Here is a 72089-nt window from a genome sequence, read left to right on the forward strand (position 1 = left end):
GGGTCGTTTTAATTCGGGCTACGATATCAAAGACTTGCTCATTCAGAGGAGTGGCGCACGACCACGGTTTACTACCGTCACATATGAATCGACGCACGGGTTCACTACACTGCTAGACATCGGGCACACTTCACACTTATCAAGACTGCATGCGATTTTTACAGCGAAAGCTGTTATGAGATCATTTCAACGGCCGCTTTTGGCGCCGTAGTTGTCCGCCGCAGCCGCCGGTGTCCGTAACCACTATCGCTCGAAATAAGGAAAAAAAAACAAAATAGGAAAAAATTTCCAGGATGGAACGGGGTTCGAACCTGGGCCCTCTGCGTGGTAGCCCAGTGTTGTACATCAGAGCCATGCCGCTGCTTAGAGCTGCCTTGCAAAAAGACGCTATACGGGCTTAATGTCCGGAAGGAACCACATCAACATATGTAATTTAGTGTGGTAGAAGAGTGAAATAACAACTACGCACCACACAACGCGAATTCAGTAACCAGGCGTCACACAACGTGAATTGCGCGACGAGTTGGCTGTTGGATGCTTCCAACCCATTACAAGGGGCTCTGCAATAATTCTTCATCGTCATCAAGCACAACACCAACAAAGTGCGCATAATGCCTTACATGTTTTTAGCGGGTACCACGGCTCTCCGTTGAATGACGAAAAATGGCATAGTGGCTGCCTCCCTACTTCACAGAAATTATGATGATTTACAGTGTAGTGGCTTCCTCGCAAGCGCACTTGCATTGGTTGCCAAGGAAGCCCATAAGCCCATCAGTCATTTCCTCAGGGTCTCAATAAAGTTCTTCCCCCCTCTCTCTGTCTCTCTTTCTCACGTCAACGTATGTTATATTGCATGGTGGGAGAGTGAAATAGCGACCGGGCGTCACACAAAGCGAATTACGTAACTGGTGAGCCTTTTAATGCTTCCAACCCATTACAAAGAGCTGAGCCACAATTCTTCATCGTCGTCAGTCGTCACGTAAACAAAGTGCACATAATGCCTTACATATGTGTAGCTGGAACCTCGCTTCTGCGCACAATGACGAATAATGGCGTTGTAGGTGCTTCCCAACTTCACAAATATTGTTATTTATGGCGTAGTGGGTACTTTGCTAGTGTACTTGTATTAGTAGCCCCAAGAGAGTTTACAACGGGCTCTAGAAATGCCGCTCTTCCAGCTTTCGCTGTGAGTGTGCTGCGCTTTCCGCGCAGGCCTGGCGTTTTTCCAGGGGTATATACGACAGGGATATCCCCCTGGTGTAGTGACCACTCAGCCACACTTACACACATGATTTACCAATGTGCAGAGCGGCCAGCTCATGCAATACCTGGGTTAGTGCGTTCACGACATACACTGATAACGTGGTCTTGGGAGGCACGGCTTTCCGAGCTGGCACTGGAGACCCAACTGATGACCCTAGACCCGGCCCGGCGAGCCGCCGCGGCCTGTGGGCCTCGGCTCCACCTGGGAGTAACCATGGACTCTCATTATGAAATTTATTATTTTATATCATTATTATCTTATCTTATTATCATTATGAAGTTTATTATCTCTCTCTCTCTCGTGCACACTTCCTGTGTTTAGAGCACTTTAAAAGAATTAAAAGCCACTGTGGCACAGTGAGCTATGAACATGCCGATGCATCTGTTCGATCTGCAAACGAAGATGGCGCACAAGACTCCGTTCCGTTCTCAAGAACAGCTGCAGCAATGAAAATTCGTGAGCTCGCAAATAAAGTCATAAGATTCTTATGGAACACGCCAAGTTTGCAGCACACACGTCTGCATCGACTGGACCGGTCTCTTCGACTCTGCACCCCCATGTGGACTCTCTCAGCTCGAGACAATGGTGGTACTTTGCCGACTATGGCCAAGTGTCACTTTCACGAAATCTTTTGCCTTCCGGAATCGGCATGGACGACAGTGCTGCTTGCAATCACTGCGGCAGCGAGGAAACTATCCAACATGTTCTCTGCCGCCGTCCTTGCTACAGCGCGTGAAATTCTGTCGCTAGCGGCAGTGCTGGCCCGCCTTGACGACGGGCCCCTGTCGGAACAGGTGGTCATAGAATGTCATTTCCATTTCATTTTCATTTTTCATTTTATTTGGGCATTTTCACAAAATGCCCACGAAGGGAGCAAAAGGAGCGTGTGTCTCCTGACTTGGCCCACTCTTCGTGAGGCACCTCGGGCAGGTACAGCAAGACATCGTATAGAATATACAATGTATATACAAAGAATAAATAAACGAGGAATACGAAAGCAATTGGACAAAGAATAAAGATGCAAACAAAGCTGTTCCTCAGCGATAAATACAAAATTCACTATGATCAGCACCATTTGACATTTATTGAAATACAGAGAAATTTAAGTGTAATGTGAAAACGATGAATGCATTAAATATATTACATACATTAAGTACTTTCAACAGTTCGACAGTTCGTCCTGAACTGTCGTCGCACTGGAAGTCTATCAAGGCTTTATTGAATTTTTTTTTACGTGACAGTGACCTATTAGACAGACTGTGACACTCCTGTTCTTCACCTTATTTCTTTTATGCATGCATGTTTTTCTCTCCGCTATTCTTTCCATCTTTCTTCCTCTTCCCTTCCCCCTAGTGTAAACAGCAAACCAGGTGTTCCAATCCTAGTTAACCTGCCTGCCTGCCTTTCCCTAATTGGGAGAAAAAAAAGAAACAGCGTGGGGAGGACGCCAGTCCCGGTCCTGCCGGTCCATTTTGTCAGTTCTTCTTCCAGAATTTTACGTTTCTTCCTAAGCGACGAATGTTGAACAAAAGTCAGATTTTCAACAATAGCCCAACTCTAGGTAACAACAAGTACTGACATGACGTACGTTACGCTGAAAGCGTACCCATGTCTTGTCGTTAGCATAAAAAATAATCATTCTGGACCGTTAGCGCTATAATGAAACAGCTCCACTAACGTGAAACCTGTGGAGGGGCGAAGCATGCAGTGTGCGCCGGTGTTTCCCAAAGCAAAATCGCTGCTAATGGGCAATAAGAGACAGAAGAAAGATTAGAAACAGAGACCTGCAGTCCGCTTTTAGTTAACGTGCACGCTGCGAATCTTTATTGTTCAACTACGCACAAGAGAAATCTCCCACCGGCACTACATTCCAGGTCAAGATTCAGTGCCTCTATATAGGGGGTGGCCGGTGAACGGTTGTGCAGCGCGAGCAGTCGGTTTTTTCAGTCAACCGTCATTTCGTGTTTTGTTCCATGTAACTGAAGTTTGTTTTGTCATTCTCGTAAACGTATGTCTAGCAAGCAAATGTTACGTTGAATTGTTATTGATGTGAAGCGTCTGTGATAATAAATTTTTCTAAACACACTCGCTAGCAGACACTGCCTGCGTCGGCGTTGTCTCTCACGGGCGAGGGCGCGTTCTCGTTCCTTGCGAGCAGGTAGTTCAGCGTTCATCGCAGAAAGAGCGTTTCCTTAGTCAACGCGCGCCGTTCGCTCTCTCTCGCCACACGGCGAGCGCTGAGGCGGTGGCGCCCTCTCTTGCGCTCAAGAAAATGCACCGTCACGACAGGACACGATGATGCACACCGACACGCCGAGACCCTAAGGTGCTTCGCCCCAAAATTACCGCACAAGGACGGCATTCACAAAGCACTGTTGGCACCTTAGCCTGTGTTCTCTCTCACATGCATAAGAGTGAAAGAGATTTAGGGCATCGCCATGGCGTGGAATTAGAACTAGGAGACGCATATACAATTCACGCAGTAGCGCAAAGAGCCACATGGACGGCGATAGAACAAGACGGGACACAGCGCCAACTAACAGCTGTGTTCCGTCTTGCTCTTTCGCCGTCCATGTGGTTCTTTGCGCTACTGCGTGCATTATGTACTAGCAACCAGCCCACAGTCTGTCCTTTTGAACACGTTTGCAAGGGCGTCCCGGCGTGCGCACTTGTGCGGGTTATGTACATGGCGTGTGTACAGTTCAGTGCAACAGTTGCATCAATACACATAGTGCAAAGCCCGTAGGCGACTCGCGTCTCTTCGGGTGTCAAGGCTGCTTACACCACAAGCATACGGGGGCCATACGGCTCTTTGTCGTCTGTTTGCGTTGACAAGAGCGGAAGTGATGGTGTACACAACTCTTAAACCATAAAGCTCACACAGATACATGCCAGGGGTGTACGTGGTTAATGCGCGTCGCGCATTCGTTTGTCATTTCGGGTTATGGGCTCACGATTAACCGATGGGAGTGAGCCAAGGTTAGCGTTATGCCGTCATTGCCAGCCAGGTTCATGGAAATCGGCGACACGGTGTTACGGCGCCGGAAGCTCAGCGGACGTGTAACGTACGCTTGTGTGCGCGTGGATGTGCACAGTGTGGGTTAATCTGCATAAGGCACGCTTTGGCTCCTACGCGCTGCCATCAACACTATGAGTGACAAACAAAACGAGATTGTTCTCGCGGACGCATCGATCGGCACGGCGGAGCTCAGCTGGAGCGCTGAAGGTATGTGGGATCCTTCTGATCATCGGGCCATGTACACTGATGCACGACCAGTGTCTTTTAGAATCAACGTAAAGACAGTAAACGTATGGCTGTGGTAACGCGAACGATATCACTTAAGGACACAATGAACCTGCATACGATTAACGGCAGCTAAGAAGTAATCATGCAATTTCAGGAGCTAATCACACTTCAGGTGACATTTCAAGACTGACTTGAGATGTTCAGCCATTAGTTAGCAGAAATTTTACATGTTGTGGAGATACCTCTTACGGTTCTTACCCTTAACTGAAAGGCTCTGCATTACTTTCAGGACAAGTTGAGGTTGATTTCACTGACTACAAGCAATAGGCGATACACACTGACAGCAATAACTTTCTGGCACTTCTCGGTATTTTGATTAGATCGGTGTTTCGTGGTTTACTGTTTGACAGGCCCTTCAGGAAAGCTGTCTTGCTTATTCCTGTGAAGAAAAGTTAGCTCAGTCTTGTCGACTGACCACGTGCATTTTACGCTTCGCCATTTGTTGCGTTCCCTTCTTGCAGCCAACAGAACAACATTATAAGGCAGGAGCTGGGGCACCACGGATTTGACCGAAGAAACGTGCAGTCGAACGGCGTTCTGCAGCTGCCAAAAAGAAGGACATCATGGACAATGTGACTCTTCGTTCGTCGGCCGAACTAGTGGCCCGATTCACACCGTACGATTATGCTGTGTTCGTTTGCGCTCTACTGGGCTCGGGCGCGATCGGCCTGTACCAGGCTTTTGCCGGCGGTTCCGGAGGCAGTCAGTCCCTGCAGGAAATGCTGACCGGTGGCCGACAACTGCCCCCCGTGCCCGTCGGTACGTCGCTTATGGCGAGCTTCATATCGGCGGCCTATCTACTCGGCAACGCATCCGAGATCTACACTGACGGCACCATGTACTTCATGGTGTTCCTTTCGTACTTTCTGGTGATTCCGGTCACGGCGCATCTGTACATGCCTGTCTACTATAACCTCAACGTGTGCACTGCCTACGAGGTGAGTGATCACATAACTTTGGCTAGTGCAAATTGTGGAACAATTGTTTTTCTCGTTGCGGTGCTACTTTTTTTAGACACCACACAGGTCTGCTGCGAATAGCTCTGGTTACAAAAAAGAATTAAATAACACTTATTAAGTGGAACTCATGCCAGGTCTATCACTTCGAAATGTACAATTAAGAACAAGTAACATAGAAAAGTGGATGTATAGAAAGTTAAACGCACAAGCACACAAGCACACACACTCGCAGACATATAATAATATCTGGGGTTTAACGTCCCAAAACCACACTATGATTTTGAGAGACGCCGTAGTGGAGGGCTCCGGAAATTTCGACCACCTGGTGTTCTTTAACGTGCACCTAAATCTAAGTACACGGGCCTCAAACATTTTCGCCTCCATCGAAAATGCAGCCGCCGCAGCCGGGATTCGATCCCGCGACCTTCGGGTCAGCAGTCGAGCGCCATAACCACTAGACCACCATGGCGGGGCCTCGCAGACATATCATACCACGGGAAATTTAAAAGGCAGGAGGAAGTTTAACGGTACAGCAACTCATGGCGCGACATGCTAATCCTTTGAACATTCTTGTTCCAAGTTTCAACTCTTTTCCGTAATAATGAGAGCCGAAAAATCGTTTTCATATTTTTTCTGTCTCACCGCACGACGTGCTGTCATTCGGAAAAGTGTCGAGTCGAAAATTAAAAAAAAATATTGTCCTTTAAGAATTTAGTGGCGATACAATAGTAGCATGAAAAAAGTAAAATTGTGATCCACCCATTTGTATCACGAAGCCACAAAGGAAATTCGTACAGATTTCTAAAAAAACAAAAAAAAAAAACACGAAGCTTCCGAGATGACAAAAAGTTCGTCCTGGACCAGGGTTCAATGGGGTCAAATTCCGCCATAGGTCAACTCTGATTGGCCCACAGGGCTGCTACGGCCTCTCTTATTGGCTTAAGATGCCGCCATTATGAAATTGGACAAGATGCTGGAATTTGGTAGGGTCCAGAATAGCATCCAGGGGCGGGGCCTCTACCGGATGAGCTAACGTGGAGGCTTTAGGAAACTGCAGCAAGATGGCGGAAAAAAATAGCCGACGCGAAGCACACGGATGGAAGACAATTATTCCAATTCATGAACATCTCTCCACCTAACTGGCTTTGAGAGAACGTATTTAATATAGTGGTAGTAACGTAAAGTGCAGTATAACTAACACCAGCAAGACTTTGCTCTCTGCGTTGTGGAATAGCGCAAATAACGTACAGGGACACAGGCAAGTGAGGCGACACAGGCGCTATGTCCGGTGTCGTCTCACTTGCCTGTGTCCCTGTGTGTTGTTTGCGCTATTCCACGATGCATTCGCACCAACTAGCTCGGCTTTCCTTAAGGCTTTACTAGAGTAGCGCGGACAATATTTAGTCACTCCGTTCCTTGCAGTACCTGGAGCTGAGGTTCAACCGACCTATAAGGTTCATCGCGGTGGCGATGTTCACTGTACAAATGGTAAGCCCGTAATTTATTAAATTCTAACCTTATCAAATGCAATGAATTCCAATATAACGCCTAGATGCTACAAGATTCACCAAACGATTTAAATGCACGTTAAAGAGACGCTAACGTGAAACAATGAATCAATTGAAACTAATATATTATTCTTTTAGAACTCTATCGTCGTTAATTTCGCCATCATAATTTTAGGCCTACTAACAGAAGATAAAATGAAGGTCAAAGTATCATTTTCACATTTCGCGCCGAAATTTCTGCACAAGGATGCCAGCGTGACGTCATGAATTTCACAGTGTTCTTTCGTGTTTTTGCCACATTGGGTCAACAAAATATGCTGAAACTTGGTACGTTCAGTCTCTGGCTCTTTGAGAGGAGAATGTATTTCATTTTTTAGCGATTAAGAGGCATGTAAGGCCCTAGCAGATGTCGTAAAAATCTATGACGTCACAGCGAGTTAGTGCGGGAACATCAAGGTGGCGTCGTCACTTGCACTTTCTTTTTCCACATTTTCTCGCTTACAAAGCGTCTTCTCGAGTCAAGGGTTGTGCGTTTTGGTATTTTTAAATGGCAATATACGGGAAAAAATCGTTTTTCTCTTTATTGCCCCTTTAAATAACCGCGGGTTGACCACTAAGGCGTGCCTCACAATATGTGGCGGTTTTGACATGTAAAACCTCGGCAATTATTGTTATCATGCATGTATTGGCACGGCACCGAGCTTGTGTGTGGTGGCCGACAAGTTTTATTCGTAGAGCTCAGGTCATGAAATCTCTCAGCTGTTTTGTTCCCTGATCCAGGCTCTCTACTTGAGCGTCTCCCTCTACGCTCCAGCCCTGGCGCTATCGAAAGGTACGTCGAGAACTGCTACAGTTCTAGCTCAGTTCGAACGCAACCAATGGAAACACTTTTGTTAGCTTCGTGCCTTATCTGCAAAATACTCTATTGCGCGAACATGGGAATCATTTATACCAAGAGAAGGAGGAAACACCACATAAGAGGAGTGACAACCTAAAGATAGCTTGTCATTGACACAGTGCTGTTGAAGATAGATTAAAGAAGCTGATTTTTTTCCTGCTGAATTTTTATTCGATACCTACAAATATCTGAGGCATTACCGTCACCCCAAATCACTATGATCTTACTTCTTATAATGCCAAGTTGTTGTGTGAGTTGCCGGAATCGATAGAATATCATATTTCGAGAAATTACCGAAAGCTTTATCTCGGCTAAGCATCGTGTAGTCGATCAATTACTGAAACTAGATTTTCTATTCTCTCGCAGTGATGGGAATGCCATTGTGGGCAGCAGTGGCTCTGATCGGAATCGTTTGCACAGTCTATACCAGCATTGTAAGTACAATCCATTTAGAGGCTTAATTTTTCACTATGGTACTGTTGTTTTGTTTTTTCGAACGAATATCATAACAGGTTTTTTTCATCCGTTTTTGCAAAAGCGCAGTCTTAACTTTCTCTTGTAGCTCAAGCTTTTTAAGACTTATGTCTCATTCTGTTTACATTCCCTACTAATTCCATATTTAGTTTCAAAGCGCTGTGTTTCATACTTCTCCGTACACACACCTCATCTCACAAAACGCGTGAGCGAAATGTGTTACCTTGCAAAACGTGTTACTAGTCTGCAGGTAAGTTCTTATTCTTGGTGTGGCCTCGTGAATTGTCTAGAGCTCCGTGACCATTAGCCAGCGTTTTGTTTCGCTTCTGTCTGGCTTCGGTATGACAAAGCATAATACAAAGAGTGCAAATCTTTCACTATATGTGGCACCTTTTATACGCTACCCACTTTTGCACTCGCCACAACAGAAGAGAGAGAGAGAAATGAAAAGCAAAGAGGTTAACGAGATAATGTTCTGCGGTTTGCTACACTGTACACAGCGCTTGCGACACACTGTTTCATGGTAGCGGTTTACATTACTCATATCGGTGCCACATGATCACTTTCGATCGCAATCGGGCCCGATCCGGGCCGAATTACTTGCTCGCGATTGTCGACGGTCGCTGCTACGCGGTTTAAAAATCCGGATCGAGTTTCGCTGAGCTTTAGCGCACTATTTGCCGTTATTGTGTTCTACTTGTCTAACTTGTCTAATATGCTATAAAATAAGCCCTTTCGGAGAAAACGTTACCTTGCTTGCATTATATGAACCATTATGAGCAAACGATTGCATGATGAGCAATTCTCTGAACTGCATGATGCCCTGGATACAAATGCAGATTTGCAAAACGCGCGCAAAGTTGGGTGACATGTTTGAAGTTTACGTAGATCCCCAGAAATTATTGGTTTTATTTAATTCGCGATGAAGGAAGTTGAGTGGGCTCGATCGTACGCAGGGCGGCATCAAAGCAGTGGTTTACACAGACACCTTCCAGTGCGTCGTCATGGTCATCGCCTTCATTGTGGTGGTCAGTATGGGCTTCCAGGAAGTCGGAGGATTCGAGAATGCCTGGAACATCGCCAAGCAGGGAGGACGCGTCGTGTTCAACAGGTGAAATTAACCACAACTTTTAACTTCCTAAAGAACACCTTGGTGGCAGTAAAAGTCACCTAATACAGCTGACTACCATTTGAGCAAGCAGAATTTATGTTGATCGTGCACCATGCGTACACATTATGCCAAGTTTAGAAGAACATGGAGATAGCTCGTACTGCGCGCTTCTTCGATTCGAATGGCGCTCCTACCACACTTCGTTGTCACAATATTATAGGGAGCAGGGAAGTAATATGCCCAATGAAACTAAGAACGGCAGATGCATCAGGATAAGCAAACATATATACCGGTAAGAGAGTCACTGCTGGTAGAAAAATGGGTTAAATCGCCGGAATATGGATCGAGAGGTCATGGGGTTGGTTTAAGTAATAAGAATCAAGTTATGCACTTGCACTCGTGCAAAGGTCTGGTTGCCCTTAAAGTGCCGCAGTGCTCTGGTGACCTCTGGCGCATACGATGGCCGAGTCCATGGTCCCAGTAAATTTGTCTCGTTGTTACAGTCAGCTTAAAGCGGTACGCTAACTCTATCTTAATAAGAATGACAGAAGATAGGCGTATGTACTATGGTATCGTTGAAATTACAAGATCACAAAGTTACGACATTATGACTTTCAGTAATATTTTCTAAATGTAGACAAACGACCATAAAAAAAGTTATCATAGGGCAAATCTGAATAGATGTGGTCCGTCAAAGTGCAAGATAATCAAGAGAACACCGTTTATCGTTTCTTCCCAGTGCGAGCTCCAAGCTGAACGTCCGCCATACCATCTGGGGTCTCATAATCGGCGCTTGGTTCGCCAACTCTGCCAGCTACACCACGAACCAGATGATGGTGCTACGCTACCTGACCGTAAAAACTCTCACCAGGGCGAAAATGTGCGTATTCATTGTGAAATTTTCGGTAGGCCTGAAGCTATCGTAGACAGGTAAAAGCAAATTATGACAATCCTTTGTCTCAGAAGGATTGACAGGCTTTCATACCTTGTGAAAGATATACACGTTGTATTGCTTTTGGGATGGAAAGAAATGAAGGTTCCGATGTTATTAGCTATAAAATTTGAGGTTGTGTACACACACGGTACCTACCGTATTGGAAGCGGACGCTCAACGATGTAGCCACCGCTGCGGTGGCCACATGGTTGAGTGTCCGCTTCCAACGCGGTAGGTACCGGGTTCGATTCCCAGTGCCTTCCGGAAACCCACCGGTTTTTCCTAATGGGTAGATGAGTACACCGACCTGGCGCTAGGTTGTTTCTAGGTACTCATTTCGAAAGGTGGCCCCATAAGATTCTGTTAAGGTCCCTGGGCGCACTTGACCCACCACAGCCTTGGTGAAATCGTTGAGCATCCGCCGCTGCTGTTGGAGGCAGAGAATTGCTGCCGCCGCATACCTATCGGTAAAATAGGCACAAGCGCACTTCCGACCTGGTGCTCGACAGAACGAAGTACAGTCGCTTGGGAGGGCACCCAGCCTGCGGGAAATTGGCGGAAATTGGCGAAACCAGCCGCGGTGGTTTCGTGGTTATGGTGCTTGGCTGCTGACCCGAACGTCGCTGGATCGAATCCCGGCCGTGGCGGCCGTATTTTGATGAAGGCAAAATGCTATAGAGGCCCGTGTGCTTATATGCAGATGCACGTCAAAGATTGCCAGGTGGTCGAAATTTCCGGAGCCCTCCACTATACGGCGTCTCTCATAACCATGTCGTGATTTTCGGATGTAAAACCCCAATAATTATTATTATTTATCCGACGAGCTTGAATACCAGCAGACCACGCTCCCAATGGAGCAGTAGGTGACAGATTGCTATTTACGACAGCCCTAACAGTAAGCAATACTTCATTGTAGAGGCCAAATCAACAACGTTTTGAGAGTAATAGTGCCAAGGAAACAGCTCTTTTTGTGTATGGATAAATACAATATAGCGTCTGACAAGACGTAAGTAATTTCCATTCGATTTTATTCCCGAACGTTGTTACTTGGTTTCATCAAATATTAATTATGACAAAATAATTATAATTAAAAGCAGAGCCTAAGTTTTCCATTTACGTGCGTATCTTCGACGGCACTTACGCACTGCTCATGACATCCGGAGTTCTGTTGAACAAGGGTTTACCTTACGCAGAGTGGTGTGGCTGAACCTGCCGTATTTGTGTCTAATCCTGCTGCTGAGCTGCCTCAGTGGTCTGATGATATACGCTCGCTACGCCACCTGCGACCCTCTGCTGACGAAAAGGATCGACACTACCGATCAGGTATAGGAGCGACTCCTCTCTAAGGAGATACTCTGTACGCATAGAGCATGTAAATTGACATTGAATACTGATGTATTAGAATAGGTGAACGTGAGGGACCTATTTCCAATAGACTGAAGAATCATTATTCTAAAAAAATAAAATACAGCCAGCAGAAGAGATGACAATTGCCCCTGCCTTTCGCCCGAAACCCTGCACACTGTTGAGGCTCGTTAACACCTGCGACTATAGCACCAGTCGCGCGACTATCTGCGACTGGCGTTCAAAAAGCAACTGCACGCGACCGATGTTCACACCTGCGTGCGACTTATACCCTTCCGCCACAAAGAATTTACGTCTGCTCGCATTGCTGTTGCTCCGTAAAATAAGTTGACGTCATGTTCCTGCGCATCTGATTGGTCTGAGAGGTTTGCGACTGCAGACGCGCGTCTGAAAAATCGAGCAGCGAGCGACTGAGCCAAACGAAGTAGACGCTTTGCGACCAAAGCGGCCGTTTGCGACCAGTCGCCTTGCCACTAACTTGGTCGCGCGACCGGTGCTAGTCGCAGATGTGAACGAACCTTTTTCAAGTGTGAGAATTTTTCAACTGCGTCCTCCTGACTAATTAGTTTATTCTTAGGCTCTAATTCTCAATCGTTGTGCAACCTTTCTTCATTTAGGATGGAGAAAGTTCCCTCCTCTACGCACCAACGTGTTCTGCTAAAAAAACTCTCTTCGCATCTTGATATCAGGTTGAACATGAATAAATTGCATTTATACGTGCGTCAGAACATTCGGCCCTTTAACAATACGCCTCCATGTCGTTCTTTCTCTTGAAGAACACGCATGTATTGTAAGTATCAGAGTCGCAATGCCGCACGAAGGCGCTTTGCTGACGTAGGCTATGACGTAAACAATATATAGGAAGGCCGGATATGGCGACCTGCGGCAGAATCTTGGTACTATAGTGCAATTCATATTTCGTGAGCACATATCTATGATATATATATATATATATATATATATATATATATATATATATATATATATATATATATATATATATATATATATATATGCGCAACTTCCGAAGAGAAAGATCAGGCGCAACGCTCATCGTCTTTGTTCGTTACTTTGCTTTCGTCTTGGTTTACCAAAGAGATGTATGTAGTACATTTCCGCAACAAGCAATACTCGTGTGTCAAAAGCTGCCTTTAAGCATCAGCGCTTTAGATACAGCACTTTCGTCATCATCTGCGAGGATGGCATGAGCTTTTATGCTGCAGGCAATTGTGTAACTCAAGCGACACAATTGACTTTTCAATACCGATGGAAAGAACAAAAAAAGGGGGGACATGTGCTTGACTTTACCTCAACATCCGCGACGCGTTGAGCATGGCGTTACGGTTTTGAACGCGTCCGTGTCAGTAAGATAACAACGACAACAGTTGCGGAGTGCAATTCATATTAAAATTCCAGGTAAACGTTCAGCAAGATTTAATTTGGGGCTTCGTGCAATGACCGGTCATTTAACCAAGATGAAGCCTTGGAGCATAAAAGCCGGTCGGTCGGTTGGTCTATCAAATCGAAGCAGCCATTTCCTTGTTATCCTGAATTAGGCTAAAACAAGTCACGCTTATAAAAACTCCCATAACCATGCATCCTAAAGTGCGTCACGCAAAAAAATAAAATTTAATAGAAGAGACAAGTTGGTGCAACAACTAGACGCGGGAAGTTCCTCAAAATATTTCAGGACAAGAGGATCTGTAAACGTTTGCACAAACTTTCTAGGCGGCAGAAAAATTATGGTAGCCCTCCCTTGAAAGCTAAATTTCCAAATACCTGTTTGGACAACTTACAATAGCATACCGCTAAAACTGTGTTTTATAGAAATGGTAGGGTGCATTTTTTAGAATTCCTAGCCTATAAAAATAAAAAAACAAACACTTTTCATGAAGACCAAATGAACACATTTTTCAAGTGTCGCTGACACTGACAAGCTAACTTAGCCCTATTCTTTGCCCTCTTTAGCAGGGACAAATTGTACACTGCTTGTTGATCTTCGGCATAATAACTATATTTTCAGAAGCTTTAGGATACGCTACATACACATTGAAACATAAATTTACCTGTACATACCGAGTGGATCTTTCGCATACCTCATTATTTTTCCTTCACCCTTTCTTTGTTAGTGCATTTCAATCAGTCGTACCCATCCCCACGCAGAGCAGCGTGTTGGTAACATTATGCAGGTACGCACGAGTTTCAGTGTTGCACTAAAATCCTCTTTCTTTCTTTCTCTCTCGCTCCCTGTGTCTACAGGCAAAATGCGGATATGGAGCAATTTAGAAAGAATGCTTTTGGAGATCGACTTTAGCGGCTGATAACTGTTTTGTGTGCCTTCGGTTTCATAAGACAATGAGTTATAAGACAAAAGAACTTAATTCTTTTCATTATGAACAAAAAATATATTGCGGAAATAAATTATTTGCTCCACGTGTTCTCACCACCGATCACTGGTGCTCCAGAAGAACCGTCGTGCACTGACTTCACCTTCTGTTGTTCACAGCTGCTGCCATACTTTGTGATGGATGTACTCGCTGATACTACCGGGGTGGCTGGCGTGTTCGTGACGGGAATTTTCATGGCATCACTTAGGTATATCGCCGTCCTTCCTTAATTAAAGAGCTTTCTTTCTCTCTATTAGGTATTGGAAGGGTTTCAACTTGACGCTTTATGGCGTGGCTCTACAGCGAACCGTTCATCCTAATTCGTATGTAACAATGCAGCTCCGTATCTTCTGGAATCAATGCATTGGCCACTGTTTTCTACGTGGATGTCATTGCAATTCTCCGGCCAGGCATCAAAGAATCCACAGGCTCCCATATTATGGTAGCCCTGGGTGAGTTCACAGGCTTTTCCGTCATCGTGGCTTTTCGGTAGAGCTTCGAACATCTTTTTTTTTTTTTGCTACCCTATGTCATATATTAAGAACAATGCAAACTGTGAACGGAGCTTTTATTCGAAATTGCAAAACAGCTATGCTGACGTTAACGGAGGGCGCAGTTCGTCCAACTATATCGTGGCTGCCTAAGCAAATAAAAGCCGTTCATATAGTTTGCTCCTGCTTGTTGTGTTTTCAAGAAAAAGAAAGGCGGTGATCGACTGAAAATGCCGTTAATTTTTTGTCATCGCTTTCACTGATACATAGCGCATATTATTTAACAGTATTTTAAAAATCAAGGTCAACAAATGACTGAAACACATCTTGAGATGTATGATTTTAAAGCTTAAAAATATTATCGTTACGGATGCCAGTATATGTGATTTTTTTCTTTTTGCATATTACAAAACGTCATATTTCGTTTCATTTTATTTAATCAAACTAAGGGCTCAGAGCTTGGTTATTACATGGAGTTGGACGACTACAAGGTGTTTTTAACACAAGCAGCAACTGCTTCAAACGGGTAGTAAGAAGCATGTATGGGTGAAATAAAGAGCATACGAATAGAAATTTTAGGGAATGCAGTGCGTATAGTAGCAGCCCGGAATGAAAATTACATAACACAATAATACAAGATAATGATACAACAGAAAATACCGTAATGCATAAGTACTAGATAATAGTATCAAGCATAATGAAAGAAATAACGGGATAACAAAGAAAAAAAGAAAAACTAATGAACGAATGAAGTCTTAAACTCCATAAACTGTTTTAGAAAGCTTAGATGCCAATGAAAGCTTTTTTCTCTTTTTTTCCTAAAGAGGGGCCTCTGTAGAAGAGTTGAAATAAAACTGTATAATTTTGCAATGTTGGCACTGGTTTGCGGCAAGGTATTCTACTTATTTATAGAAAAAGCTAAAGGTGTGCGTCGCCGCAATTTTTATTGACATATTACATAATTTATACTAGACAGTTTACTCAGATAGGAAAGCATGATGTTAATCTTCCTGTTTAAGCGGCGCCTTTTCGATTCAGCCTTAAATTTAGAAGTTTGTCCCGAAAACCACGTGATGCAGTGGTATGTTGGCGAAGAAACCTCAACATTGTGTACGATATCTTCTCTTCGCAGGTGTGTTCTTCGGGATACTGTCCATAGCATTGGTCGCAGTGGCCGAGCAGTTGGGAGACGTTCTTGCGGTACTGTGCTCTTCCATGTTCTCGTGCTTAACATGATGCACTGTCATTTATCAAGCCGACAGTGACGGGGATGTAACCCTTATGCGGGAAAGTGATTACTGCATCCTGCGTACTTACAAGAGCGCGAACATACGTAAAAGAGCCATAGAACGCAGCGCAGGATTTGTCGGGGGCAAACAGTAATGGCAAGTATTTCATTACATAACGTAACGGGGTTTTGGTTTAGTTAAGGGCGAGACGCTTATGGGCTGCGTTAAGCTTGACACGAACAAGCTATAGGAGCGCCTCGTAGAGTCACGTGAGTTCATTGCTAATCATGTACCACCGAGTGAGGTTGTTTTCGTCAAAAGAACTAAACCTGGGCCTCACTAACGTCTCAGTGATTGAGAAGAAAAAAATTTAGCAGTGGCTTAGCTCGGCTATGCCAGGATATACGTAGCGTGAGCTAAGGTTCAGCTGATTATTCTTAGCTTTCCTGGTTGTGTAGGATTAGCTTGATTATCATGCTTACTGCTGTTTCAGTTGACACACACACTGTATACGCACTATGTGACGCACGTCTATTTATTTTTTGCTCAACGTCAGGTTGCTTCTCTATTGCCACAAAGACGGATCGGTTGTCAGTGCTGTAACACGCTGTCGTCTCTATGACCCCAACGCCCGGCGCAGACTACTGCAAGGTCGATTCAAATAGGTCGCGAAGCTTCGGGCGAAAAACGGTTCAGAACCTATTGCCAACGACACCAGCAAGGGGAGTTATGGGTGCTGCGATTGAAGCGCGACTATGTTTGGAGGGAACAAACACTAATAGCGAAAAACCAAGTTTTATTCAAACGTAAAGCAATCTTTATGTTTTACAAATTACATTTATTTCCCGAAAAATATTATGTAGGTGCAATGTGCCAAGAATGTACGACAGTGTTAAATTCTTACGAAAAACCTTTTTCTTAGCGCCCCCTGAAGAGAGGCGCACGTCATTGTCATTCAGTGCAGCCCTTGCGGTGCATGGAAAGGCGCGCTCGTAAGTTCGTCTGCGGCGACACGCCCCCTCAGGTGTTCTGGTGTTTAGCACTTGCATGCGTTCTGTGAATTATTGTGGTGAGAATTTGATTTTGGTGTGCGCGAAGTTGCGAGGTGCGTTTCATCGTTGGTGAACGTGTTGGCTACGGTGTTCAACGGACAACGGCACGACGCGGCTAACATTTCACGCCGAACGCTTTCCTCGGTACTCGCGGAAACGATGTGGTGTTCCAAGGATGCAATAGCAACACGCGTACGCCTGGCGAGCCCTCTCTTCTAGATAAGACAACGGGGCAACGGTTCGGAGTAGTGTGCTTGCTGGATTTTCACAGATCAGTATTCCTGCTGCCCGGTTTCCTTCGTGAACACGCGGTGCCTACTATATTTCCTGTTATCGGTGAGCAGATCGCTAAGTTATCTGTCGCGCTACAATTCGCATGTCTTGATACGTTACACGTAAGGTTAATTTATTGGAACAAAAGGCAAAACATAGTGCACGTAGTGTACGCACTTTTTGTACTTATTACGACATTTGTTACACATTGTGTAGGGTGTGTTAAATTGCGTTATTGTGACCATTGAATAAAACTGAAATATCATTATTTTGGCGTGACCAGGCGTCATTTCTTCTCGTTAGAACTGAAGCACACATACAGTGCGCTCTTTAAGTCCCCTGCGCATGTGCGAAGCAAATAAGCAACGCTGCAAACATGAGAGGTACGCTGCTGCCTACTTTATTCACGCTGTGGAAGATGACACGAACGTAGAATAAAAGCTCAAAGAATAAATTTTCCTGGTAAAACCAAGGCGAATTGCACGACGGTACACTTAAACACCGCTGTTTAGTCACGGGTCGATATTAGTTTAGCTAGCGTTGGCTTCAAGCGCATTCGCCAAGAGCTTGCGGGCTCGCGGTAGCGCGAGTCCCTAGCGATCAGGGGCCTAAGAAAAATATTTTTAGGTCAAATTTCGCGCCAGTGCCAACAAAGCGACGTCACTTTTTTACCGGATATTGCGTCACATCCGCTTTATTTTTTGTTCCGCAGGAAGTGTTCCCTCCTTACACAGATGGCGCTAAGCCCCATGAGCAGCTGATGAGCAGCCATTTTCTGAACGTATGGGCTTCTATGGAAGCTTCGCTACCATTTACATTTACCTTGACTACCGCGCAACGGAGGCGCACACCTGGGCACGCGCCGGCGCCAGTGCGTCTTCCGCGGCTATGACGTCACTCCTTTGGAATGCGCAGACCCGCGAGGCGCGCGCGGCAGCAGCGGCTCCGGTGCGCCAGCTGTGCCCCGTGTGACGTCACTGCTCCTCGCGCTTGCGCAGCACGGCTCTCCAGAAGCCGCGCGATATTGCTCAACCTCGGCCAGTGTAGCTAACGCTACAAAATCATGCTGAAATGCCCAAAGTCCCTGGCTCCTCCTCTGCTGCAAAATTCCTCTACAAGATACAGTATCAGTGGCAGGGATGTCAGAACGTTCACGCTCACTGCGCCTTGCTGGGCCCATGTTATTGTTGAGTCAAATGCCCGTAAAAGCGATGATTAGCAAGAAAAAATATACGAAAATGCGTGGTTGGACTTGTTTACTGAGCAGCAGCATTGGCACTGATATTTATTTCCGAACAGATTCTAATTCTAATGACCAATATCAGATATTGCATGTGTTTTTTAGTGGCGTATAAGGGGCAGCTGTGGCCAAGAAGCTCCACATATCGGCTATCACTATATTTTTAGGTATCGTCGTGGAGAGAGATGTGTACCAGTGCACGCGTACAAGATTGGCGAGGTCTATCATTAGCTAACTGGCTTGGATACAGCTAAAGTGTCCATTGTTTTATTTGTACTTCTAATATTGACCTGGGCAGGCGAAGTCTGTGCTGCTAAACTTGTACTTATGCATGGAGCTTGGCACGTTGCGCGGAACGATGCAAATTCAGAGAAAGCAGCTGATTTCAGAGTATATTCGAGTACTCTCGTCACATAAAGATCTACTGCTAACGTGCGTTTGTAGGTACACAAAATAGTGTCTGTGAGTCCGTGCAACAACGGAGAACTATCTTTTTGTAGGCACAGTCGGCGATCAACAGCGGACTTGGGGGCCCACTGCTCGGCCTCTTCTCCATGGGTGTATTCATTCCGCATGTCTCATCGAAGGTATGACTTCTTTTGTCATTGTTGTCTGCGACTGGAAGTTATGTATACTCATTGTCAATTCTGCCAAGTGGGTCATATGCACCTTCAAGAGTACCATGCAGCCGCGCGAAGTTTTACTTGCAACAGCACGACGTTGCGTATGTCTTTACGCTGGGTCGTGTAATCTTTTTCTGAAGCCGCTTACATGAAACATGTCTAATCGCGCAACAAAGCGAGAATGACGGGAAACGGCGGAAAAGTGTGTAAAAATCTTGAAGGTAGGAACTAAAATGAATATAGCTTCTTTCTCAGAAAAGAAAAGTCGTAGTTTCTTCCGAGAGGCGAAGAATTGATATTAGTAAGGAATTGTCAGACTATCGCAAAAGAGAGCAGCATAAATTCAGGTAAGCATTCGCTTATTAAGCAAGCAATTGATACATGTTACACACGCCAGAAAGAGCGCGACAAAACGACCTCTGCTTCGCCAACGAACTGTAGCAGAAATGAAAGTCAGCGCCGTGATTGTCTTTCTGCTTTTGTCCCCCTTTTCCGCGCTCTGATTATTTTGTCATGTATTTTCAACACGTCTGGGCATCTGACCCTTTTCTTATTTTGTTATTGATCCAGTAAGTCTTTCCCCACTAAATTATCCCATAAATATGGTTTTGTTGCTCGAAGGCTAGCGAAGCAGTTAAATACGAATAAAGCACAATCGTCAGAGTCAGGTTGAACTCTCTAGTGAAATGCGTAGTGTGTTGGCACTATTGCGGGTACACTAACTTTAGAACGCCGGAGGTTAAACAGCTGCGCAGGAATTCCACTGCTGTAGTCTCGCGCTTTGCGTGACGCTTCTTCATATTAAGTACAGGAGAAACAAATACTTTTACCGTTTTGGAGGGCCTCATCATGCAGTGTTGTGTGAGCCATCTGAGTAGACGAAAGATGACACCATTCCACGTGTGTCGTTCGGTTTTTGAAGGCCATACAAATCAGATTAGTTATGTTTAATATTAGTTATAACTTGTGTATTAAGTTCTCATAAAAATATAATTGCGTAGGAGATACCAAAAGCTCGCCTTATACAGTTCACGTTAAAAACATTCTGGATGCTTGAAAATGCATTGTTTTCCGGAAATTGTGAAGGAAGCTTCGTTTTAATGATGATGTAAGAACCTGCAGAACACGCTCAAAATTTTTCGTCTATGGTGTGGCCTCTCGCCTACATATACCTTGGTTGCCTTTTGCTGGACTTCATAGAGACTCCATTAACCACGCCTTTACGCCCTGAGCAGGTTATGAGCTCGCGTTCACCAGTAAACCTGTCAATAATTTACTTGCTGACTTGTTCACTTGAACAACTATTCACTCTGAATCAGGTCACTCTGAGCGCAAGCGTCTTGCATCAGCACAGCCATGACATACAAATCCAAATTTACCAAACTTCGCTTCCGTTTCTAAAGCCCACCTTGCCACTGCTTACCTTATATAAATAGGTGACTAGACTTCCCTTGTCTAAAGGTGCATCAGTAGTTTGCGCTGTTGTTCTTTCCATACGCAGGGCGCCATGTTAGGCCTTCTGACGTCATTGGGCATCTCCCTGTGGATAAGCATTGGAAGCCTGGTCAATTCACCCACCTACCCGTCGCCGCCGCTCTCAGTGGACGGCTGCCCCGCGCTGTACCGAAACGTCACCAACAGCTCCGAGCCCTACATACACCCAATCATTACCGAAGAGTAAGTGGCACTCTAAGTTACCTATTACTATGACGAGGAAAATGAGGCGTGGTTACGTTAGATTATACGTGGAAGAATAGCTTCAATTTTTCTATAGATTTGAGAAATTAGCATTGTTACGTTAGAAGTTTGCTTGCAGGGAATGTCTATTAATTGCTTGGTGATGTATTTAGCAGTCCGTTTGCGATAACTGCTATAGGAAAAAATTGGCCGCGTATCTGCGTGCTCCGCTGCAAATGCCGTGTAAAGACGATAGAGGAGGCGCTGCGTGAGATATGGACGCAATCTGGCAGTACGTCGAAAACATGAGCTTGTGCACAGGGTTTCCTTCCTCCGCGGCAGAGGGCGTTCGTCGGCGCGCATAGGCATTTTCAGCGCAGCCGCATTTTCAGAACAGCTTAAGAAACTAGGATCTTTAGAATTACGTATCTATGTATTTTCTATTAAAGGAACACATCACCTAATACTTACCTAGTGATGTTGCGCCTCAGATATGCGTAATATTTACTTTTTGATCGGCAACGTTCAAAATTATGAACAGCTGTACCAGTTCAATATGGGTGGGCGGTAAGCAAGTGGTTCAACTTTGGCCGGGTCGCTGAATCCGGTGACAGACAGACGGACAAACAGACAGACCAAAATTTCTGCGTTTAAGTTCCCCAGGAAAGACTATCGTCTTTAAAACGGTTATGTGCCAGCGCATGAACTTCCACGCGTTGGCACATAACCAGGGACTTTAAACGTATCTCTAACCTATCTGATCGACTGAGTCGAAGAAAATAAAGTGTTAACTGGTTGCCCTGTTTTCTCGTCTTTATCGAAAATCCAGGAACGTCGGTGACGGCGTCTACTCGCTGTCCTACCTGTGGCAAACGTTGGTGGCGTTCCTCGTAAGCTTCGTGGTCGGCATTCCTGCCAGCTTCTATGCAAGTAAGAAAAACGTGCCTGCATATTAACACTGGAAAGAACTTTAAATGCAAGCCCACTTTTGACACCGACTGTTCACACGGCCAGGGGTTCGCGAATGTTCAGAAATTTCTCAAATCGCAGTTATGTTACTCGGATAATTGCTGCATCTACCAGTGGACCAACCCGGAAAACAGTAACGAGGATCACCTCGACGACAACTTATCTTGACAGTAGAGTCGAAGCTACGGAGGCGGGGCTTCCCCACATACGCGTGTTGCTCTGCAAGTAGTACGGCAGCTTCCGACTGATTTCGGTTTTGCTCGCTCGCATCGTTAACGCCCTTAGAAAATTATATATACGAAAAATGCGAATTGGAGAGTCATTTCGATTGTTCAATGTACATTTTAGTGTGATATTGAGAGTATATTTTTCTTGGAGAACTTTAACAGCGCGTTTGCGGCCGCACGCTGAACCGTCATGGACGCCATGTTTACCTTGGAAAACGGGCGTGCCGAAAAGGCGGTGCTGTCTAAGAAATGGAAGATAGGCGTTCTTGTAAAGTAAACAATGACTGTATTTTACCTACGACTTCCCGCAACTCTTTGAGTCTCATAATAAATAAAGCAGCATTTATTTCACAAGGCCAAGGATAAAATTATCAGTAAACTTAAGTCTACTTCTTGGCGCGGTAGTAGGCATGCGCTTCGGTTCTGTAGCTTTCACAGTACTGTCAAGAAAAGTTGTCGCCGTGTTATAAATCCCTACCACTAACATCGCGTGGTTGGTTGATTGGTTGGTTGGTTTATGGGGTTTGACGTACCAAAGTTACTCGGGCTGTGAGAGACGCCGTAGTGGAGGGCTCCGGATACGTTAGACCAGCACTGATATTGCATAGTACGTAAGCCCCTAGCAGTTCGTCGCGTTAGAAATGCGACCGCCGAGGCCGGGGTCGAACCCGCGTCTTTCGGATCAGTATCAAAGCACCATAATCACTGGGCAATGCGGCAGCCTCTAACATCCCGCGCAAAATAGTTCTTATAGTTCTTACCCACATCTTACCATACTACAGTGCCTAGCTCGAGTTTGAGGTTATTTAACGACGCGGCACAATGCAAAAGCTTGGCTTTTGTTAGTATTGCAACAACTTGCTGACCGATGTGTGCAGGTGTCGTGTTTTGTTTGCAACGCCCTTTACGCCATTCATTTTCAAGAAAAACAGCTGTAAGCGCCTTTCACGCTTATATTTAGGCATCGTGCTACATGTGTGTCGTTAAAAACCGAAACCGGCGCAGCACAACACAATGAACTTGAAAACAGATGAAAGGAAGTTAACGGCGCTGGTAAATAGCACATGCAGTCGACCGATCAGAAAAAGTCTCTACGACTTCTAGCTACGAAAGAAACAAATTTGATGTAAGCGACCATTTCATAATAGACTAGGAAGAGAAATGCTTGTATCGTTTTATTTTACCATTGCTTTCCGGATGTTTTCTTTTTTTAACTGCGAAGCATTTCTTAGCGAACTTCTGCGAGTTTGAGCGTATCTATCTATCTATCTATCTATCTATCTATCTATCTATCTATCTATCTATCTATCTATCTATCTATCTATCTATCTATCTATCTATCTATCTATCTATCTATCTGTCTGTCTGTCTGTCTGTCTGTCTGTCTGTCTGTCTGTCTGTCTGTCTGTCTGTCTGTCTGTCTGTCTGTCTGTATGTCTGTCTATCTATCTATCTATCTATCTATCTATCTATCTATCTATCTATCTATCTATCTATCTATCTATCTATCTATCTATCTATCTATCTATCTATCTATCTATCTATCTATCTATCTATCTATCTATCTATCTATCTATCTATCTATCTATCTATCTATCTAGCCGCCTACGACTTTGTGCTCTCCTGGCCGTTTCGTTAATCGGATGTATACCAAAATTGGTATGGAATCCCACGACCGTATTAGGAACATAAATGGCAGGTCATAACATGAAAATCATGACATGCATGTCATGAACAGCATGATTTACATTCCACGGCCTTGGGGCTCTTGCGGCCATTCCGTTAATTTCATATATACCAAAACTGGTATGACGTGACAAGAGTTCATGGCGAACATAATGACAGGTCCTAACGCGCAAATCTTGACACGCATGTCATGTGCGGCATGATTTACATGGCATGGTCTCGGGGCGCTCGCGGCCGTTTAAATGAATGGATATACACGAAAACTGGTATGACGAGACATTTCGACATGACGAACATAACTGACACGTGGTAACATGAAAATCATGACATGCGTGTCATGCACGTCATGATTTACATGCCACGCTCATGACGCACTCGCGGCCGTTTCGCTAGGTTGATATACACCAAAATTGGTATTGCGCGATGTGACTGTATGAAAAACATGAATAACAGGTGGTAACATGAAAACCATGACAGGCATGTCATGTGTGTCATGATTTACATGCCACGCTCATGGTGCATTCGCGGCCGTTTCGCGGGCTTGATATACACCAAAATTGGTATTGCACGACGCGACTGTATGACGAACGTAAATTAGAGGTGGTAGTATGAAAAACATGACATGCATGTCATGTATGTCATTATTTATATGCCACGCTCATGGTGCATTCGCGGCCGTTTCGCAGGCTTGATATACACCAAAATTGGTATTGCGCGACGCGACTGTATGACGAACGTAAATTAGAGGTGGTAACATGAAAATCGTGACAGGCAAGTCATGTGCGACATGATTTACATGCGACGCTCATGATGCGCTCGCGGCCGTTTCGCTCGCTTGATATACACCAAAATTGGTATTGCGCAACGTGACTGTATGACAAACATATATGACAGGTGATAACTTGAAAATTATGATATGCATATCATTTACGGCATGATTTACATGCCACGCTCATTGTCCGGTCGCGGCCGTTTCGCTAGCTTGATATACACCAAAATTGGCATTGTGTGACGCGAATGTATGACGGACATAAATGACAGGTGGTAACATGAAAACCATGACATGCATGTCATGTATGGCATGATTTACATGCCACGCTCATGGGGGACTCACGGCCATTTCGCTCGTTTGATATACACCAAAATTGGTATTGTGCGATGTGACTGTATGACGAACATAAATGACAGGTCCTAACATGCGAATTATGTTATGTATGTCATGTACGGTATGATTTACATGACACTGTTATAGTGCGCTTCCGGCCATTTAGATAACTGGATATATACCAAAATTGGTATGGCATGACAGGAGTGCGTGATGAACATAAATGACCGGTCATGCATTGTATATACCAGAATATACGTTTCATTGGCATGGTATATATCACATTGTGCATGCATGCGTGCACAGCAAACATACGATATATGGTGAACTAGATGCCATGGCATGAATGATTTCATTTGGCTCAAAAATAAACAAAGCGATGTATGCAGCTCTTTGCTGGCTGCTTCGCATTACATCGATTCCCACAGTGCGTGGGATCTGCCGGACTTTTTTCTCCCGCGAATAATTTCGCCACTCGAGTTTCGATGCAATGTACGTGGCTGTTCATCGCATAAAAAAACGGCGTGACCAAGTGCTGAACAGCGTAACAACTGTAGCGTCTAATTCTGACGTCGTTATACTGCTTTTCCTTCTTCCCTGTAGCTGCAAACGATCCCAAGAAAATGAACCCCAAACTGATTTGCCCCATCGTGGACGTCCTGTTTCCGTACCTTCCGGACCGATTCAGAAGACCTTTCAGGTTCAACCTGGGAGAGGATTACGTGAGTGCTATTCTTGTTCTCGCATACATATCAGCTTTAATCCACAGCGGGACTTTTTGTGTAGGTGGAGGGCGTACAGTGGCCCTTTCCCCAATTTAGTGAAACACAAAAGAAGAACCTAACGATAAGCGTGAGTCTGCAGCTCGATTACTTATGTGCTTGTTTTGCACCATAAGAGAAGCCTAGTATGGTATATCAGCATAAGCTGTTTGTTTTTTTATTAATTTACGAGTAACTGGTACTGTTTGAAGAGTAGGCCCTAAAGGTTCAAAAGCCGCATGGAGGCTACGACAAAGGACGTAGCGAAGGTTCCCACATCATGTTTTGCCTTATCCGGTTTACTTAACAAACCGAATGGGGTCCTTACCGTCCGTGTATCAAAAGGTCACGCGGGCGCTCTTGCATTGCACCCCTATCGGCACGTGGCCACCGCTTCCTGGGTTCTAACCAGCGCCCACCTGTTCGGAAGTGGAACGCCATGTCCCCTGAGAGTAGCTTCAATGATTCTGTCTACGTAGCAACCAGCGGCGTTGAACACGAAGGGAACAGCCAGATCTGATATGCAGTATAGGCTTCCCAAGCAACGCTTAGCGGCGCTGCTGCTCTTGACAGGCAGCGCCATCTCTGGCAGAAAAAGAGAAACTGGGGCGTGATCAGCGAGCGTTTTTCCTTCTCTCCACCGCGTTGCCGCTCGCTTCCGTGCACGTGCAGAGCTCTCGCGGTGCACTTGCGGCGTCTCACAATGTACCGCGTGCAGTGCGGCTTCAAAAGGATCTCCAAGCTTGACTGGCGCTTCCGAAAAGCGAACTTGATCAAATGAGAAAGGCTATCACGTTAACGGCGAAGAGCAGACGATCGACGACAACCACGCCCGATTCAAAGCGAAATGCATTTCCCAAGTCGCGATTACAACGTGTAGGACGTATACCTCTGTCATGTTATATTCTGTCATGTTAAAGATGAATAATGGTCCACATGCACTCCGAAATGAAGCCGTACACGCTATCGATGTTCTGCGGCGTGGACTACGAATCATATGATTGTTGTTTTGATATGGCATGCTTACAGTAGCAGCCGTGTACTTTCGTGAACAAACGTTTGCGGCGTGCGAAAAAAAGATTATACGGCCATGGCACTGTTTCCTGAGAAGGTTTGAGTCAAGTCCTCCGTGCCGCTGGAGAATCACCCGCCGATTAAGACGCGAGGCAGCTAGCTGAGCTTTAACCACTGTGAAGCAAGATGAACTGCTCGCCTCGTTTTTTCGGCTCTCGTGTCATGCTTGCAGTCTCTTTGTGATATCGACTTGACAGGCGTATAAAACCTGTTGCGCGAACGCGGCTAGAAAATTGCACAAAGTCAGAAGGTGGTTACTTCAAGGTTGCAATTGCAAAGCATGTATTAAGTGCCAGTTATATTTAGCGGCTTAAATATATATCACCCTAATAAAGTGGCAAAAACAAAGCAAACCTGCAGAACGATGTCAAAGCTTGCTTCAAATGCACAGACGTCCGTACCGGCGTGTTAAAGCAGCCTTCCCGACGCGTGAAATGCAGGCGCCGAACTTCTGACAATGTGCGGAGTTCAGTTGAATTCAACTAACCGCGCAACGCTAACGGTATAACGCGAATGTGAACGTTCAACAACGACAGGTAGGTCTCACGAGCACGGGGAATCAAAACACAGAGTTGCTTCACCTACAACCGTAACTGGACTTTAACAATGCGAGAAGACAGCGAGTAATCATTACTGTAGTCGCTGCGTGCATGCGCCCCGTTACTTACCGATTCAGGTAGTCGGAACGAACGAAAGCGATGAACTCAGACAGCCAAAATAGAAGGCGAGACAGCGCTGTCAGCTATCCACGCTTGCCGCCTTTATTTCTCGTGCGACACGCCCGGGAACCGATACAGTTTAACACGTGAATCGTGTGCCTTGTCTGCACTGTTGTGGCTGGCCACTAAACCGCAATACTTCGGACCACGCTTGCGCTTCCGCGGGGTCGCTTCTGCCATCGTGGAAGTGCGCAGCTTCGCACAGCAAGCCTCTCGGTTCAACGTACCCAGCTGACGGCCTCCCAGTTACCCGCACCGAGAGAAGAACGAGTGCACACGTGCGCTACCGCTACCGTGAAAGGGGCTGAGTCGGCCGCGCCACGTTCCAGAGCTTTCCGACAGAGCCGCGGCGCGGCTGGCGCGGCGCTGTCGTCGCGCCGCAAACTTGAGCTTGGGTTCCCTATACTCTTTGCATGTCGGGAAATGGCTAGTGCAAACGGACATCAGACAGCAGAACATCAACTCTAGCGCCTTGCCCACCTGCGATTTTTCCGCATGTCAATAATTCTTCCCTCTTTGGTGTTCGCAGGTTGCGCCTCAGCTTGAGCAGCAGAGCCAACGCAGAAGTCAGTCACAAACCAGCGTCAAGACGACTGTACCACCGATTGACCGGGACCCAAAGATACTGGGCCAGAACGTGTCCTACATCCAGGCGCTCACGGAGAAGCTCTTCCCGGGCGCTGCCTTCCATCCCGAGGAGCCTCTTCGCTATGACTCGACATTCACTGCGAGTCAGTACTCCTCGCACTTATAGCGCACTATTCACGCTTACACACACGCACACAAAAAGAGCGTGTATCCACCGAGAAGTCTAAAGCAAGTGTGGGTCGATGCCGGCGCAGCCAGGGAAGCCCCTGACCAGGTGTATACGCACCTCCTTACCGCTGTATTAAGCAGGACGAAATAATTCTCTTACGTAATTATATGTCACCAGGGAACGTCCAAACACTAATGACAACGAATCATTTCACGACGCAGGTACCCACTTCTAATAATTATGAATTCCAGCAGCTCCTATGTACACTACACCTGCTTCAAGCCGTAACAGGCCAGCTAAACACTAAGAAAGAAAGACTGCGCTTTGATGATAGCAGGGGAGACTAAGAGAGCGAGAGGCTGGAGATGCTACTCCAACTGCCATGCATGGTGAGGGATGAAAAAACACGCAAACGGACACACACATAACACACTAGAACACGAGTTACTTTCAGAGCCTCATTTAAGCCTGTATCACGCAGAAATGCCAAATGTGACTGAGAGTAACACGCAAGGCTGATGAAGTGAGCATAACCACCCTTTCAGTGGCGTATCGTTAAGTCCCCCTTCACGCAGACTCCACCCGTGCACTACATAGCTATGCCAAATTTGACCTGTTACGTCTCATCTCAATGTGCGTAGTGTCTCGACTGTGAAGTCTTCTTCAATGTAACATAGTAGGCGTGTTCACGATGACAAAGTAAATTCCTTAGCGTCATCTAATGTGTGTAGCCACTACAGCCCACAACTAGCCCATTTAGTCTGTTTTCTTATTGTCCGTGGTACTTTCGTTATGCTTTCTTCTTGACATCTGTGTTCAACGACACATAACGCTCTTCGTTTTTCCGCGTATTGCTCTTCCTGAGCTTTAGTCCCTTAAACATGCACATACGTGCCACATGTTTGGTTAATGAATTTTTTAACGTTTCAACAGAATGTGGCATCGAAGCGGAATGGCATGCTCCAGTGACAATATATATGGTTGGGAGCGTGCAAGCGTCACCGACGCAGAAAAAAACATGTGATCCACGTGCACCTGTGCGATCGCGCTTACGATTTAGCGCAGTTGCCGGCATCACCGACTCCCTTTCAGCATTCATACGTATAGTAGAAAAAGTGGCAGCACAGCATCGCCCAATACAGCCCTTCTCTTTGTTATCGGAACTAATATCTAGTTTTGTTTTTTAAACATCACAGCTTACTGTCTTCTATACAAACGCTGCCAAGGAGACATGTCATTCTCCCGATGAAAACGAGCCACATTGTCGAAGCTATGGCTTTCTGCATCCCCTTTTCGACAACTGTCAATCATTTCAAGGCTTCGTCGACTGTGAACAACTTTTTTGATGGTAAAAATCGAAGCTCGAAGAAGAAAAAAAAATCAGGCGAAGCTTGCACTAGCCGCAAAAGGCTTGAAACGGCGAAACTGGACGATTCTGAAGACTAATCTGGCTGCTTCTAGGTTGTTTCTGGGCCTTAGCTAGGTGATGCAGGTTGTTTGTAGGTTGCTTCTAGGTCGTAGCTAGGCTTTAGCTACGCGATGCTAGGTTGTTTCTACGTTGATTCTCAGCGCAGAGAGGTTCGACTTAAACCACAGACAGTCACAGACACGACACGGTTGTTCAAACTCCAGAGACAGAAACTCGCGCTGAAACTAAGCGCTCGCACCTCTCATATAGATCTATGGGCACGTCGTCATTGGCGTAGGCCTTCCATCGCTTCGGGGTCTTCTCGCAGCCGCCGTTGCTGTTCGCGTTCTCTAGTATTCTCTTCTTGTACGTACTCGGGCAGGGGCGTAGGCAGAATTTTTTTTTTTTTTGGGGGGGGGGGTGCCACCACCTTGATCAGAAGTGGGGGCCGGGCGTGCAGATGTGGTCCAGTGTCATTTTGTGCTCTCTGGGCCATGAAAAAAAAAAATTTGGGGGGGGGGGGGGGGGGGGGGGGCGGTGGAGGGAGCGTGCACGGGCCCGGTGTGCCCCTCTCTGGCTACGCCACTGTACTCGGGGTATTCGGCTCGCCGCCGTCGCTTCGCAGCCATTTGTTGGGCGAACTGTTGCCTTCTTCCTTTTTAGTGAAAGTTGTGGGTAGTCGGATTTACCCAGTTTCTGTGGCACACACCCGTTTATGGTCACAATAGTTTTCTGATAGGCCGCACAGTGGCACATACCCGTTTGATGACGATAGTTTATTTCATTTTTGGTGGACCAGTGGCGAGTAGGGAGGCAAGCAAAGAACTTAATTTCGATCCGGAGACGACTCTCACTCTCCCCTTAGGGGGCGACATCGACAGGCCGCACCCACGACAGGACAGGGAGATGCATCTCCTCGGCCATGTCATGGGTTCTCTGGATAGCCCTTAACTGGTCTTCTTTCTCGTTGCTGGTTAGAAGATATCGCCAGTCCTCCTACGTAGAGGGAGACCTGGGGCTCTCGCGCAGTGCAGGACATTGCCACAGCATGTGTTGTAAAGTGCAACGCGGGTTACCACAGCGAAGGCAGCCCGGCTCTATGCCATCCATGTATTTAGAACATTTAAGAGGAGAAGCGTATGTCTCCGTCTGTAACAGACGTAAAGTGATAGACTGAGCTCTGTTTAGGTGTGGATGCAGGAGTGGGAACTTCCGCCGTTCCACCTGATAGTGCTTGCAAATTTCACGAAAGGTTAGGAGGGGATCTTGATAGTACCAGCTTGCGTCCTGAGCCTCCGAGTGGTTCTCCCCGACGTGGAATGTTAGACCTCGCGTCCGGGAGTGTGCCAACTCGTTGGCATTAAGGATGGTTCCGTGTACGTGTCGGCCAACGTGTGCCGGGAACCAGATGATGTGCTTTTTGTCTGTCAAATTGGCAGCAGAGAGAACTCGAGCGGCTTCCCGGCATACCGAACCCGTCATGAAGGCTCGGGCGGTTGCTACCTTCGAATAAAGTGAGCCAAGAAAATACTTTAATTTCTTGGGATTATCGTATAGAGCGGACTAGGGATGGATGCAATAGCTTGGTATATTGCATGAATACAGGCGCAGTGGACTGACGAACAAGTTTGAACGGCGAAGTATATCGGCTTCTCCGTTAGAAATCATATTTCTCTCCTTTTGAACATTTCAGTACAATAATGCGTGTGCGCAACATCTGTACGTAGGGCCGCGACAGTGTTGCTAACAATAATAATAATTGTTGGGGCTTAACATCCCAGAAGCACCATATGATTATGAGGGACGCCGTAGTGGAGGACTCCGTTCTTTAACGTGCACCTAAATCTTAGTACACAAACCTTCAGCATTCTCGCCTCGAAATGCGGCCGCGGCGGCCGCATTTTCGATCCCGAGACCTTCGGGTCAGCACTCGAGCACGGCAGTATTGCTGTGAAGAGCTGAGGATTTTTCACTTTTGTGAAATGTGTTGTTCGAAATGGCTGGCCTCGTACCCCCCTTTTTTTTACATTTTCGCTTTCGCTAAGTGGGCTTTTGAGTAAACAGTTGAAGTGTAGGCAACCTCAAAACGTTACACGCGAAAAACGCAATAAATAGGTGAGGTGGCGAATGACTGACAGGCAGAGGTGAATGAACATGAACAACAGCGAGAGAGAGAGAGAGAGGGGTAAAGACAGGGAAGTTACCCAAGGACAATCTCCAGTTGGCTTCCTTGTAGTTGGAAAAGGAAAAGGGGAGTGAAAGAATGAAAAAGACGAGCCTGTGACGACACTTCAACGTCACTAGGACTATGGCGATGTCAAACTAATGCACAAAGACATTTTCAGCGCACAGCTAAAATATGTTGTTTAGCTAAAATATGTTGTTTAGTGCTAAGAAACCGCAGCAACCCCATCATGGTGAGTAGCAAATTTAATAGCGTAGCAAAATGGATAATTTACGCACAGCTTAGAACTGGTTATTTGATTGTCAAAATTATCATTGGTATTACACTTCCCATTTCTGTAGTATGCGGGATAAAAACGTTTGCCAATAATATTGCCATTCAGCGAATCAGGGCAGGAAGACGCGCAGAAGCACCGCTATGTCCTTGGGAGTAACCGCATACTGATAAATAACCTTCGAAAGAGAGTGATATTGAAAATCACTACGAAATGGCAGGGATATAGTGAAAAAGTAGGCAATATGCGAATAAGGTTGGAATACAGAAGATGTGTTTAGGCTTCAAAAAAAAATTAAGTTGGCTCCGCGTGTGCACCTAGGGATATATTAAACGTTATAGTGCGCATGTAAAAAAAAGAAATGGAAAGAACGTTGCCCTGCCCACAGTTGGGAAATACAGAGAGAAGTTGTCAACCTGCAGTGCTGTGATGAATGCACAACCCTTTTCACACACCAGTGCCCGCCGCTGCACTGGATGGCAACGTTATCGTTGCGCGCGTTTCGCAGACGACCGGAAACAATACTACCTGCGGTGAATAACAGAGAGCTGAGCTAGTTGGTAAGTATGTTACGGAAGAGCCGTAACATTCCTTTTGCGGTGATGGTGTTGAATGCACGGTTAACGTCTTTACCGACCATGACACTGCCGGATATTGAGAGATAATGCGGCAGACGCGCATGCGTGACAGGGCCTTCACCTGCGTGTTTTGAGTGGTACGAAACCGGACGGCCGAAACAGACTAGACTTCGCGTTTGTCAACAACCTCTGGCTCTGAGGCCATGGAGATTGCGCATGTATACATACATAATTGCCATTCATTAGCAAACAGTTCACTGTATAACCCGGTAACCAGTACTGCAGCTGCGGGCACTTCGGGTAGCGAGAACGCGTGGACGAGTGGAAGGGCATCACTAAATACAAAAGAGGAATAACATCTGCTAACCGCCAAGCTCTTATGTACAGCGCCTGAAAACTTGCAGGTATAGGTGACGAAATCCTACGCTGCTTACAGGTGACGAGTGTGGCAGTATTATAGTGCCGTTTTTATGCCCACGTCTATAGGCAACAGCAGCGTACGCAGTACACTTTACTACCGCGGTGACCTTTAGTGGAAATAATAGCAACCGTTCCTCCCCTCCCCTATCCTTCCCTCTCTTCTGCGATACACTTATAGCGAAGTGTGCGCTGACTGCGGCGTACACCCGCTGCCAGGTCTCACATAGACAAAAAAGGCATTCAGGCGTAAAATAAGACAGAACTGAACGACATGAGCAAGCGCCTTATCAGTTGCGAGGTGCGCTCGTCCATGTGGTTCATGAAGTCCTAGTTTTAATTGCAGCTCCTTCTAGTCATGTAACAACTAGCCCGACAGCACACGTTAGCTATCTTATATGCAGCAGATAGGCACCCATGGATACCTCACCTCAGAGAGATAGAGAAGAAAAGGTAATGGAAAGGAGGTTAAGGAGAAGGAAATTTCGCTTTGCGACCTTACAATGGGAAACGGTGGAGAGGAGAGAAAGGCGGAGACACGCGATCACAACCGGTTGCATACTACAGCATACTATCGCAGAACAGGTACGCTTGTAGCACAACGAAATTAGTTGTGGATAAAGTCAATTGTCCGTTCTTAAAGGCACTTTCATAAGAACCGTAACATTCCTTTCGTTGCCCTCTGCAGTGGGTTGAGTTACGGCAGCGTTCTAGGAAACGCTACAACAACGTGTAAGGAATAAGTACTCGGTACGGAATACTTCTGCAATGTGCCGAGGGAAACAAAAGAAGATAGGATGAGCTGGTAGCACTGATTACCGGATCAGTGCCGTGACGATATTGGAAGATGCACATGCGTTACAGCGAGCAAACAAGTTTCCAGCAATACAACTGTGCCGTGGTGGTGGTTGCCAGGGGCGTAGCCAAGGGGGGGGGGGTTAGGGGGGTTCAAACCCCCCCCCGAAATTTTTCAGTTTTGCTTGCGTATATAGGCATGTACACATACAAACGCACGCACGAACACACATAAAGTACGGTTAAACCCCCCTCCCCCGAAAAAAATTTCTGGCTACGCCCCTGGTGGTTGCCGCAAAACGCGTTCAGATCGAATGACTGCTGAAGCGGAGCGGCGTGCATCAGCGTCGGTCTGGGAATCGAAGCGAGAAAGTTTTACGCGTGACTGCTTGCGTCCCTGCAGGCAGGCGGAGCGTTTACACGGCAGCAATGCCACTTTGACGGGTACCGTATGTCAGTCGACGTTCGCGGAATGTAATCCTGTTGTGCAACGGTGACACACGGGACCTGAAGCAAACACGCCTCTATCGACACCGTCAAGCGCCAAGTACAATCCATGGCAGGATATGCATGTAGTGACTAAAAGGGGTCAGCCAACGTATTAATTGGGGCTCTGTATGGACAGGCCACCCAGTTCTTGTGCATAGGCGCTTCCCTTCGAAAGAAAGTGGAGCCTTCGCGAGGTCGTTTTAATTGTTGTCATTACTGTAAGACCTTCGTCATGTTTATATAGCGTGATTGTCCGTCAACAGCCGCTGACTGATATGACAGGAAGGAAGTCGATGGTACCGGCAAAGAAACATTGTAGGCAGTCACGTGACATATTGTTTAGTTTTTCTTGCTGAGAAGTACACAGTCCAGGATCTCAGCTAGCTCGCCACACTCCATTTTCACTGCAGCCGGGCCATCCGTGCCTTCACCTTTCTGGTGATGCCGTTGACGATGATCAGTGTGCTGACCATGTGGGTGCGAGTTCCCAAGCTTAAATCATGACAAGCGTTTCACGTTGAAGTTAACGGCACAGAAAGGTAAACAACAAAGCGCGGATGATAATGTAATGAGAACACTTGTTTTCTTCAATTTCTGCATTGTGTGTCACTTCGCTTAGCTCCCTCTAACGTAAATATTTCTCTGTTCTTTTCAGCCAGCTTCTTTCAGTATGCTTTCCTGGAGGTACGCGTCTATACAACTATTGGCCGCGAGATCGAGCGGAGTCGCCGCCTAGCGGCTTCTGGCTGAACCGCGCCTAGTGTGGATTGCTCCATACGTCGTCTGCTAGCCCCGTTGTGTTTGCATGTGCGCGTACGTCACGCAGGTCCTCAAAAGGCGGTTTGTTCCGTTGCGTTAGTGCAACTTTTAACCGCTCGTACGTATGCCTAACACGATGTAAAGAAGCATTTGGCCTTGATCGGCTGTATATGTATACTGTAATAAGATCGGTGAGTGCACTTGTCTACAGTGCTGTGTGTACCGTCCGTCGTACCATCCGTTCACGAGAGTCATATCAGTGTAGGTGCCGCTCTATGGTTCAAGCGCATTGCAAAGTGCACTTGGTGTTGCCCTAAAGATGAGAAGTATTAAATCTCTTGTGAATATAGCCTTTTAGCGGCGCGGTGGTAAAAAAAAGGCTCGCATGTACTTGAGCGTTGTGGTTAGGTGTTGTTTATACGTTACGCGACGAGCTTTAGTTGTGTACTGTCATGGTCTCACTAGAGAGAAATATTTCTGCTAAGTCACGTGTGACACTTCGGTACCTAAATTGTCCCCTAAAAAGAACAGAAAATGAAATCACACGGAAATCGCAAAACTGAGTTGCCTTGCGCAATTTTAACTTGTCGCGAAATTAATACAAAACACCCGTGTACTTAGATTAAGGTGTGCGTTAAAGAGCGCTGATGGTCAAAATTAATCCAAACGGCGTAGTTTACATTTATGTCGTAGTAATTTCACGCGAAGCCACACCTTTTTTTCTTTACATTATCTTGAGCGTTTGTGTTGCGTTGTTTAGATTGACGGAAGACAGCGGACATTATTCGTATGAAAAAAAATCACAGCATATCCACGGAGTGAAGGATAATGAGTAGGCGAAGCTGCGGAGGTTCATCGGTAAACCGTGAATCTTCCGTGAATTCTGCCCAGTACATCATCACCGACGTGAGATCGGGCGCGTTTATACTAAAGGTTCGATGAGTTATGACGACTTGCAGCTCACTTTAACTTTACATGTACGCTGTGAATTTTCATTGTTTAGAAAACCATTGCTTTAGAAAAATCTGGCGTCTTTCGTTAAGCAGCTGGCGTCTTTTCGTTTTGCTTTAGAAACATCTGGCGTTCGTTCGTTTTGCTTTTACAAAACATCTGGCGTCTTTCGTTGGTTTATTTTATCAATCAACGGCGTTTTGAACAAAATTTTTATTGTTTAATCACGCACAGGAGAAATCTCACCAGGCACTACCTTGGAGGTAAACAATGGCTGCTAATTGGAATGAGAGACAGAAGAAGTCGGCTTTTAGCTAACACTTACACTTCTACTTCTACTAACGTTTCCTACTGGAACATGCCAATGGCTGCTAATGGGGAATGAGAGACAGAAGAATTCGGCTTTTAGTTAACGCGCACGCTGCGAATTTTTTATTGTTCAACAACGCACAGGAAAAATCTCCCACCGGCACCACCTTGGAGGTCAAAGCGTAAGACTTGTTACGGACTACGACGACGACTACGAGGGACGAACGGGTGCCGCCTTAAGGAGCTTCGCCCCTAAAACGTACTTTGGTCCAATGAAATAACCGGACCTTTGTTCCATTACTATCGTGCAAGTAATCAATCGAAGAAATTTCCGTGCTGTACAGTTACCCTTATGTATTGTTACTGGAATATAAACAAGCGTGTGCGTGTTAAACGTCTCTGTAGCGCTAAAGCGCTGTCAGCCACGTAGCTTTCCTCAGTAAACCTATCAACTGTCCTACATTTCATGGAGAACTGAATAAGAAATGCGAATGAATATTTGAGCACGCAGTGCACAAAGTGCTATTTCAACAGATCGTGCAGGAATACGGGCTTTCTTTTTTTTTTTTTTGAGGGGCATCCAAATGAACAAGAAGTAAATAGTTAATTCAGTCGCGCTATACAGCAGTGCGTAGTAGGTGGAACACAAGCTAAACATGTACAAATAAAACAAGAAAACGTCACCCATTGCGAAAACGCCGACTGTCGCCGAAGGCGAGCAACTCGTTCGTTGGCAGAATGCGCTTCTCTTACAAGTAAGTGTAACGTTCGGCGCGCTTCGTGCATTAATTCGGGAATGAAGAGCGCGCATATTACCACAAAGCTGCAGTCAACGCATTTTGTTTGCCGGAAATCGGGTTACATCGCTCACAACGGAGCGCCGTTGTGCACGTTTGTATACGCGCCGACAACCGCCTATCCACACTAGCGCGGCGACGGTGCTGCCACCTGCAGCCCGATCTCGCGGCGAATAGGTGTCGTAGGAGTCAAGCAGGTCCAATTCCTATTGAGTTTGTGACAGATGCCTTGAATAGGTCGCGTTCGTGTCATATCAATTAACGATACTCACCAACCATAGTCTGTTTGCTAATTGTCTTCATACGACCGTACGCTGCATTTGTTTGCTCAATTTATTTTTAACACTTATTACCAGTTGCTTTTGCATTGAAGTTTTATATGGATAGGCAAAACCAAAATTCGTCCGTTCTACGCACGCAAGAACTCCTAGCGCATATGTGCCACAGAAATTGGGCAAGCCCCACTACTCACCGCTGGTCCACTCGAAATCAAGAAGGGAACTCACACGCAGCAAACCCAAATTAAGATTTCTGCACAGACGTAAGGACTATTGATAGTTTGACCAACCAACCGGCAAATGTAAACAGTAACTTAGGAGTCTTCATGAACCGTTGGGATGAACACCGAGGCCGCACGCATCAGTTTTGCTGGTTAACCATCAGTATACGGAGTGCTTGGACGGTGCTTTTTTCCTTGGGATACTTGAGCGCAGAAATTTTGGTCTGTCTTTCTGCCTGTCTGTCTGTCTGTCTGTCTGTCGCACGATTCAGCCACCCGGCGAAATTTTAAGCACTTGCTGGACGCCCAGCCATCTTGAACTGGTAGCTGCTCTCATACTTGTGAACATTTTCGATCAAAAAGCAAATATTACGCATATCTGAGACGCAATATCAATACGTAAGTATTAGGTGGTGTGTTCCCTTACTAGAAAATACACCGATACGTAATTCTAAAGGTCCTAGTGTTTCTCAGGCTCCGCTGAAAATGCGACGTTATGCACGAAAAAGTCCTCTGCCGACGATATGGTGCTGCCACATGGCTGTGGCCTTGGTTTCTGCACAAGCTCATGTTTCCTGACGCCGCTGCCAGATGGCGTCCGTATCTCACACAGCACCTCCTCTATTTTATCAATACCAGCCAGATGCGGCCGATTCAAGATAGAGGAGGCGCTGTCTGAGGCAAGGCAAAACATAAAACATAAATCTGCGTGCTTCGATGACATTTGCAGCGAAGCACGCAGATACACGGCCAATTTTTTGATAAATGAGTTGGATAAGGGAGTATTAATAGCAACAAGCTCAAGTGCAATTTTTATGTATGAATGAAAATTGTAATACGTGTCGCATATTTCCAAGGTGTACGCATGGGGACGCAGCAGTGGCTGCTTCTTGAATGTGTGCGAGTATGAATAGCGAAGCGTTCTTGCTGGTGCAACCAGGAGGCGCTGGTGCGACGGAGTGATCAGTTTGACAACAGCGTCAGCCAATGCTGAATGTGCCTCGCTGTGGTCGAAATATGTTGCGTGCACTGGTGTATGAACAAAATCGCGATTTCTTAAGTGTCAGGTTGTAAACTTGCTGCGCTGTGTCATATGTGTGGTTGACCTGAACTGTTGCCTTCCCTTTCTATTTGACTCCCCTATCCGCGTATACGGCAGTGAACTGGCCAAACTCGGCTAACCTGCCTGCATTTTCCTTTCTTCTGTCTGTCACTTTTCCTTTTTGAGTGTCGTGCCTTCATTCTTTATTTATTTCATTTTGTACGTTCATCCCACTGTCCATTTCGTGTGACGCACTAACGAAAACAAACACAGGCCGTCTTGCAAAGATATGTATTCGTGGTTCGCAATAAATAGTTCCTAAAACAGATAAGACGTCAGTAATTCTCTTGCTATCGTTTTCACAACGATGATAATTCATCAGAACTACGCTGGCATTGATACAATTGCTATTGCACTTTCGTGGATAGCTTATCGCAGCGCCTGTTTCAATAGAGAAAACTGAAAGGGATTCAGTTCCTTTCGCGATTTTTAGGTGACCGTATTGGTTGCAAGAACACAGTCCGAAATGATTCTCATTGCCATAAAGCTTATAGGTTGTAGTTGCAAGCAGTCGGAACTTAAGTTGCGAGCAGTTGTAGTCATCATTTAAAGCCCAAAGTAGTAAAGAACGTTGAGGTCGGGCTCATAATAACGCTGATGAGCCAATCCTAACGTCGTTCTTGAAAGAACGAAATAGCTTAGGTTTGTGAAAGTAAGAAGTCTACTTAAGGATACAGACCTATTAAGATGCTGTGTAGAATAAACAAAGAAGAAATGCAATAGGAGATGAAATTGCTTGCCTTTGCTTTCCGTGAAAGGCAAAACAAACATAAGTACTATAGCAAGATCACTGTGACGCATTTTTCTGATCATTATGTTCTCTGGTAAACATAAGCCCATTTTATGGATTCACTACGTCTTAGAACTCAATTTGTCACATGAAGACTGCTTTCTACTGACGTTCTAGTTTGACGCCGCCAGAACAAGTCCATTTTTTTGCCTTTGACGAATGAAGTTGGCCGGTTCGTTTAAGTGATAACAGAGAAGATATATCACACAGGTATATCACAGAGCAACTGTTTTTGAACTCAGAGGTGTGTTACTGCAGCAGGTGTCTCTGTTGGCAAGCGTGGTGCGTGACATAAAATACGAGTGTTTCCGGCGTCTGATACACGGCTGTGTGCATTCTCTGGCTGTACGTAGGCTCACCGTTCCCGCCTCCAACCGAGGACGTGTCCCAGCCACCGCCATTTCTGCCTCAAGTCCCCCGAAGAAGGCACTCCAGTTACCGTAGTAGTAAAAACGAATCCTCGAGGATGTAGGCACATCCCTTTGCTGAACGGCTTGCGAGAGAGAAGGTATAATTAATGGCCAAGTGGCTCGAAGTTTCGCTGAAGCCTGTTTCTGGAGTATGGAGTCGCCACCATCTGCAAGGGAAGCAACAGTGGTCGAGGAGACGATGGCTTGTAGATGAGTATGAGAATGGTTGACACTACCAAAGGAGTGCGTGATATCTACTGTGGTATGTTTAAGACGCTCAAGGCGCGACCAGTGATACTGTGGAATTGTGGGTGTCCCCTAAAACGCACCGCACGTTCGAAGTATCAAGCGGAAGTGCATCTTTTAAACAATTAGCGCATTAAGTTACCAGTCAAGCACTAAACTTTTCAAAACTAGAAAACGCAATTTATAACTCATAAAAGCAGTTTTGAACGACAACGCGGGAAATAAATAATAAGAGCGTCCAAACTGTCTTTTAACAATCACACACTGTATGCCGGTGCGCTTGTATGATCTCAACAAAAAAATTCGGCAGATCCCACGTACCGTGGGAGTCGATGTTATGCGAAGCATGTGGCGGGTAGGTGACTGTGGCGTAACTTTTTTTACTGAGCGACACGTTACAAAATGACGCTAAAAATTTGTATATATTTTATACGCACACATATATACGTTGAAGAGCCGCATATCTGTTATATAACCAGTTGTTTACGGTTGGTTAACGCTGCCAATGGCAACGTGGGTATTACCTAAACCAGAAGCGGTAAGCTGATATGTAGGGCTTATACGTGTCCCGAGAACGCACGCACGTTTCACGAACCCGTGTGCATGTGTGCAAGTTCCTGCCAGTTCTTGAACAAGGGCATAATCACCATGATCAGTGAGCACCAGCAGCTGGTCATGACTTGTTATAGGATCCGGTCGTGATCGTGGTGACGAGGGTTCCATGTGTAGTGAATTATGTGGTATAGTAGAGCTGTTGAAATTCGTGGATGCCTCGGTCATTTCGTCGACAAATTATCTGTCGACAGAGCCGGCGACATGTGCGAACCTGAAGCCACCCTTCGTGTTGGTGAGGTATAGGCCGTCGAGGCTGGTAGGTCTGGATAGTGCTACGTAGACCAACTTCAGTGGATGGTGTTTGTCGTATTCCTAGACTACCAGGGCGTATGTGGCCTCGTAGCCCAGTCTACAAAGCGGCTGTCAATTAATCTGGCGTCATCCTCGGTCAGCATGAGGCCATCGCCCAGCCTCGTAAGAAATGAAGAGGACACTGCGTCGTTCTGGTGGACGAAGTGCACTTTACGGTGCGGTGATGTGGATATCATATGTAACATTCGTTAATGTTACATATGATATGGGGCCGAGCAATGCTTCAATGTAGCTTCCCGAATCATAGGAATACAAATGTAATGTTTATTAGACTGCTATAAAAGAGGAGCCAACCAGGGGCGTAGCCAAGGGGGGGGGTGATTCAACCCCCCCCCCCCCGAAATTTTTCAGTTTTGCTTGCGTCTATAGGCACGCACACATACAAGCGCACGCACGAACATACCCCCCACCCCCCCCCCCCACCCCGAAAAAAATTTCTGGCTACGCCCCTGGAGCCAACACAGGAACTACAGACGTTCATCTGATATGACGCCTGTATCGTATGAGTACACATCGTAGGAGTATCATGTAGTGTTTATTGCTGTCTTGTAAAATTAGATAGCCAGCACCACAACCGCAATTGACGTTGCACCGATAGTACGCCTGCGTAGGCTGTTTTTCCAAGACAGTTTATAGAGCTGGCGTGGCTCAGTGGTAGAATACCTGATTGCCACGCTGAATGCTTGGGTTCGATTCCTGCTGAGATCCTAATTTTTATTATTTCCATTCGGTTGAGTCAACGCTGCCGATGTTGGTTTTCTTTAACGCTCTAGCATTTAGGTTACCAACGTCTGTTCTCGCCGTTCCTGGGTAGATATAAACTGTCAATCACCTGTGGCGCATACCCGTACACCGCGGCCCGTGGTAAACGGGTATGTGCCACACGTGTCTAGTGGAAAGGGTTTGGCGACGTACGCGACAGGATTTTAACGTTATTCATGTCATGACTCGGCAGTCATAGTCGTCAAATCCTCTTACCCTCCCCTGTAAATTTTGGTCTACACCAAGTTAAGGAGGCTACCATGAGAGCACCCAGACGTAGGCGGCTAGATAGATAGATAGATAGATACGTAGATAGAAACGCTCAAAGTGCCAGAGGTTCGCTAAGAAATGCTTCGCATTTAAAATAAAATTTCACGGAACAGCTGTTATTCCCTTCTTTCATTCACTCATGAGTGGTGTTTCGTTTATGCACATATATATATATATATATAGGCTTAATGGCTACTGGTACGCAAAGACGAGAGAGAGAGAGACTCTTTATTGGAAAAACAGAGATTTTTGCCGGCGTCAGTATATAACCGCTGGCATGCTACTCTGTGTAGGGATGGGGAAGGGGGTTGACAGACTCAGTTTTAGAATAGCGTACGCTAAGTTAGCGTTAGCGTTTGCGGCCCGCTATTTCCGTCACTTAACGGGAGCCCGCAAGCGGTTAGCGTACGACGCATGCGCAGTTGCGCGAAAAGCCAACGCAAAGCTTTGCGTACGCTATTCTAAAACCGCCTAAACGATTTGAGATAAGTATAAGTACATCGTGCAGAAACACACCAGTCATCCATTTTCTAAAGTGCCAAAATTTTGAAACATCGAACTAGCGGGCACTTAATTTTGCCTCAGAGAACGGAGGAAAAGGTAAACGGCCCACCGTCTTCCATCCTTCTATCTGTCTCTCTTTCGGAAGAGATTTGGTCGCCACTCGGCAAGACATGCACTAACTTATGCAAACCGCGGAGGAGTAGGTTAAGAAGCCTCCCTCAAAAGAAGGAAGTATTGCTTCGATGGGAGGCCGAGGTGCTGCGTTGGACCCGCCAAAACATGCGCATACTCATAAGTAGAGACCGGCTTTTAGACAAACGCCTATTTTGTTCCTTGCGCTCCTATGGCGGTACTTTAATATATGAGCATGAATTAGAGGTTAAGAAGGGCTTTTATAGTGTTTTTACAGCGCCTATAAATGCCTATTTTAGGCGTTTGTGCCTAGATGCTTACAAATTCCCAATGGCTGCGAGGCCCACCACTGGAAACGCCGGTGCCACCGTCGGCGTGACGTGCTTGGCAGGATCACGGGGTTTCAGCGGCCGCGTCGGCTGCTTGTGGAGCGCTGCCGCGTGCTTTGAAAACGAGTTTCAAGTCCCACATGAGCTGCGGTCTGTTCAAATACGGAAGTTTTCTCGCATTTTCTACTCAATTGCAATGGTAATAGAGTGGCTGCCTCCGAAGGCGACGAACATGGGGCTCTACCGCTCGGTGCCGCAGTGCCTGGCTTACGCAACGGAGCCCAGTGTCAGCCTGCACCGGTACCCGCGGGACAAAAAACTGCGTGAAGCATGGGTTGTAAAGCTAAGAACCGGCAAGTAGCCATCGGCTACGAGTCTTGTGTGCAACAAGCACTTCCGCGACGAAGATTTTCGCTACTGCGTCGGGCCTGCGATGTTCGGTGAGTAGCAGGCAGCGCGCACTGAGATGATGGCTCACGCGCGCTTCCCGCTGGCAGATGATGCTTATCTGCCACAGGATGGAAAAGGCGCTACCTTTTACCACGTGCGATACGATCTCAGAACCCTCCCGTGCGACCTCTTGATCGTCGGCCCCGCGCTCAGCGTCCACAAAATCGGCTGCAGATGCGCACGTCATTGTTTAGATACGTTGAATGAAAAAACTCACAGGCTCCCTTATGCACTCGCCAAAGATGACTGGAATGCGAAAGCCATCTTCTTCTTCTTGTCAGTCGATGTATTGATTCTCCCGCGCCCCCCTCCAAAAGCGTTCTGCACCTAGCGGTTTTGCACAGCCTCCGCGACCGATCACGGAGGCAATGCAAAGCGACCATGACGTTGAATACGTCATCATGTGACGCCATAATGACGCTACATATTTTGGCGATCTATGACGTCATGATGACGTCATATGATAACGCCATCACGTGACGATTCTTTTTTGCATCACTCGTGTTGACGCCGCCGACGCGGGACGCCGACGGGCAATCTTTCCGTTTGATGAGGCATCTAGGGCTTTCGACGTTTTGCATTGCCTCCGTGATCGGCCCACCGATCACATCCAGTTTACAGACAGAGGTTGCGCACGTCTTCGTTTGAAATTATTTGCATTGATGTGAAAATTTATTGTGCTTATATTTTCGATTTTGGAAGAATAAAGCTTTTGTTTGCCTGCCAATTTTCGGCGCCTATAACGAGCTTTTTTAATGCCTAAAAATCCAGCCTCTACTCATAAGTCATAACTAAACGCTCTTCACCATCTTTCTTGAATATATGACGCACACCCAAGGAACCGCCGAAACGAGAGAGATAGAAGCAAGGAAAGACAGGGAGGTTAACCAGACGCACGTCCGGTTTGCTACCCTGCACTGGGGAAGAGGGATGGAGGGGAGAAACAGAGGAAGAGAAGAGAAGATAAGAAGGATGGACACAATCACGAGCGCACTTAGGGGAGCACATCCAGTCTACAGGCGGTCGCTCAGATTTGTTGCTTTCAGGTACTTCAGTAGCGCTTTAGTTGCCTTGTGCGCTCTCGAAGCACATGTCCAAGGTCCTAGAATCTTGTTTACAGAAAGTGGTCTGGAGTCCAGTTGGTCCAAGAGCATCCGGAGCGGGCATCGACTAGGCGTCATAGCGAGCGCAGCTGCGCAGGACGTGTTCGATTGTCCCTTCGGTTCCGCAGGAGTCGCATGTAGGGGAGTCTGCCACACCGATGAGAAACGGGTACGCCTTTGTGAATACAACGCCCAACCAAAGGCGGCATAACAGCGTCGCATCGGAGCGGGAAATTCGCGATGGTAGCTGTAGCCTGAGCGAAGGATCAAGTTTATATAGCTGACACCTTTGGAAGTTGGTACACGACCAAAACGAGCGTGTAACATCATTCAAGCACCTAAACAGCATTCCATCAGGATATACACCAGCTACGAGAATCGGATGTCCCTTGTGGTGCCTCGACCAACCACTGATACGCCTTGAAATTCCGGGTATAAGAAAGAAGAACGGCCACTCCAGAATAGCGACAAAGCAAGCGACACTGCTCTTATTACATGAGACATACTCGGACCGAATGCAGGCCTTTACTGATGGGTCGGTCTCGTCCAACAGCTCTTCAGGTGCTGCTGTAGTTCCGGCAGCAGCAATGACAATGACATTTAAATTTTCTCATGTAACGACGTCTACGGCAGCAGACCTCGCTGCTATAAGAGCCGCTTTACAATATATCGTTCAAGAGCGCGCATGCAATTTGGTCATATTCTGAGATTCGAAGGCAGCACTTCAGAGTTTTGCAGTTTGCCATGCGTAAGCGGACTCATGAACAACTGGTGCATGAAATAAGAAACTGTCACCATCAAGCTCGCGCAAGAGGACATGATATTATATATCAGTGGCTACCAGGACATACCGGTATTACAGGGAATCAATTAGCCGACGATGCAGCCCGCTCAGCCCATGACGGAGCCAGAGTGGTTCTGATACCTCTATCAAGTCCTGATGCGGCAAGACAACTTTACTGCCGAAGCTAAGTGAACATACAATACCCGCACCTACACGAACCATAACTAGCAAGCATACCTGTCCAATCAGGTGCACGCAGAACCGCTACCTATCGACACTTCTGACAATCTACTACTTTACCAGGACACCCAATCTCCAATCTACCTTCACTGAGAAGACTTCCTATCTTTCATACACAGCCTATGGAACTGCCGCACAGAACTAAGTGAACATTACCCGCACCTGCACGAACCATGACTAGCTAGCATACCTGTATAATCAGGTGCACGCAGAACCGCTACCTGTGGACACTTTTTACAATCTGCTACTTTACCAGGGCACCGACTCCCCAACGTACCTTCACTGCGAGGACTTCCCCATGTTCGATACATAGCCTATGGAACTGCCGCGTAGAACAGGAGTCTCGTGTTAACATACTTTTCACAGTTCCCATACACTCTCACACAATTTAGTACATTCCACCTGTCTGGATGACTGGCTCTGCCCCCGAAACCAAGACCTCCATATTCCTCGAAGTCCTTCTTCAGTATGCCCGTAACGTGGTCGGATAAACCTGCGGGTCTAGAACGTAACATGGATCACAGAATACTTTTTTGAAGAGCGCTGACAGAGTGCTTTTCATTGGCCGTTTTGAAATACGTCAAGGCCCCTACATGTGCGGCGAGAAGCGTGACGACACGGAGTTAACGGAATAGTATTCCGTATACCATGGTACGGTATAAGTACCCTGGTATAGGTGATTACAACATCAGTACAACAGCTCCGGACTCTGTCCTGTTATATAACGAGATTTGTTCTCTCCGGAAGAATGGCTTTCACTGACCGCTTTCAGCTCTAAACTAATTCAGGTAAGTAATCGCGCCCTTCTGTCTGCGAAGACGCGATACGATAGCCGTACATATGTGAATGTACCTTTTGTCGCCACATAAACTAGCAGTAAACAAACCGAGTTGGCCTCTGTGGCATTGTTCGCATAGACTGCAGGAGAACCGGTTCGCACCAGTGCATTTCGGTCGCTTCGCTCGTGTACGCATAACCGCCAGTTCCGCCGCGCTATCAGACGCGTCGTTGCCAGCAGCAGCACAGCGACTTCACGAAAGGAAGCCGTAAAAGCCGGATCACCACGCGCTGCATGCATTCGCGAGTACGGAAGACTGTTGACGACGCCTGTCGAAATGGCTTCCTGTGTCCTTATGATGGTGAAGCTCGACAATTATTCGACCTTTCATTACGTCAAATCGTGCGCGAAACATCTCAAACGCCACCAGTAAAACTCCCGGGCTGTGGGCGACGGTCTCTACATTAAAAGGGCTCCTCGACGTCTATTGGCGATCTGCTTTTTCTTTACTTTTTCTTTCTTTTTTTTTTCAACTCGTACCTCTCCTATTTCGACATTCGAACATTCGACTACATATAGGGGCGGTCTGTTCGACCATAGCGTTCATCGGCCATTCAGGCTGAACCATATGCGGGGTCTTTTTATCTTTTTTTTTTCCTCTTTTGCTTTTCAGTCAGAGCACACATGTTTGCTCGGCCGTTCAGACAAATGTATTTCACATTTCTCGACGTTACGGCCCTCGACGAGCTTATAAGCCCCCAGAGAGATATAAAGATTGTGAAAGACTCAAACGACGCCAACGAAGAGGTTAACGGGAACACTGTGAGAAAGAAAAGTTGTAATCTACACTTTTACAACGAGTGCACTGGGCACAACTTTCATGATACTGTTGTTCTCGTGTCTTCTTTATGGCCACCAAAGTGCGCTGAGGTTAATCCTAAAATACGATTCCATTTGGCTAATGCATACTGCGTCTGTTTATACTATACGATCGAATCTCATCAAACGCATTATAAACGTTTCCGAAACGAGGGAGGTCTTGAGGCTGAAACAATAAATATTTACTGTGTACAGCTACGACCACTCATTTTGGTAGTTTCTACCAAAAACAACAGCAAAATTTCAAAATGTGTGCTTCTATTCCCACTTCAAATGGGTGAAAATCCTTGAGCAGGTGGTGTCTCTCGAGCCAACGTTTCGACGTGTGGTCTTGTCTTCTTCAAGGCAGCAACAGCCTATCTTAGCGCGTAAGGTAGGCAGTTGGAGGGGGGTGGGGGAGCATTAAAGACAGGGGAGGTTTTCTACCCTACTGTCGGGGAAAGGAATTAGTGCATGAAAAGAAAGTCTATCAAGGTGAAACATGTGTTCCTGTCTATTACACACCTGCAGGCGATCACTATAAGCCCGGTAGGTTTTAGAAACAGCCGCAGTCCCCGCTTCGCTTTGCTGGCCCGCGACATGTATGGTGACAGTCCACGGATCTCTATATATAAATCTCGATGCTGTTGCGATAAGTGCTTAAGAAAATCTGAAAGAAACGAAACTGAGTCGACCCTAATCCTTGGATTAGATTTCCGGTAGCGCAATCGTGCCTCGGCGTTCGTGTGCCCTTATGTGTTGCTTGAGTTAACTTTGGCGAAGCGGATCTCGGAGGTCATGTAGAAGAAAAAGCTCGTGGGTAAGATCTGCTCCGCCAGGTGCCGCAGAAAACCGTCTGTTCTTTCAATGAACTCATTCAATTAATTTTCAGTGATTACCCTGATAGATAATTGGCCCTTATCTTAAGTAAACTTATGATCCGATATCATATATATCCAATATAACCCTTAACTTGAATGAGAATCATCGATTTCGTAGCAGTGTTATCTTTTACGACTTCTTCTGAATATTCGGAAAACCGGAAGTAAGTGCTCGACCGGAAGTGCTTGGAAGAGAAACAAGAGTGTCACTCGGTGCTCCCATAGACTGGAGGAAACTCTGGCGCTAGTGTCTATGGGAGCTGCAACGCATGGCGCTTCAGCCAGCATGGGAATGATGGGTAGTACACGGATTTGTCTAAACTTCGTTCTTTCGGCTCCGTTTGGCTCCACGTCGCCTGCATCCGCTTTGTCGTAAGACGAAGTTCTGCAAAAGTCAGCAGTTCCACTTCACTACTTTAACCTTTTGAGGCTCACCAATTCAAATCTGGTCACGAAGTTCACAACGGTACATTCTTTTATGCGAAACGAACGCCGAAACACAGCAATAAACAAAGCCACAAGTGCGTTCGAAGCCGTTAGCACGAAGATTAGGCAAATCCGTGTACTACACATCATTCCCATGGTGGCTGAACGGTCGCAGCACCAGAGTTCCCTCTAGGTAATTGTAGGAAACTCTATTGTTGCTCGAACCACTAGAAAACACATCACAATTTTTCCACGCTCCGAGGTAACGTGGCTTTAACGCACCACATTATTGAAAATACTGTGCAACGTTGAGTGCGGCAAAGTCCATAAAAATGGCGCGCGGACAATCAGACACCTAGGCTTAAGGCTGTTGTACCATTACTGACCATCTGTGAGCACCTTTAAACATTGCCTCGGCATTTTGAAAGAGCACGCGGGAGAGCGAAGAAACAAACTGTTTCGACGAAGAAAAAAAAAAAAAGAAAACGCCAGGCCTGCGCGAAGAGCGCAGCGAAGTAGCGAAAGCTGGAAGAGCGGCCTTTATTCGCCGCGAGATCGGGCTACAGGTGGCAACACCGTCGCGGCGCTAGTGTGGATAGGCGGTTGTCGGCGCGTATACCAACGTGCACAACAGCGCTTCGTTGTGAGCGATGAGACCCGATTTCCGGCAAACAAAATGCGTTGACTGCAGCTTTGTGGTAATATGTGCGATCTTCATTCCCGAATTAATGCACGAAGCGCGCCAAACGTTACAATTATTAGTGAGAGAAGCGCATTCTGCCAACGAACGGGTCGCTCGCCTTCGGCGACAGTCGGCGTTTTCGCAATGGGTGACGTTTTCTTGTTGTTTTATTTGTACATGTTTAGCTTGTGCTCCACCTACTACGCACTGCTGTAGCGCACGACTGAATTAACTATTTACTTCTTGTTCATTTGGATGCCCCTCAACAAAAAGAAAGCCCGTATTCCTGCTCGATGAGTTGAAATAGCACTTTGTGCACTGCGTGCTCAAATATTCATTAGCATTTCTTATTCAGTTCTCCATGAAATGTAGGACAGTATATGGGTTCACTGAGGAAAGCTTCGTGGCTGACAGCGCTTTAGCGCTACGGAGACGTTTAACACGCACACGCTTGTTTTTATTCCAGTAACAATACATAAGGGTAACTGTACAGCACGGAAATTTCTTCGATTGATTACTTGCACGATAGTAATGGAACAAAGGTCCGGTTATTTCACTGGACCAAAGTACGTTTTTTCATACGAATAATGTCCGCTGTCTTCCGTCAATCTAAACAACGCAACACAAACGCTCAAGATAATGTAAAGAAAAAAAGATGTGGCTTCGCGTGAAATTACTACGACATAAATGTAAACTACGCCGTTTGGATTAATTTTGACCATCAGCGCTCTTTAACGCACACCTTAATCTAAGTACACGGGTGTTTTGTATTAATTTCGCGACAAGTTAAAATTGCGCAAGGCAACTCAGTTTTGCGATTTCCGTGTGATTTCATTTTCTGTTCTTTTTAGGGGACAATTTAGGTACCGAAGTGTCACACGTGACTTAGCAGAAACATTTCTCTCTAGTGAGACCATGACAGTACACAACTAAAGCTCGTCGCGTAACGTATAAACAACACCTAACCACAACGCTCAAGTACATGCGAGCCTTTTTTTTTTTTACCACCGCGCCGCTAAAAGGCTATATTCACATGAGATTTAATACTTCTCATCTTTAGGGCAACACCAAGTGCACTTTGCAATGCGCTTGAACCATAGAGCGGCACCTACACTGATATGACTCTCGTGAACGGATGGTACGACGGACGGTACACACAGCACTGTAGACAAGTGCACTCACCGATCTTATTACAGTATACATATACAGCCGATCAAGGCCAAATGCTTCTTTACATCGTGTTAGGCATACGTACGAGCGGTTAAAGTTGCACTAACGCAACGGAACAAACCGCCTTTTGAGGACCTGCGTGACGTACGCGCACATGCAAACACAACGGGGCTAGCAGACGACGCACGGAGCAATCCACACTAGGCACGGTTCAGCCAGAAGCCGCTAGGCGGCGACTGTGCTCGATCTCGCGGCCAATAGAGCCCGTTCCAAATTCTCATGGGGCAACTAATACAAGTACACATGCGCGGTACCCACTACGCCATAAATCATAATTTTGTGTGAAGTAGGAAAGCACCCACTATGCCACACTCTTCGTCTTTCTGCGGATAAGCGAGGCACCCGCTACACATTGTGAGACATCATGTGACTTTGTTGATGCTGCACGTGGCTGATGACGGTGAAGATTTATGGCTGAGCCCTTTGTAGTGGGTGGGAAGCTTTAAACAGCACACTCGTTGAGCAATTAGCATTGTGTGACGCCTGGTTGTTATTTTATTCTTCTGCCACGCTATATTACACATCTTAACGCGATTCCTTGCCCAACATGACGCCTGTATAGGGTCTTTTTGCAAAGGAGTTTCAAGGAGCAGTGTTTGTTGTGTCTTGTAACATAATGCCGTTGTCCCTGTTTGAGTGACGTACAACCGAAAAAAAAAAAGAAAAAGGAAAAGCCATCGTGGCTCTGTGGTAGAATACGCGACTGCCACGCAGAGGGCTCGGGTTCAACTCCCATCCGATCCTGGATTTTTTTTCTCTCCATTTTTTTTTCCGGATTTCCTTATAGTCCTTATACGGACACCGGCGGCGGCGGACAACTACCCCACTATACGGTTGTGATCTGATAACAGCTTTCGCTGTAAAACGCGATGTAGCTGCGACTTATGGAGGAACGCCACGAGTGACCATAGCGGAAATACAATAATTATAGTCAAGTTTCCGTGTTTTCAAAGCAGTCATCGCGACGCGTATGGTATCGAAGAGAACGGACGAATTGGTTTACATTTCGCGTTCTCGCGGCGCTGAACAATGATTTACGGCCAGTAAAATTTGAAAGCTTGCATGTGCTGGAGTCTTAGTATTGGTTTTCGTATAACTAACGCCAGTTCAACATTTTTTTTTTTTGCTGCAGCGAAAATGACGGCAGCGCCACCATCGCACCTTCGTGACGCCAGTCTCTGCAGGTTTCGTGGAAACATTTGTGTGCATACACGCACGTATAGCCTCTGTATAAGCCACTTATAGCCTCCTTATACAAATATATATAGTGTGAAAAACACCCTGTATATGAAAAAAAGAGGCTACACACGCTGCTTTTCATAAACATTCACCGAATGATACAGGCATTTTTGTCATCTGTGACAGGCATGGGTCGCAGCTCAGCTGCACGTATTCCATATTAACAGAGAAGAGCGGTATTCACTGATGTCGCGTCTAGACCATTCGAAACGCCGAGACCTGCTTTTGCTTTCTTTTTCTTTTTTCCCCCTCCACGCGCATCCTCGCGGTTTCTGTGCACTCGGGCGGTTTAAATTCGGCGGAAAAGGCGAACTGTCAGAGGCTGCGTCGGCCAGCTGTGTAGCGCCATTGGCTGACCCAGACTATCAACCCTGCGGGAATTGGACGCGGTGGAAGCTGTTGTGCGGACGCCTTGTTGATTCGCGGTTATTCGCATTTGCGCGTGCTTTGGAAGTGACGCGGCGGAGTCGAGCGCACGTCCGTTGCAGCTGGAATGTCAGCTTTCAATTCTCCCGTGCGTGATACGCTATCATCTGGTTCGACGAGTGCGGGGTAAGTCTAATATTGGAACTCTCAAACTATCGATTGGTTTCTAGGCAAGAATAGAAAGCCAAAGATACCGCGCACCAGTAGCGTAGCCAGACATTTTTCTCGGAGGGAATTCAACTATACTTTACGTATGTTCGTGCGTATGTTTGTATGAGTGTGTATATATATACACGCTAAATCGAAAAATTTCCGAGGGGGGGAGGTTCACCCCCCCCCCCCCCCCCCTCTTGTCTACGCCAGTGCCGCGCACCGCCTAAGAATATGTGGGTGACGGGGACAGCTTCGCATGCGACGCTCAGCAGATGCGACCTAGATCCAAGAATACAAGGTCGTCCATCGAGTTAACTTTAGTGTAGCCGGTATTGCTCGCGACACGATGAGATAGGCGTGGAAAAAGAAAGGCAGGGAGGTCAGCCAGTCGAGCGTTCGGTTTGCTACCCAGCCCAGGGCGAAGGAAGATAGCTAATGCAAGCACGCACACGCACGCACACACACGCGCACGCACGCGCACACACACAATCTGTCAGACCCGTGATACTCGTACAAAGTTCCCTATCGAGGAAAATTAAAGCAGCCTTTGACTCGTTTTAGTTTAACGAGAAGCGTCACAGATTAGCAACATGTATAGCGGAGTCAGCTAAAGAGAGCGAAGTCCGCATATAGTTCTATAGACACATTGCAGCGCACAGAAGCAAAAAAGAAAGGCGAGCAATTTGCGCAGCACACTGTGCTGACTTCTGGCATGTACACGTATATACTATACCGAGTCGCGAAGGCGGCGATACAGTACATAAACGGGCGAATACAAGTGAAGAAGATACAGGGGTGACGTAATGGAATGCACATGAGACACAGGAGTGCAGATGCGGGCTTGAGCACACAAAATGCAGAAAAATGAGCACTAAAAATGAGATATTGCATGATGTAAGTACTTGATCTTCCCACAAGTTAAGTTTCTGAAACATAATTTTTCATACGATCACAAACATTTGTTCCAGCGCTACATAAAAGTAATACCGATTGACCTGTCCTATCTACCGGGTGATACGCATTATTATTTATTTATTTATTTATTTATTTATTTATTTATTTATTTATTTATTTATTTATTTATTTATTATACCCCCAGGGTCAACAGGCATTGCAGAGAGGAGTAGTACGAAAAACAAGATTATAAATACAAAGGCGCAGTGCAACGTTTTTAATTGCGCAATAATTGTTACGAAGCAGCAGAGCGCCTCGCTGACGCACTGTCAATTACGCAACCGCATTCTGTTGGTTGAGCGACCTCATTTGCTCACATTGCATACTCTACTTCCCGGCAATGACTTTAGTTTTGCTCGAATGCACTCAAATTCTTTTAAAGTTAATTCAAACAAAAGTATCTTTACTAAAATTCATGTAATAAAGCCCAGCACTGAGGGCCCCACTCACCCAGAAAAAAATTTCCCGCTAATTTGTACATTAATGTTAATTTTCCCTCAACATTCCTTCTGCGTAATTAACCTCCTAGCGAGAAAGGAATGGGGTTCTGCATAACTTGCTTAACGCATTCATGCGCATTCTCTACATAAGCAAAGATACAAGCAGGTGCGTTCTGCATTTTTTATCGCGTGGTTAAGAGAAGAATGGACTCTCAAAGGCGTTTGAACTACGTTCTGGGGTCTCACGTAGCCGCAACCTTCGAACTTGAAGGTTGTGGTTTCGGATCCAAGCGACGGAAAGTGTGCTTTTTAGTCCCCTTATTTCCTTTCAATTTATGTCATAGTTATTAAACTACAGGTAAAAAACAGCACATGATGTCCCAAATGGTGTCCCGTATGCTTTCCTTGGCTTAATGGTTTGCTGGATTCATTTGGCTGTGTCATGCAAGTGAACGTCACATTCACTTCATTTTCGACTTTGTTTCAGCGGGTATCGGACGAAGCGCATTGAGAGCGTCTGCGTTGGTGTGAGAATACAGCTGACACATAACCGATCAAGCATACGAGGAGAGGAACATTTGTTTTTGCTTCGATGACGTACCACCGTAACGGAAATACGTCAGTGAAATTCAGAGATGACAAAGGAAAACCAGTAGAAAAAGTTTCGTCGATGTGGAAGACCTGGAAGTCGAGCCCACGACCTCTCGGTCCGCGAATATTGTGGGAATCGAGCGCGCCCTCCCCTTTGGCGCCTCGTTCCCCAGCTAGCGCGTGTGCTGGCACCGCGCGGCTCGAGCGCCGGGAACCGCCGTTAATCAGCAGTATGGCGACCACGGCGGCAGCGCCAGGCCTCTTTGTCTGGTGCGAGCCATGTGTCGGCTTCCCGGCGCGCGGGCATGCGTCTGCACATGTCTCAACATGCTCACGCAACCCCGCTAGCCTACGTCACTGCGCTGCGCCTGTCCTCATTAGCCACCAGTGACAACCCCCTTCCCCCTTGAGCTCGCTTCTGTCTGGCGCTGGCTTGCCCACGTCAGATGCTCTCAGGCTAGCACGAGAGGGTGACGCGCTGCTCCAGTAGGCGGCTTCTCGTTCGTGTGCTCGACTGCTGCCCTTTGTGTGATGGTCGTAGCGCCGCCGGCAAGCGCAACTCGATCGGTCTTGCGGAGTTCCCTTTACGGCCTGCAAGCCCGTGACTGTCGTACTGTGCTGCATCTTGGGTTAATAAACCCGTGTTGTTTGTTGACATCCTGTTTCGAGTGCCTTTTCTGCGCCGTGCCGGAGTCGACGAACCTGGCCGTAGCGTCCTTGTTCGCTGCGGCAGTGGAGAACGTCGCGTCCCTTCACGGTCGCCTCGTAGGGTAAGCGTTTCGCAAACCTATCTCCACATAACTGGCGCCCAACGTGGGGCACGAACCCACGACCCTGAGATTTGGCGCCTCGTTCCCCAGCTAGCGCGTGTGCTGGCCCCGCGCGGCTCGAGCGCCGGGAACCGCCGCTAATCGGCAGTATGGCGACCACGGCGGCAGCGCCAGGCCTCTTTGTCTGGTGCGAGCCATGTGTCGGCTTCCCGGCGCGCGGGCATACGTCCGTACATGTCTCAACATGCTCACGCCACCCCGCTAGCCTACGTCACTGCGCTGCGCCTGTCCTCATTGGCCGCCAGTGACAACCCTCTTCCCCCTTGAGCTCGCTTCTGTCTGGCGCTGGCTTGCCCACGTCAGAAGCACTCAGGCCGGCACGAGAGGCTGACGCGCTGCTCTGGCAGGCGGCTTGTCGTCAGTGCGCTCGACTGCTGCCCTTTGTGTGATGGTCGTAGCGCCGCTGGCAAGCGTACTCGATCGGTCTTGCGGAGTTCCCCCTACGGCCTGCAAGCCCGTGACTGTCGTACTGTGCTGCATCTTGGGTTAATAAACCCGCCTTTGTTGACATCCTGCTTCGAGTGCCTTCTCTGCGCCGTGCTGGAGAGTCGACGAACCCGGCCGTAGCGTCTTTGTTCGCTGCGGCAGTGGAGAATGTCGCGTCCCTTGCCTGTCGCCTCGTAGGGTAAGCGTTTCGCAAACCTATCTCCACAGAACTGGCGCCCAACTTGGTTTCGGCATGACATCAGAGCAGTCCCCCTCGAGGCGCTCGTTCCTGCTTGATCCCGTAGCTACAGACTTGATCTCGTTCGATGCGGACGACGCCGGCAGCACGAGGTAAGCTCGCCTTAGCGGCCCTCGGCTTTCGGCCACCGGGAGAGATACCGTCTTTGGGGCCTCCTTTGGTGATAACCGCTCGAATGTGGACTACAGTCCTAGCCTCGCCAGTTTCGGCTTTTCTCAGCTGTTCGAGACACACGCGGAGTAGTACGTGCTTTCGGGCCCCTCCAATGCGTCGTCTCCGCTCGCTGGCCTTCCTTGGTTAGCAGCGCAGCTGAGTTACCAAACCGCCGCACCGGAGTGTCCCTTCCTAGGCCACATGGTGCTGGCGTTCACACGCTCGCTGGCCCGTCGTCAGGGGCGTAGCCACGTTAGGGCACACCGGGCCCGTGCCCCCCCCCTGCCCCCGAATTTTTTTTTTGCCATAGTATACAGAGCAGAAAATGACACTCGACCACATCTGCCTGCTCGTCCCCACTACAGATCAAGGACGTGCCCCCCCCCCCCCTAAAAAAATTTCTGCCTACGCCCCTGCCCGTCGTTGTCACGAGCGTAAAGGGTTGACAATGTCGTCCGCGTTTTCCGACGATCATTTTCCTCATGCGCGCCTTGGCGACGCTTTCGGCAAATGTTAGCCACCGTGCTCCGTTGTCGATTCGTTTGCCTGTCGCATGAGGCATCATGCATCCGTCGGTGCGGAAACCCTACTCTTCGCCGTGCCGTTTATTGACCCATTGGGCCTGGCGTGCATGGCGGAGAACAGGCGCACGACCCTACAACGGCCGTGCCTGCCTCGGAGCAATTAGCGCTGCACAGAACTGCGGCGCGGCTGCGGGTAAAACCAGGCCTTAAAGTCTCGCTGCATTGAAGGGGGGGCCCGTCCGCTTAGGGTGGCGATATATATATATATATATATATATATATATATATATATATATATATATATATGCGCGTGTCACGTTTCTTTTTTTTTTCGAGGGCTTTCTTTGCAGCTTGAAAAATGGTACACGTGAGACTTTCTTTACTGCAAATAATACAACGGCGGTTTGTGAAGACGCTCTCGAACTTTGCAAATCCCATTTCTTAGCTAATGTCAATATTTAGCAATTTAGTCACTCTTTTTTCTCCCCTAGAGTACTATACTATCGCTCAGGCCGACCTCTCTGCCTTTTTGTAAATATATATCTCTCTCTCTGTCTCTCTAGTTAAATATTCCTAATTAGTGAAATAACCATTACAATACAAAAAAATTCTGTAGAGCGCAAGGTGGCTGTCTGCAATATGCAACTGATTTCACTCTCCTGCCTCTAATATTGTATTTTTAACACGAAAGTGTTTTATGCCGGGGTCCACCAAGAGTTTAGTGACGTATTTCCGTCACGGAAATGACGTCGAAAAAATGTGCACGGTCAGATGGCAAAGAAAAAAAGTTCCGTCAACGGGCGTCGAACCCTCGACCGCTCAGTCCGCAACAACAGATGCCGGGCGCGCTAACCACTGCGCCACGGCCACAGACTCTATACGCTTTACGAACGCGCCTTTTATATCTACCACTCTCCCGGTCGGCGGCATGGTGTTGCTCTCTGGGAGCGGCAAATAAAGTAATTCATCATTACTGCGGCTTAGTACCTGCAACGCATTACACGTTCGTCCCATTTGGCGCGTTTTCAATAGAAGTGCAATTTTGTCAATGCCTTAACACACCGCGAGGTGGCAACCTTAACGCAAGCGTCGTAAAAGCGTCGGCCTCGCTCATAGCATCACGCTAATCAAACCAAAAATAGCTCTGCGACGCGCGCCTGCCTCACCTGGCTGTAACACCGCGTTCTTCGCCTACGCGCTTGCCCCGAGAAAAATTGCGGCCGGGGCGGCACGACGCGCTTTGCGTTTCCCTCTAGTGCGGCCGTGGTGTTCAATCAAATTTTAACATGCCGCAGGATGGCGACCAAGTTCTGCGTCCAATATAAGACGCTCTTCTGGCTATCACAACTCGTTCTATGATAACGCTTTCACCGCTAACTACTACAGCTACCACAAGGGTTTGTTTAATCATTGAACATGGACGTTAGTCGTCGGCATGAAGATGTCAAGCATCAAAGTGGATGCATCCACGTTAAACGGTGCTATAGCTGCCAGACAATATACATTACGCAAGCTGTCTTATATCAATGTACAGGAAACATTCAGTTACTTCTGTAAGGGCACGTTTTACTTTCGTGTTATTCCGATTCCTATGACAGAGGGAGCAACCATGTTTTTTTAAGCCTTAGCACAAGTTAGCTGGGATACCCGGTGCGTTCGTGTGTGTTGCGTGTGAGTGTGCTTGTGTGTGTGTGCCAACTGTCTCTAGAACTGAACAAACGCTGATGAAGGTTACACAAATAAATGTATTATTCCCAGCCTAGTTCCGGCATTTACTCAATGTGCCGATGCAGTCAAGCACTAAAAAAAGTGGCATTTTTGGATACGATTTTTTAAAAATAACTCGGGATGTAATGGATTAAGGTATGAGACCACGTGGAAAAAGCGAATTTTTTTTTTGTTATATTAGATATACAATTTATCGTCCGTAATTTTGCTGCACAAAGTTTCTGTTTATGCAGTTTCTTTCAAAAGATACAAGCAATAATGTTTGACCACCCGTCATCAACGAAACCGAAAGTGCCAGTTTGTGTGCATCATAAGATTAGCTTGATACGTAATATTTTGTTGGTTATTTAACAATCATATATCAAGTGCGAACATGTAATAATGCTCTAATAGCATTGTCAACGCATCATTTTTGATCATAATAGTTAAACTTCTTTAAGCTCAACGACACGTATGTGCCTGTCATATATCAATGACACTGTGTGTCATTTCCATGATGGCAACAGAAGCACATTTGATATTTTGAAGCAAGGTGGCATATCGAGCCTGGCCTCTACGCTGCAAAAGCTTGCCTAACAAATGATTGGCACCGCATCGCGAAAGCATCCCGTCACAGCACTGATGCTGCAGAGTGACCTAGAAAAAAAAGGGCGAGGTGCCGCTCGAGCAAAGGCGGACGAGAGCGAGGTCCAGGATGGAACTAGCTGCAAATATCGAGGATTTTAGGCTCCTGATCACCTTGTGCAAGCGCTGCACCTGTTCCAAATCTTTTTTAAATGCGGAGCATTTCTTAGTCGCACGTGCGGCGTCGGCGGCGCCGTCCACACCCCCACTGCGCATGCTCGGCTCGTCTCGTGCCGGCAGCAAGCCTCTCCTCTCCCTCCCTCCCTCCCTCCTCTCCCTCGAACGCGGGCGGTGTGTAAGCGGCGGAGCGCGCGTTCGGAATTCAGTCAGGGCGTCCTTACTTGGCTTTCACTCGACTTGACGCTTTGCTTGACTCGAGTAGATGCGATGGAAGCAACAGTACCTTCAATCAGCGTCCTACCACTCGTTGAAGGCAACGTTACCCCACCCTCACCGTCGTCGGCGTCAACAACAGCAAGCAACGCAGAAGACAAGGCTGCGAAGAGAAGAGCACACGACGCTGAACGCAAGCGTTTGAAGCGAGCTGCGGACCCGGAACTTCGTGCACGCTGGAGCCGTTCAAGTCGTACTTGGTGTGCGCATCGTGTAAAAATTAATCATTCCCAAACCATACCCAATTACGCAATATTCACGCGATACCCCAACCACTCTGCGACGTATTTACTCGAGTTCCCCCCGTGGGAAGATGCGGGCGACTTTTTTTTGTTGATTTTCTCAGAACTTATATTTTTGGCATTTTTCCGTACGCGAACAGTCATAACTTTTTTTGCTAAAAAAGATTTTTCATTGAACAAGCACACTTCCTTATCACATTAGTAGGTGTGCAATGAACTTCAATAAGCAAAATCGTGCCACAAGATTCAATATGGCTGCCCGTTACACAAAGGTGCCCCAAGTGTTAGGGCATAATTTTTTTGATTATTCAATCACTATGTATTTAACATTGATCTTATCTCATTTATTTTGGTTCATTGCACTGAACAAAGCTTCTTTTATGTCCCTAAAAAATTAGGTTTTTTATTGAGAGGTATTTTGACTTAGGAGTGTTCGCGCAAGGCCCATTTTTAATGAAATTTTCAATTATGAAAATTTAACAAAGAACAAGAGTTGCTTTATAATGCTCACAGGAGCTAAAAAGGTGTACTTTATAATATAGGCTAATAGACTCTTGTGATTTCCGCTTTTAAACATTTTTTTCCGACACTTGCCCTCATACATCAGATATATGAGCTGAAAGCAGATAACTCTAGCTGCAACGCAGAACATACATTAGTTGACTCACGGCGTTGAGAACCCCAGGCAAGACAACGCTATATTTCTTTCACACCTACTTGCACAAAAAAGTAGGCAAAATGCATGTGTATTTGGCATTATACCAGGCTCGTAATGCACAACTAAAGGAATGAAAATTGACTGGTAACCTACTGAGACCAAGGTCAACCTTCACTGATTCACGATGAGGTAACGCCACGCTCAGGTGCCTCGTGAAACAGTATGCTCTGCCAAGGGGCTTATTCGAACAGGGTGGTAACCTGTGGTGCGCAGTGTCTCGGGGAACTGCATTCAGCTCTACGACAATACGTGTTTTTCTGTGTTTTGCTGATACCGCGTCAACCGAATAATCGCGATTAAGTAATTATTCGAAAAATTGGGGAGTTAGAATTTCCCCGCAGAATGTTACTACTGGTGAAAAAAAAGCTCCAGCGCTTATCAAATTGGTGCTGCAGACCTAGAGCTGAGCTGCCGAAGGGGGGGCCGGGCCCCTCCTTAAAAATTCTAGAGGGGGCCGGGCCCCCCCGGCCCCCCCCCCCCTGACTTTAAGCCCTGGGTAAAACATTGACTTCCATCTCGCGAGCAGTACCGCTGTTTCGTGCGGCGCTTCGCGGTTGATTGTGCGCTGGGAGAATCGCGCACGCCGTCAGCGCTTTGTGCATCTCCCTGGTCTTTCGCTACCCGTGGTTCTCGATCGCGTCTTTCTCGCTCGCACGGGTATCGTGAATGACTTCCATGCGGTGGCTACAGGGTCGTCCCTTTCGGCGCCCTACAACCATTTGCAACCCTCGTAGTGGCTACCGCTGCCTTTTAAGTACGGCACGCCACACGAGATTTCGCTCGCCGGAAGCTTGTCATGCTATGTCAATGGAGTGCCATTGGTGGAGGAAACGGACCCCATGGCGCTCCTCTGGCTTAAGCGCTTTCGTGAGCCTTCGGGCCGCCTCGCGCGCTGGGCGTTGACTATGCAGCGATACAACTTTGTTGTGCGCTACCGGAAAGGGAATGTAAACGTCGTGGCTCACGCCTTGTCGCGTGCCCCCGTTTCGGTGTGACACTTGTGTCCGCCTCTCCCGAGAGCAACCGCACCGAGTAGACTCCGGGGCCTCTGGCTCCAATGGGTCGAAAGGAGCGAACCCCGACGGCGAATTGACTTTTGAGTCGATCGCCTCGGGTGAGCACGTCACTTCAGCCGGTATCCTGTTAAGCAGAGAAGAGCTACCAAAGGCACAGCAATGCAATCCGTTTTGGGCTTCAAGAGCCGTGCTCCCAAGGAGCGGGCGCGTATTGACAGTCTGGTATTGCTGTCGGCGCCGTGTGCCGTTTACGCAGTCTGGTATTGCTGCGGGCACGTTGGATTCGCATCTGTTTGTCGCCGGCGGAGTTCTCCTGCGCTCCACATCCCACTAGAGGAAGCTCCCCAGGAGTCTTTTGAGGTGGGGGTACCCCGCAGTCTCAGGAAAGCCACCCTCGGCGATTTCCACGACTCGCGGTTGGCCGGACATGCGAGTGGCCGTAAGACTTTCCCAAAGTTGTGCCGCTCTGCTACCTGGCCAGGCATTAAACCTGACGCTCTTCACTCCTCGTGTGACAATGTGTACAGTCTCGTGCGGGCAAACCCCCGGGCTCATGCAGCCGCCCTCAAACCTATTCGTTGCCCGCAGCAGCGACTTGGGAGGGCGGGAGGTGGTCACCGAACCGCAGGAAAGCCGTGAAAAGGCTGGTTCCAAGCTACGCCACCGGTACAACCTGCGGAAACGCACTTAAGCAACCTTTCTCCCACTGACAGGTAGCTGGACTTTATTCCATACCATGACAGTGAATGGAGAATAAGAGCTAAGGTGCGGCGGCACACGTCTGGAAGTGGTAGAAGGCCCTCTTGGCCGAAAATGCCCTCTGACGTGTTGCCCAAGCCATAACCTGGCAAGCGCCCCCTTTGTTGGGCAGCACTACCAGGCAGGCACCCTTTTTGGCAAGCCGGCTACGCCGGGGACATTTCTTTCCACTCCTGCATCGCCCTGTCGACTCCCTGCGCCTGGCTCAACCGTGCCGCCAACCTGTTGCTGAACCTGTGGCCTGCTGTTCCCTGGTCTTTCCTGCGGGGGCCGGGTTCCTGCCTTCAGTAAGGTGACTTGTTGGGCGAGTTGGTTCATTCTTACGGTAGAATAGCGCAAATACCAAGACGAGAGAAGATTGTCTTGTTCGTCTCCCATCTTCTCTCGTCTTGGTATTTGCACTATTCTACCGTAAGTTCCTGCCTTCTGGCCTGCAGACATCACCACCCTGCCTCGCCCACCTGGCAGCTTCGGCGGCTGGTCCACCCACTCAAGCTGGGGCCCAGGTCCGAGCGTGGTCGCTCCGGCCTCCGTTCCTGGCTGCCTGCTGTTCCGGCCTGCTGTTCCTGGGTGGCCCCCGTCCCAGCGACTTCCGACGGTTGGCTGCCGCACGCAACTTGCAGCCTCGCCTCGTACGTTCCCGGTTGCCAACCCCTCCAGACCGGCGAACTTCAAGCGGGCTGGCTGCCCGCCCTTGTGCAGTCTTGCCCTCGTTCCTCCTGGGCTGCGGACTTTCTCTCGGCAGTGGGCTCTCCCCGGTGGTGGAACTTGTGGTGGAACTTTTGTGTGGCCATGGCCGACCTATGGACTTGTACCTTCATGAAGACGACACCCCCCTGTTGGACTTTGCCCCGTTGGTCAGCCCCCTTGCGGCTGAGCTGACCTTGCCACTTGGCCTCGGGCAGCCTCTTTCACAGGCTGGCCTCGGTCTTTAGGAGGGGGGAATGTGGGAATCGAGCGCGCCCTCCCCTTTGGCGCCTCGTTCCCCAGCTAGCGCGTGTGCTGGCCCCGCGCGGCTCGAGCGCCGGGAACCGCCGTTAATCGGCAGTATGGCGACCACGGCGGCAGCGCCAGGCCTCTTTGTCTGGTGCGAGCCATGTGTCGGCTTCCCGGCGCGCGGGCATGCGTCCGCACATGTCTCAACATGCTCACGCAACCCCGCTAGCCTACGTCACTGCGCTGCGCCTGTCCTCATTGGCCACCAGTGACAACCCCCTTCCCCCTTGAGCTCGCTTCTGTATGGCGCTGGCTTGCCCACGTCAGATGCTCTCAGGCTAGCACGAGAGGTTGACGCGCTGCTCTAGCAGGCGGCTTCTCGTTCGTGTGCTCGACTGCTGCCCTTTGTGTGATGGTCGTAGCGCCGCCGGCAAGCGTACTCGATCGGTCTTGCGGAGTTCCCTTTACGGCCTGCAAGCCCGTGACTGTCGTATTGTGCTGCACCTTGGGTTAATAAACCCGTGTTGTTTGTTGACATCCTGCTTCGAGTGCCTTTTCTGCGCCGTGCCGGAGTCGACGAACCCGGCCGTAGCGTCCTTGTTCGCTGCGGCAGTGGAGAACGTCGCGTCCCTTCACGGTCGCCTCGTAGGGTAAGCTTTGTGCTAAACCTATCTCCACAACATATAGGCACCGAGCGCTCTAACCACTGCGCTATTTAGTCTACGCCGTGTGCCTTAATCCGTTCTTCCTATATTTCTTCCCGTATTCTTTTTTATCAATGTTTTATCGGTTAGTTAAGCAAAGAAGCCATCGACGTACACAGACAAGCAAGATCTCCGCGACACCAAACTATAATAAAAAAATAAGCCCGGATAAACAGTCACGCCAGAAAAGGGACGTACAACGTCCTCAGGACGGATACTAGCTAGACTAGCTCATTAATTGCCACTAATGTATTCGTAGTTCCCTGTACAGAGCGGCGGGGAGTTCCTGGCAACGTGTTGTTCTGTCTGGAGCGTCACACGTGTCAGAGCGAGCGTAGGCATATCCACTGACAGCTGCCCAGCAGACCACATAACGAGACCGGTGTTTCATTCCACAGATGACGTCCATCAACCTGCCCAGTACGCTTGATTGATTTACAAGAAGGACAAGTACATTTAAACAGATTCAACGTGCCATATGTGAGAGTGAAGCGTCGGTCGTCGATGAACTTCAGCTTGTTATTTCAAGCATCGAACTATTTCAGCAGTGGTAAGACAATTTTAGCTGGTCTCACAGATCCAAGTGCAAAAGTTCTACGTATGTGTACAAGCCATGCATCGCATATTTGATCGCATATTTCATCGCACAAGTATTCATCGCATATTTATTTTTTTTTCGTATTCATTTCTTGTCATCTGCCGCTCCTATTGTAAGCGATCACAACCATAACGGCGGTGCGGCAACGCGCGAGCGTATCGCGAAGGAAGAATAAATAAACTGAAACGAAAAAAATAAGCGAAGCTTGGCGTGAGCGAGCCTGATCTACTGCTTTTCTGCGACACCGTGGTTACCACTTAAAAGCTGAGCTTGTTTGACAGAAGCAAATATTTCCGCAGTGTGCTGCGACTCACACATGTTTCTATCATAAGCGTTTTATCCCGTCAGTACTACGTAATAAGCGTACCAGACAGGCGGTGCTTTTCACCTTGTTTTCAGTTTTGTTGACTCGATGATGAGCGCCGTGGGCACCTAGGTTGTTATTGTTTTTACCACCATAGTGTCTTATGTCGGGGTCCACCAAGACTTAAGTGACGTCATGTACGTCACGGAAGTGACGTCGGTAAAATGCACACGAACAGATGACGAAGAAAAACCAGAAGAAAAAGTTTCGTTATAGCCTGTACCGCTCCCTCAATAATCGAAGAGGCCGGCGGGGGGGGGGGGGGGGGGGGAGTCAAGTCTGCCCCATACCTTTACCCAGCCTTACTTTTACCGTATTTATTAAGGTGCAAGGTTATTACCGTGCAGGTATTTGGCGATAACGCGGTCAAGGACCCCCGATGTTGAATTCGAAGAACTGTTTACTTTAAACTTTTACCTCAAAAAAAAACATGGATGATCCCTCCGTCATAGGAATCGGTATAACACGAAAGTGAAACGTGTCTTCACAGAAATAATGCTTATTGTGCAGTGGTATATGAGAACTTGTACAATGTCTGTTGGTGTTTGGCAGCTACCGTTTGACGTGGATGCACCCACGTTGACGCCTATGTGGCACATCTCCTCACGAGGATTAAAGTCCATGATCATGATTTAACCGTTGTGGATTTAACCGTCGTGGATGTGGCTGAAACTTCGCACCCGCCCCCTAATCAAGAACCCTGCGCACTCCTATGACTCCTCCTATACGTCGCTTATGCTTATACCTCAGTACGACAGGCCCTGTAGCCGTACTACCTCCACTCTAGTTTCTGTATATACAAAAGCAGTCGACGTTCTACAAACCATGCAAATAAAAATGCGTGCGAAAACCGACCTGTGAAGTAAGAGGGAATTTCATAGAAAACATCCCATTAAATAGTAAATCGCGCCATGGAAAATGATAGAGAGTGTACCATACTATACAGTACAAATGTGCATTTAACGGTGAGTGCGATTTTACCTACGGCTTAGAGAAAGTTTTTGCTTAGTTTTGTTTCTTAAGAAAAAAAAAAAGCGAACCCCTTGAGAAATCCGTGATTTGCGGTGTAGCTCAAGCCCTCGAGAAGGAGTACTTTTTGCGCTCAAGGCAAAAAGTGCTCCTTCTTGTTCGAAGCAAAAAGTACTTGTCATAGACACCTGAAAGGCAAGAGGTGAAGCGTGCACTTTTCGTCCGTCACTCGTTCAACCCGCTGCCTTTGTTGCGTCGCATGGGCGCCGGCATGCAACTTGTCCATGATTTCCTTGGTTTTGATATCCCCACGACGTTGGTTGTCAAACGTAAAGATAGCGAAAACGATAGCGAGGATAAATCGTCTCTAGTATTTGTTAACATGACACACCATGCACACAGGGTTTACGGGCCGTATTCTGAGACGATCACTTTGGGCGACAGTGTCACTTTTTGTGACGTATAATCCCACGTGCGCCATGATTGAAGCGACTACCTGCCCGCCTTCACTCAGTCAGCCAATCAGCGCAAGCGATATCTACAAAAGTGATTGTCTCAGAATAGAGTCACGTGATAAGAGTTACCGGATGTGTTCGTAAAGATGGAACGTGGAAGTCTATTCTAGTAACTGATACTGTATACCCGATCCAAGTTCACAGCGTCGTATCAAATAGTCTTCACGAAAGCAAAGGCTTCGAACTCCGAGATCTCAAAGTAAAAATGGCAAATGTGAAATACATACGTTATGTTGTCTTCTTCGTGCTTTGCGTAACGGTTTCAACAAAGACGAATTGTGGAGCTCACAAGGAAGCTTACAGTACAGTCAGAGATCACTTTAGTGCTCCGTTACTTGGTAACAATGAACGAAATATGAAACCGACACTTCCTAATTCCGACACTTCCAAGCAAGGTTACAAGCGGTGCTAGTCGGTGACTCTTACGGCAAATCCTCCTTCTTGTGGCACTAAGACACGCGGACACACCTATAGCCAATAAATATGAAGAAAACACGGACGGAACAAAGCCCATGTAGAATATAGAACAAAACAAAGGGGTCATTATTTGAATTCCTCATTTCGCGAAGCAAGCAATACTTTGTAGATAATATTATGGAGCAAAAAAAGAGATATAGAGAGAGCTTATTGCATTCCTTACGCAGGCGTATTCTGACAGAGAGAAGTTTTGACTGAACAGCCGTGACAGCCAACAGAAACCAGTCTGGTTAGGGCTGGCTGCATTTAATGAAATCGGGGACTGTTATGTCCTATTTGGAATGTGTGCACATGTAAGCGAGTGGTCAGGAGGGTTAGATTGCTGTGCAGCAGGGGCGTAGGCAGAAATTTTTTTCGGGGGGGGCACCTCCTTGATCTGTAGTGGGGACGAGCAGGCAGATGTGGTCGAGTGTCATTTTCTGCTCTGTATGCTATGGCAAAAAAAAATTTCGGGGGGGGGGGGGCACGGGCCCGGTGTGCCCTAACGTGGCTACGCCCCTGCTGTGCAGGGATTCTTTTTTGAGCTTAGCGCTCTGTCCTTTGTCCCTGTTCATTCTACCTTCTCTGCTCTCAAGTCCGAGTATACGTTCTGATTATATGACGTAGCGCGCACAGCGCATGTATGCGTTTGATTGACAAACTCCTTTAACTCATTCGTTTTTAGTCATTCGTTAGATGCAAGACGCAATGTGAATCAAAATGTCGAGCTACCTTCGAAAGTAGAGTTACCTTGCCTGGCTCGATCCGACCTTGGTTCCGTAAGCTCGCAGACTCTACCTATCTGTGCGTACTATCATCATCATCATAATCATCGGCATCAGCCTGATTGCGCTCACTGCAGGGCAAAGGCCTCTCCCATGTTCCCATGATGAATAACTCAGGGGACAAATTGCAACTCATGTTTATAAATTGGACAAGGAAAGCAGAATGGTAGGTATGAAAATTAATATGCAGAAACTTAAAGTAATGTGCAACAGTCCCGGAAGAGAACAGTGATTTTCGATAGGTAGCGAGGTGCTGGAAGTGGTAAAGGAATACGTCTACTTGAACAGGTAGGGGACACGGAGCAGAACCATGAAACTGAAAAGAATGGGATGGAGCACATTCGGCAGGCCTTTTCAAAATAAAAATTATATATATATATATATATATATATATATATATATATATATATATATATATATATATATATATGTCCCAGATATATTTAGCCAAGGGTTAAAAAATACGATATTAGAGGCAGGCTAGTGATATCAGTTGCAAATTGCTGACAGTCGCCTTGCGCACTACAGACAATTTTTTTATAGTTAGTTATTTTTTAATTAGGATTATTTAATTAAATTGCTAAATATTGACTTTAGGGGCAAGAAATGCGACTTGCAAAGTTCGAGAGCATCTTCAGGAACCCCTAATGCATTATTTGCGATAAAGAAAGTCTCACGTATACCATTTTTTCCAAGCTGCAAAGAAATCCCGCGAAATACAAAAAGAACCACGTGACTAGCGCGTTCGCGCGCCGCGAACATGCTGCCCTCAGCCGTGGTTTGACCGAACGAAATCAGCTGCGGCCGCGACTCGCCGGCTCCGTTGCAGCGGTAGGCCGATAAGTGGGCGGTGGTTTCTTGGCCCGCGTCAGCCAGTTGGCGCGCGTGACGGTACAAGTTGTAGCGAGCGCGGGCCCAGAAATCACCGTTAAGTTAAGAGGGGTCACTCCACGCACCGCAGTTTTCAAGAAAAAAATTTAAGAGCGCTGGGTTGTAGCGCGCTGCTCAAACGCGAGAAAGTAACAAACGTAACAGTTGTTAGTTCGCGCTCGTCCTGTGTATACCCGTGCGTTATTTTCGAGTGTCCTTCCTTTTGTTTGAGCAGCGCGCTGGAAGTGTCGCGCTGTGACCGTTGTTATTTCGCGGTCGTCCTGTGTGAGGTCTCTTTGTGAGTCTTCTGCGTTCGAGCGGCGCGCTGCAAGTATCGACCTGCCTGCCGTTCGTCGTGTGGCCTTCTAATTTGTTGCTATCGCATTCATTGCTTCGCAGTTGCGGCGAAACTGTGACTCCCGCCACAAAGCCGTAATTCATTGCGCACCAGCCGAAATCGAGCTCTCATCGTTCTCACATTTGACGCCGGCAGACAGTCCATCGGCATTGAGCAAGATCCTCGTCAAAGACGATACCAAAGTGCCTCCAAACACGTGTGTCAGTATACTGCACCGGTCTCTCCGACACCATTGCACTCCTTTCGCCATCTGACCGGGTTTGCACTAGGAAAGGGTTGCTTGTACCTTTCGCGACCGTGCAAGTCACTCAGGACAGCACCGCTATTTTTGTTACCAACCCATCCCCGCACATTGTTACGTCGGTGCGAGGGGAATGTCTCGGCAAAGTGGAACCCATCGAAGACGCACAACATCTGGACGCACCCGATGACAGACACCGCACCAGTGCCCGTACGCTCAGCGCTGTTTACACTTCTGATTCCTCACCCGCGGATGTATTTGGTTCCCCCATTGTTGACAACCTTACGTCAGTCCCGCGTTCCCAGCTTATGTGCTTGTAGGAAGAATTTCGTTCTTCTTTCGATGTCGGGAAAACTTCTCTCGGCCGCACGTCCGCTGTTACGCATCACATCGACACTGGCGCCCAACCACAAATGCGGCAACGTCCATATCGCGTGTCTCCAGCAGAACGTCGCACAATTAATGAGCAAGTCGACGATATGCTTCGGCGCGATGTTATTAGACCCTCGGACAGCCCATGGGCGTCTCATGTGGTTCTCGTTGCGAAGAAGGACGGTTCTGTGCGGTTCTGTGTGGACTACCGACGGCTCAACAAGACCACTCGTGAGGATGTTTATCTACTGCCGCGAATAGACCACGCTATTGACAGCCTCCAAGGAGCAGAATTCTTTTCATCTCTCGATTTGCGCTCGGGGTACTGGCAATTACCCATGGCTGATGACGCTCGACCGAAGACTCAAGAAATATATTCTGCGCTTAGGGCTCACTCGGACTCAGGCTCATCAATATTTTCCTCAACTAGACTCACTCGGACTCAGAGTCATCAAAATATTACTCACCCGGACTCATTCAGACCCAGACTCATGGCCCGATCTGAGTGAGTGAGTCTGAGTGAGTCGACTCATGAGTGAGTGCTGACCTATGTACTTTTTATGGAAGGCGAAGAAATGAGGATGCTCAAGGTTTTCCCGCAGACGCTGGCTCTCAGTGTCACAGGAGCGGCGCTGCCACCGAGAGCTGGTTCTCGCCGGGCGTACATACCTTCCGCACGTTACGTCGCGCTTTACTCTGGATACACGCGCATAACACCGTTATCTAAGACTCGCGCTTCCGTTGCGTACGACGAAACTGCGGTCGTCGCCGGCGTTTGACGGGAATCCTTTATCTACGGACGACAACGACGTGGGCAGAATACACCGCGTGCACGAACACGTGCTACGCGGCAGTGCCGAGGCAATGCGAGGCGAGCGCGGGACACAAACCTCGCCGCGCACGTCACACGTACTCATTCATTTTACACTATACCTACATCGCCACAAGGCATTGCGTGGGCGAGTGAGGGGGTAGGGGGTGGGGACATGGATTGCAACATAACATAAATATCAATCGGTTGAATTAAGTAGGATGGCAGACTGGACCAGTTGGTTGAAATGCATGGTGCTTGAACAACAGGGCAAAAGACGGGGCCCAAGACAGTGCTGTACGTGTCTTCTCTTTCGCGGGTCCCGTCCTTTGCGCTGTTCTTCAAATACCAAGCGAGAAGCTGTTGTACAAGGCACATTTTGTTATACAAAAAGAACGAAAACACGCAAATTATACGGAATCATACGGAACGCGCGAATATTACGACAGGCATGCCTTCTGAACAATGAAGAGTCATTTCGCGAGGATAATTATATTCATGTCGACGTTATTGGTGTTGACGTCATCATAGGGAAGAGAAAAAAAGTTCATTATTGGTTATGTTAACGACATCATCTGAAAGCCGGTTCCGTTCCTTTGTTATTCTTACGAAGAACGAACTACCAGAAGTGTGCGTTTTGGACGCATACTCTACTTTTTTTCTTGAATTACCTCGTCGTCCGCCGCGATGGTGCAGCGGTTACGGTGCTCGGGTGCTGAACCGAAGGTCGCGGGTTCGATCCCGGCCGCGACGGTCGGGATCTAGATGCCCGTGTACTGTGCGCTGTCAGGGCACGTTAAAGAACACCGTATGGTCCAAATTTCCGGCGCCCACCACTACGGCGTACCTCATAATCATACCATGGCTTTATTGGCACGTAAAACCCCAGATATTATTACGAATTATCTCGTCGAAGCGAGATTACGTCGGTTCTGAGAGGTATGGGTGGGGATTTAGGGCATTATTATTCTAATGAATACTCTGAAAAAAAAAATTCTACCAGTGTTTCGACTATAGAATAAAACAGAAACTGCTGCTGCTCGTATCTGCTTCCGGCGGCGGCGTGTATACGATCTGAGGCAACCTTACGGCACTCGGACCAGCTGCTCCTCATTCGCTCGTCCCTCGCCCTCATCAAAAGCCCCCCCCCCCCCCTTTTCCCTTCGACGTTGGAGCTTTAGTGCTTTCCCACAAGCACTCGCGAGAGGCATTTACGCTAGCGTATATATACGGGCTGAGAGAGAGACGGGCTCAGCTGTCTTTGACACACTGTGTCTTGTTGTTGGTTGCGCAGTTTTCTCGGCGTGCGTCTCGCGTCGTCTCGTTTGCTACTCTGAAGACGAGATAGATATCACTCTGGGTGTGTTCTTCGGAGGAACATCCGCTCTTCGACACGTTTTTGACGGTTTGTGACTGTTTTTTTCTTTTGTTTACTTTCCTGTTCTTTTACCTGCTTACTTCCTTGGTGCTCAGTGGTGCTATTGAAGGCGTTGGAATGAGATCTTGTGTAAAAATTAGATTGATATCGCACGGTCTTAAGAAATATTGGTTGAGAAAAAAGTTCACTAGAAATTAAAAATTTTCATAATTGTCTTTTTGAGGTGTCCTATATTCCGCTTCACCCCTGCACCTTGGTATATAGTTCAGGGGCGCTGCTTCAAAGAGCAACGCTACCAATCTGGCTACCAAAATGCTCAGAAACTAAGTCACAGGAGGTGCGAACTAAACTTAGTATGGCGCATGCCAGTACTACGTTCTTGTACGTTTCGTTCTTACGGAAACGTATCGCTAGCGAAATACAGTATAGTCATTTTTAGAATATTTAAAAAGCGTTAAACGTCTGCATAATTTTACAGCAAAAGCAAAAGCTCAGAAGACACATTAAGCCCGAACCGCACGTACGCTCCCAAACGCGCACGGGGCGCGCGTCAACGCGCGCAGCCCGGGCGTCTCCGGCGAGTTATGGCGGTTTCCACCCACACACTACTAGAGTGTAACTACGTGTAACACTACGCGCGAAGGCGCACGCGAAGCGCGCGCTTCCTCATACGTGCAAGACATTGTTTCGTACAAAATTACTGATAGTTCATCAGAATACTTACAAAACCTCCTTCTGTTACCTTTTTTATTGTTAGATGCATGCAAAAGTAAATAAGAACTAGAATTTTTCACATGATGTG

General features: G+C 47.3%; 1 protein-coding gene across 1 annotated transcript; it reads left to right on the forward strand.

Moving 5' to 3' along the window:
• The first annotated feature begins 5070 nt into the window (after positions 1-5070).
• LOC119386129 (sodium-coupled monocarboxylate transporter 1) lies at positions 5071-39961 on the forward strand. The gene is made up of 16 exons (XM_049414227.1): positions 5071-5509; positions 6953-7027; positions 7819-7870; positions 8303-8370; positions 9367-9521; positions 10261-10401; positions 11649-11778; positions 14327-14415; positions 14547-14659; positions 15831-15898; positions 18993-19079; positions 20617-20792; positions 21622-21722; positions 25383-25501; positions 27863-28064; positions 39797-39961. Exons 1-16 carry the CDS (start codon positions 5135-5137, stop codon positions 39913-39915), a joined length of 2070 nt encoding a protein of 689 aa, XP_049270184.1. The 5' UTR covers positions 5071-5134; the 3' UTR covers positions 39916-39961.
• The last annotated feature ends 32128 nt before the right edge of the window (positions 39962-72089 follow it).

The sequence above is a fragment of the Rhipicephalus sanguineus genome, chromosome 3 (assembly GCF_013339695.2).
Source record: "Rhipicephalus sanguineus isolate Rsan-2018 chromosome 3, BIME_Rsan_1.4, whole genome shotgun sequence".
NCBI lineage: Eukaryota > Metazoa > Arthropoda > Arachnida > Ixodida > Ixodidae > Rhipicephalus > Rhipicephalus sanguineus.

Excerpts from the sequence above, each read along its gene's own strand:
- LOC119386129 (XM_049414227.1), top strand. The coding sequence starts at position 5,135 with ATGGACAATGTGACTCTTCGTTCGTCGGCCGAACTAGTGGCCCGATTC. Across the intron at positions 8,371-9,366 it reads GCACAGTCTATACCAGCATT|GGCGGCATCAAAGCAGTGGT; the intron begins GTAAGTACAATC and ends GATCGTACGCAG. Across the intron at positions 21,723-25,382 it reads TCCTGCCAGCTTCTATGCAA|CTGCAAACGATCCCAAGAAA; the intron begins GTAAGAAAAACG and ends TCTTCCCTGTAG.